Below are 72,089 nucleotides of genomic sequence, written 5' to 3' on the forward strand. Positions count from 1 at the left end.
CTGCTGAGCTCATCACTACTTTCAGCCCAATGGTTAGTCTTGTTACTTATTGAGTTGGTTGTACTCATACTACACTCTGCACCTCGTGTGGAGATCCAGGTGCTCCCGGATACAGCGGTTGCTAGATTTCGGAATTTATTCTGTGGAGATTATCAAAGTAGCTTCTTGGCATCCGCACACTTTGACTCCCTTCCTTATTAGTTATTGTACTGTTGTATATTTTCATACAGTGATTTTATCAGTCAGGCCTTGTATTCATTTAGATGCTCATGTACTCAGTGTCACCGGATTTTGGGAGTGTTTATATATGTATTTTTGAGTTTTCTTCCGTTGAATTTAGATATTATGTTTTCAAGCTTAAAAGATATGGTGGTTTTATTGAGATTGTTGGCTTGTCTAGTATTGTTATAGGTGCCATCACGACAGGTGAGATTTTGGGTCGTGACACTAAAATCTCAGATGGTTATAATTAACATCATTCTTAATCACCCATAAGATAAACAACACGCTTAATCAATAATCCACAATCAACAACCCAAACCTATAACCATTCATGCTTTTCTCTCAAACCCATCAACTCATATCTCATGAACTAGAGTCTATAATCATTAATCCAATACTATAATTCAGTAGAGGGTGAAGAAATTATATTTTTGAAGTTCAATCCTCTTGAATCCGAGTTTTGGGGTTTTTTCTCTCAATAATGATGCCCCAAAAAAATATCTAATGATTTGAAGGGTTTACCCATGTTAATAAGGTGCTGGGGAATTGAAATCAACTTAGAATTATCATTAGAACTTACCTTGGATGGTGGAGGGACCTTTGAGAAGGTTCTTGAGAGCTTTACTTTCTAAAGCATGTTTTTGTGTTTTGGGGTGTGGGGGACGAAGCAGGGCTTTAGAAATGATCCCCTTTGTGGGCTCCCGTGCACCTGAAGGCCCAACTGCATACCTAACCATCACAACCAAAAATTCCCATGTCGTGATGATGCCTATCTAAATACTAGGCCAGTCGACATCCTCAATATAACACAATATCTATTAAGTTTGAAAACATAATATTTGAATTCAATAGAAAACCTCACAATTATAGATACAAAACACTCCCAAAACCTGGTGTCAGAGTACATGAGCATCTAAATAATAATAAAGTCTGACTGATAAGAACACTGTCTCAAAAATATAGAACATCACAATAACTGAAGGGAAAAAGAAACAAGGTTTGCGGATGCCAAGCAACTACCTTGATAGTCTCCAACAGATAAATCACCAAGTCTAGCAACCGTTGTATCCTGGAGCACCTGGATCTGCACACGAGGTGCAGAGTGTAGTATGAGTACAACCATTTTAATAAGTAACAAGACTAACCTCTGGCTGAAAGTAGTGATGAGCTCCGCAGGTACAGTCTAGTTTAAAAATAATGGTACAGACATGTAGGCATGCTTTCAAGTTCAATAGTTAAACTCAATACACGTAAGATAGGTCAATACTACATGGTACTGTTTATGGCCAATCCATCCCAGGGATATTCCATCCCGTATATATATACATTGACTGACAGTTAGTCACTCAGTACCATATAAGGCAAATCTAGTCCTGGGGTAATTTATACCCAAATGTAAATGGTTCTGACAAGATCCATGTCCAGGGAAATTCATCACAATTATAAATAAGTAAGGAAAGTCCATGCCCTGAGAAGTCCATTCCATATATAAATCATCTACGCTCACTGTGGGGGGGTTCAGACTCTGGAGGAGCTCTTTCAGCCGAAGCGAGATATAAAGCCGATATAACCTGCTGCAGGTGGGCAACCCCATTCCATATAATGATAAAGCCTATAAGGCCTGCTATAGGCAGGCAGCCCTATTTTATATAATAATAATATATAGCCAATATGGCCTACTGCAGGCTTGCAGCCCCAATCGCATAAATATAGTCACAATGGATGAACATGAGTGAGTATGAAATATATATTTTTAAAACAATTAAATTCAACAGCAACACAACCCTAGGGGTCCCAAATAGTTGACCAGATGTTGACTTATGTGTAAACGACCCCGGAATAGAGTTTTGATGATTCCAATAGATCCGTATGGTGACTATGGACTTAGAAGCGTGTTCGAAAAATTATTTAGAGGTCCGTAGTGGAATTAGGTTTGAAAGGGCGAACGTTGAATTTTTGGAAAGTTTGTCCGAGGGGGTTGACTTTTTGATATCGGGGTCGGAATCTGATTTTGGAAATTGGAATAGGTCTGTTATGTCATTTATGACTTGTGTACAAAATTTGAGGTCAATCGGACTATGGATTCGATAGGTTTCAGCATCAAATATAGAAATTGAAAATTTCATAATAGCCTATCAAATGAAAGATCTTTGAGTCTAGTTTGTCATTTTGACATTCTACAAGACGTTATGACCAAATTACCAAAGGCTGGAAAAATGAGATTCTGCGACAATTCTGCGATCGCAGAATAATTCTTGCGATCGCGAAAGTGCTTTTACGATCGCAAACTGGTCGCATAATGGACCAGAACAGCCCAGTTCTGGGCACCGACCCATTTTGATAAATATTCTTTGAGACACATTTTGTAGCAAAAAACTGACATTTTAAGAGAGAAGAGTGAGTGTTATAGAGAGAGGAAGAAGCTCAAGTGCTTCATTCATCAAGATCTTGTTGAAGCTTCGAAATCCAATAAGGAAATATCACAAGATCTTCACACATGAGGTAAGGTTCTAACCCCTAGTCTTCAATTTCGAGATTCGATAAAGATGGGTGATTAAGTGTATGTTTCTTTGGTGTAATAGTATTATTTATACATATCAATAATGTTTATAGAAAGATTGTTGAGTTCAAATGGGTAAAGATTGGGTTGAAAATGGTAAAAAATCTTCAATGGTTTTAATTGAAGATTTGAGGGTCGAGTTGATGTCGGATTTTGGTGAGATTTGTATGGTTGGACTCGTTGTTGGATGGGCGTTCATATTTTGTAACTTTTGTCTGGTTCCGAGTCGTGGGACCTACGGGCGATATTTGAGTGAATTTCGGATTTTTATTGGAAAATTAGTATTTTCTTATATAATTAATTATAATAATTGGTATTGACTGAGTCGAATTAACTATGACTAGATACGAGGCTTTTGAAGACCAACTCTCGTGGCAAGGTTATAGAAGAATAAAGAATTACGCGGTTTGAGGTAAGTAACACTTATAAAATTTGTTCTGAGGTTATGAATCCCTGAATTACATGTTGTATGAATTGTTTGGAGATGACGCACATGCTAGGTAACGGCCGTGTGAGTGTGCATCATAGGAAGTGTGACTTAATTGTTTTCGTGGAGTTGCATAATTAAATAAATGACATTATCCGCACATCCTCCACGTGTTAGAGAAATTTGAGCGCAGACACATGTTAAAGATGATGATTTGGCTACGCGCCAATAAATTTTGGGACCCACATGGGTCGTATTGCTGTTGAACCATTTGTTTAAATTTACAATGTTGTACTCAGTCATATCTATCACTTGCATATCATATCTCAGTCTCTGTTGTCATTCATTGATACTTCATATCATCATGTCGGGTTGATTTTTCATGTCATTGAGAGCCTAAGAGACTGGAGATTCTGAGTGATAATTATGTTTATTTATTATGCCTAGATCTGGCTATTATAGTACTTGGGCTGAAGGATCCCCTCCGGATATATATATATATATATATATATATATATATATATATATATATATATATATATATATATATATATATATATATATATATATATATATATATATATATATATATATATATATATATATATATATATATATATATATATATATATCTTCCCTAGGCATGGATCTTGCCCCAAGCATTTATATCGAGGGATGGATTTTTTCTGGGCATGGATCTTGCCCGAATCATTTATATCGAGGGATGTATTTTCCCTGGGCATGGATCTTGCCCGAAGCATTTATATTGAGGGATGAATTTTCCCTGGACATGGATCTTGTCCGAATCATTGATATTTGGGGATGGATCTTCCCTGGGCTGGATTGACCATATACAGTACTGAGTGATTGAGTATTTTAGATCGTGAGTACACGAAGTTTTCACTAAGGTGCATCACTTACAGTACGTACATTGGCATGTAGATACAGAGATGTCATATTCCTCACATTGATAAGAATTGATCTATTTTATTGGTAATGAGAGTAACTGTTGAATCTGAAAGCATGCCTACATTTTTGTATTGTTATTTATATATTGGACTGTACCTGTTGAGCTCGTCACTACTTTCATCCCAAAGGTTAGTCTTGTTACTTATTGTGTTGGTTGTACTCATACTACACTCTGCACCTCATGTGCAGATCCAGATGCTCCCGGATACGGGAAGTTGCTAGATTTTGGAATTTATTATGTGGAGATTATCAGGGTAGCTGCTTGGCATCCGCAAACTTTGTGTCACGCCCCGAACCTAGGAGCGAGACAAGCACCCGGTGCCTCACCTAACCTTGCGTACCAAATTGCGACTAAGGGACTCTGAACATATAATGTCATACTTTGGCCATGGGGCCACCTTGCAAGACAATTTGCGAAGCAAAATATAAAACTGAATGGAAACTAGCGCTAACTAAACATCAATATAAAGCTAGGCCGACAAGGCCGTCATAGCTACTACAGCTGACAAACCATCAAATATACATACCAGGCCTACAAACCCAACATACTGCACTAACCAACAGGATATGTCTACAAGCCTCTAGTGATAGATATATTGTGATCGGAACAGGGCCCCGACCTACCCATATTATATATATAAATACATACATAAGATGCACACAAAAACCTAGACCCGATAACTCTGAAGGTTGTGGAGCTTACCGATCAGGCTAAACTCTGGAAACACCTACTGAGGAGGTCTACTCGTCTGTCTATCTGAACCTGCATGCATGAAATGCAGCGTCCCCGGAAAAGGGACGTCAGTACGAAATAATGTACCGAGTATGTAAGGCAATAACATAACTGAAAATTGAAACTGAACTGATAATATAATAACTGGAAGTAACTGGGAGTCAAAGATGATCTGGAGATATACTTACCTGCTGATACTGATTCAACTCCTTCAATATAGTAAGTAAAATAATTGTACGGCCTTATAAGGCTCGGTATATATAACTGCTCTGCCATAGTAGGCTCGCTCATAAGCGACAAACTTGGTATCAGAGCAGTTCTGTCCTAGGGAGTCTACAAGCCGTGTCTAGTATGGTCTTGTTTATAGATGTGTTGTGCACCACATTATATAAGCAAGGCACTATAGGGCATTTAGTAGTTTGTTACCCTTCTTTGAAATCTAAATTGTGCTACAGAACTGAGTTATAGGAAATTTGAATTAAACTTATGTGTTGGTGTTTGCATGCACAGATGCCGGTGACTAGGAAGACTACGGCTAGCCAGAGGAGAGATACAGCAGTAGGTGAGGGGACCAGCAGGGTACCCCCAGTAGATGGGGCCCAGTCTGAGGCTCAAGGTGAGACCCCTACTCAGCCATTACCAGCTCCTCCACCAACTACGGAGATTCCTAGGGAAACCGCACATCCAGTTCCCCCTCCACTTCCATCAGATCAGGACTTGAGGAGTGCGGTGCATTTGTTGACATAGTTGGTAGCTACCCAGCAACAGGCTAGGGCATCAGCTAGTGCAGGAACTTCTGAGGGGTCTGGGAGTTCAAGGGTCCGAGAGTTTATTGCTTTGAGTCCCCCAGAGTTCACGGGGACAGATCAGAGGGAGGACCCGCAGGATTTCATAGATCAGCTTCACAGGATCTTTCGTGTTATGCATGCCACGGAGAAAGAGGCAGTTGAGCTAGCAGCTTTTCGACTCCGAGATATAGCCATCCTTTGGTATGAGGGATGGGAGAGGTTCAGGGGACGTGATGCACCTCCAGCTATTTGGGAGAATTTTTCAGATGCCTTCCTTGACCAGTACTTACCACGGGAGATCCGACAGGCTCGAGTCGATCAGTTTCTAGCCCTCAAGCAGGGTAATATGAGTGTTTGAGAGTATAGTCTCTGTTTTGACTCATTGGCCAGATATGCACCATCCATAGTTGCTACTATGCGGGACAGGATTCACAGGTTTATAGCAGGGTTAGCCCCAGAGTTAACCGAGGCATGTGCCACCGCTGCATTGCAGGATAGTATGGATATCTCTCGGATTCAGGCATTCGCCCAGAATATAGAAAGGGTTAGGCGTCGGCAGCAGGGTACAGAAATGGCTGAGCAAGGGCAACATAAGAGGATGAGATTTCCCAGGTCTCAGGAGCAATATCAGGGTAGTTATAGGACCCAGTACTTTGGACGGCCACCTAGGCCTCCGCCACCTCAGTTACAGGGTTACAGGTATGACCGCTATAATCAGTCAGGACCAGGTGAGAGCTCACGGGCGTCGGGTTTGCAGCGACAGCGAGGATCTGCGCAAACATGGTCATTTCCTCCACGGTGTGACATCTGTGGTAGAGGACACTGGGGCCAATGCCGAGCAGGTTCTGATGCTTATTATACATGTGGGCGTCCAGGGCATATGATGCGAGATTGCCCAAATAGAGATTCGGGGGGAATGGCACAACCAGCGAGTTCAGCAATAGGATCATCTATGTCCGTGCATCCTTCAGGGCGCGAGTCTTAGTCTTCGGCTGGTAGAGGTCGGGGCAGAGGTAGAGGTTCCAGTTCAAGTGGTAATCAGAACCGTATCTATGCTTTAGCGGGTCGACAAGACCAGGAGTCTTCACCAGACGTTGTGACAGGTATATTAACCATTTGCTCTCACGATGCTTATGCTTTGATAGACCCAGGGTCTACTTTATCGTATATTACCCCATTTGTCACGAGGAAGTTTGGTATATTGCCTGAAATACTAAGTGATCCTTTTTCGGTATCTACACCAGTCGGAGAATCGATTATTGCTAGACGGGTTTACCGAGGTTGTACGGTGACAATTTGTAGTCGTCAGACCTCAGCTGACCTAGTTGAGCTAGAGATGATGGATTTTGATGCTATCATGGGCATGGACTGGTTGGCAGCTTGCTATGCCACAGTTGATTGCCGAGCAAAGGCAGCCAGATTTCATTTTCCGGGTGAGCCAGTCCTTGAATGGGTAGGCAATACACCAACACCCAGAGGTAGGTTTATTTCCTATCTGAAGGCGATGAAAATGATCGCAAAAGGGTGCATTTATCATATTGTGCGAGTTAGAGATGCAGATGCTGAGATACCTACACTTCAGTCTATTCCCGTAGTCAAAGAGTATGCAGATGTGTTTCCAGATGAGCTTCCAGGTATTCCTCCAGAGCGAGAGATTGATTTTAGCATCGATTTGCTTCCAGGAACTCAACCAATATCCGTCCCTCCGTATAGAATGGCACCTGGCGAATTGAAGGAGTTGAAGGAGCAGTTAAAAGATTTGCTGGAGAAAGGTTACATCAGGCCCAGTACCTCACCTTGGGGTGCACCAGTACTATTTGTGCGGAAGAAAGACGGCTCGCTGAGGATGTGTATCGATTATAGGCAGCTGAACAAGGTAACTATTAAGAATAAGTATCCACTTCCAAGGATTGATGACTTATTTGATCAGTTGCAGGGGGCTAGATGCTTTTCAAAGATAGATTTGAGGTCGGGGTACCACCATGTCAGAGTTCGGGAAAAAGATATTCCGAAGACAGCCTTCAGGACCAGATATGGCCACTTCGAGTTCCTTGTCATGTCCTTCGGGTTGACTAATGCACCCGCTATATTTATGGACTTGATGAATAGCCTATTCCGACCATTTTTAGATCTGTTCGTGATAGTATTTATTGATGATATTCTGGTTTATTCCCGTTCAGAGGATGAGCATGCGGACCACCTACGAGCGGTACTCCAAACCCTCCGTGATCGTAAGTTGTATGCTAAGTTTTCTAAATGTGAGTTCTGGTTGAACTCTGTAGCATTCTTGGGGCATATTGTATCAGATGAAGGGATAAAGGTGGACACTCAGAAGATTGAGGCCGTGAAATCTTGGCCTAGACCTACCACTCCGACAGAGGTTCGTAGCTTTCTAGGCTTAGCGGGATACTATCGGAGGTTCGTAGAGGGTTTTTCTTCCTTTTCGGCACCATTGACGAAGTTGACACAGGAAGAAACTAAGTTTCAATGGACAGAGGCTTGTGAGCGGAGTTTCCAAGAGCTTAATAACAGGTTGACCTCAGCTCTAGTTCTAACACTTCTAGAGGGTCTAGAGGGTTATGCCGTGTATTGTGATGCATCAGGTGTCGGGTTAGGATGTGTCCTGATGCAACATGGGAAGGTAATTGCGTATGCTTCAAGGTAGTTGAGGAAGCACGAGAGGAATTATCCGACCCACGACCTCGAGTTAGTTGCGGTTGTCCATGCACTTAAGATATGGCGGCATTATTTATATGGTGTTCATGTTGATGTATTTACTGATCATAAAAGCCTACAATATATCTTCAAGCAGAAAGAGTTGAATTTGCGATAGAGGCGATGGCTTGAGTTATTGAAAGATTACGATGTTAACATTCTCTACCATCCAGGGAAAGCTAATGTTATAGCAGATGCATTAAGTCGCCGATCTATGGGTAGCTTAGCACATGTAGAGCCCGAGAAAAGACAATTAGCTAGAGAGATTCATCAATTGTCTTCATTGGGGGTTCGGTTAGTAGATTCTGAGGATGGTGGAGTTGTACTCCAAAACACTACAAAATCATCCCTCATAGCGGAAGTCAAGGAAAGGCAGTACGAGGACCCAGAGTTGGTCGAGCTGAGAGAGCGAGTTCCGCAGTAGAAGAAGCCACTGTTAGAGCTAAAGGGAGATGGGGTTCTCAGATATAGGGGTCGTTTGTGTGTTCCAGATGTAGCAGGGCTACGAGATAGGATTATGTCAGAGGCACATTATTCATGGTATTCCATCTATCCTGGGTAGACGAAGATGTATCATGACATTAAGGATGTGTACTGGTGGAACTATATGAAGAAGAACATTGCTGAGTTTTTCGCCCAATGTACTAGTTGCCAGCAAGTGAAGGTAGAGCACCAGAAGCTTGGAGGGCTAACGCAGACTATAGAGATCCCGACATGGAAATGGGAGGCGATAAACATGGACTTTATCATGGGTTTACCTCGTTCTAATCGTAAGTTCGATTCCATATGGGTGATAGTCGATAGGCTCACGAAATCAGCTCACTTCCTACCGGTCAGATCTACATATACAGCAGAAGATTATGCAAAGTTATATATTAAGGAGATAGTGCGGCTACACGGAGTACCAGTTTCTATTATATCTGATCGTGGGGCTCAGTTTACAGCACATTTTTGGAGGTCATTTCAGAGAGGTCTAGGGACTCAGGTGAATCTCAGCATAGCTTTTCATCCACAGACTGATGGACAAGCCGAGCGCACAATTCAGACGCTCGAGGATATGTTACGAGTATGTGTGTTGGATTTTAAAAGAAGTTGGGATGAACATCTACCTCTTATCGAGTTTGCATATAATAACAGTTACCACTCCAGTATTCAGATGGCTCCGTACGAGGCTTTGTATGGGCGTAAGTGCAGATCTCCTATAGGGTGGTTTGATGTTGGGGAATCTGGGTTATATGGGCCAGACCTGGTTCAACAGGCCATAGAGAAAGTAAAGCTTATCCGGGAGTGACTGTTGACAGCTCAGAGTCGTCAGAAGTCATATTCTGACGTGCGGCGACGAGACTTAGAGTTCAGGATTAATGACTGGGTATTCTTAAAGGTATCACCTATGAAGGGCGTGATGAGGTTTGGCAAGAAAGGCAAGCTTAGCCCACGGTATATTGGGCCTTATAGGATCATTCGGAGAGTGGGCCAAGTAGCTTATGAGTTAGAGTTGCCCTCAGAATTGGAGTCTGTCCATCCAGTTTTTCACGTATCTATGCTACGGAAGTGCATTGGCGATCCTACCCGAGTGGTGCCCACGGATGATGTACAGATTACAGAGGACTTGTCATACAAGGAAATTCCAGTTGCCATCCTAGACCGACAAATCCGCAATCTACGAAAAAAATGAGGTAGCTTCCGTAAAGGTTTTATGGAGGAGCAAGAATGTAGAAGAGATGACGTGGGAATCGGAGGAAGAAATGAAGTCTAAATACCCCCACCTATTTCAAACTGAAGATATGGCTCGAGATGGGATGCTACAACACAGCTCTATTCAGGCTAGTAGGTCATCAGGTAAGCTTTTATTTTTCACTTTTAGTATTTATGATTTACGGTTGGTGAGGCAAAGTGTTGCTATTTATAAACATTGGCCATGTGTGGCATGCATAGTATGTTTTCTGGCTATGTACAGGTTGGTGTTAACCTAGTTCGAGTTAAAACCTATTCGGCCCACGACCTCAATTAATTAAAGGTTACATTCGACCTCGTTCGAATTAGCACCTATTCGGCCCACGACCTCAATTAATTTGACCTCTTTTCGAATTACTACCTACTTGGCCCACGGCCTTAACCGAATGAAGGCTACCTTCAACATCGTTCAACCTACTCAAGTCTATTATGAACTCGATGAGGTCGATGAATGAATAGATATAGATTACGTAAGAATGGTTGGCCAAAAGAAACTAGTAGAACGCTACAATAACAAGAGGGCAAAGATCAGGCCACTGAAAGTCGGGGAGTACTTGCTTAAAGCCAAAACATAAGCAAGCAAAGACCCGTGAGAAGGAAAACTGGGAACAAACTGGGACGACCCCTACAAAATCACGGTAGCAGCAAGCAAATGGCCATTTCTAGAAATAATGGAAGGAAAGCGACTACCAAACAACTAGAACACTACGCACCTCAAGTACTTCAACTTTTAAAAGGACGAGGTCCCCAAAGTCACACTTTTTTTCTGTCGCTCGAGTTTTGTCCCAATTGGGTTTTCTCGAGGAGGTTTTTAACGAAGCAATGACGGGGATACTTCAGAATTGAAGTGCACATGTGGAAAGCACCGGACGATCAGTTCATTGCTCAATCTCTCACTATCTTTCCAGCTCGACCAATGAAGGGACTAGATAGACCGGGGCTGGGACTGAACTACCAGCCAGCGCCCGGAAAATATGTAAATCTCTCCAAAAGTATGAATAAAGCATGAGTACATGAAAGTTTATCTCTACTCTCCAAGTAAAGGTTACATTCGACCTTATTTGAATTAACACCTATTTGGCCCACAACCTCAATTACTTAAAGGTTACATTCGACCCAGTTCGAATTAACACCTATTTGACCCACAACCTCAATTAATTAGGGGTTACATTCGACCTCGTTCGAATTAATACCTTTTCGGCCCACGACCTCAATTATAAAAAGGTTACATTCGACCTCGTTCGAATTAACACCTATTCGGCCCACAACCACAATTAATTAAAGGTTACATTTGAACTCGTTCGATTAACACCTATTAAACACACGACCTCAATTAATTTGACCTCTTTTCGAATTACTACATAATCGGCCCATGGCCTTAACTGAATGAAGGCTACCTTCAACACCGTTCAACCCACTCAAGTCTGTTATTAAAAAGGCAATCAAGCAATAAAATCAAAAAAGTGCACAAATTCGAACAAAGAAAAGAAGTCAGGTACAGACAAAAAAACTAACACTTCATTAAGAATATTTTTTACAAAGGTGGCACGCCTACAAAAAAGTTCACATGCCCCCGGCTAAGACAAGAAAGAACTAATCACCACCCTGCTCAGCAGTGTCACCCGCTTGATCATTAAGACCATCTTCACCCATCTCATCGCCAACGGGATATTCATCCTCGTACCAGGCCTCTCGGTCAATCCGGTCCACGCCCGCACCCTCTTCGTTATCGCCATCTTGCTGTGTAGCGGGGTCATAGCCACAAGCAAATCGAGCTTTATGTGCCTTAGCACGTGCATTCTCAAAGTCGGCTTCTGATACAACCCCTTCCCCATCAGATTCCTGAATATATCCAGCTGGGCCTCGGTGTGAATCCATTACTCGTACAGATCCCGAGGAACATCAGGAAAAGCAGAAGTGCGGGATGAGGATGACTGGGACAATAACTATGCCTTTTTGGCCTCGAGGGAAATAATTCGATCACTAAGGCCCGCAACCTCTTTTTCTAACTCCCCTATCCTCTCATCAAGCCGCTCCTCTATGAGCCTAGCCGTCTCCAAAGCGCAATCTCGCTCAGAACGGAGAATGCGGATCGTGTCCTCTAGAGCTTCCATTTTTGTCGCAGCTGATAACTGGGTCGACACCGCCTTCTCCAAACCCGCCACCTTCTCAGCGACCTTGCCACTCAAAGCGACCACTCAGAGTTGACACTTCTCTAGCTCGACGCGCAATGAGACCACTTGGGCCTGAAGGTCAGTACATTGGACCTCGACTCACCTCGAGCTCCTCTTCTTGGTCCTTCAATGCCCCATTGAGCTCACTACATTTTTCGATGAGCTTAACCAATTCATCATCATTCTCCTTTAGCTCGTTTTGGAGAGCCCGAAAGTTGTTACTCCCACAAAGCCGCCTACAAAGCTCGCTGTGTTTATCATGATACTCGTGATATTTCCGCTCCATCTTTTGGAAAATGGCCTTACGCCTCTCATCTCGGCGAGAACTTTCGATCTGCATGATCACAGTCTAAAAAGAAAGCCAGAGCGAGAAAGAAAAAAATCGGATTCGACATGAAAAACGAACATAAAAATGAAATACCAAACTTACCCTAAGAGCAAGGTTGGCTATGCTCTTCGACAAAGTGGAGTCCTTCAATTTCTCGAGGGTCTTACCATCTACATCGGAACAGAGGAGACCAAGAGAAGGGACCACATCCTCCATATTAACTAGCAGATCCCGATCCATAGGGATCGCAACAGTCCGTGTGGTCCCCTCCAATCTCACCTTGAGCCGGTGAGTCCTTCTCTCATCATCCTAACCTCATCGGCATCCATATCGGAGCTCGTCTTGTAACCATCTTCGGCTAAACTTTTGTCCTTCGTGTCAAGCCGAGAGGAAGGATCCCCGGCCGGTAATGAGGTCCATGGCTAACCCCTTTGTAGGGCATCGAGGAATCTCGCCAACGGCCCTTCAAAAATCCGTTTCAGCCTCAGGGAGCAATGTACATCGCTCGACCCCTGACGACAGTGGAATTGTGGGCAGTAGCTCGGCATCATCTTTAAGGTCTATGGTTGATGTTTATCTAACGACAAAATCCTCCATCGCTGAACTCCCCACACGAACAACTCCCTTGTCGATATCTACAGATCACCTCTTGCGGGGAAGCAAATTATCATCATTCAACGAAGATCCTTCCTCGTCATCCTCATCAATTAGATGACGCAGAGAGGAAGTAGTCAAAAGCCCCGTTGCAGAAGTAGTCGACGACAGGGCAGGCCTCACCGTAGTAGAAAAAATAGAAACGGCTTTCCTTTTGCGGAATATCGAAGCAGGAACCTTCTGCCTCCTCGAAGACCCTCAGGCTGCCAAAGAGATTAGAACATCAACTCTTACTTAAAGTTGTAATGAGTAAGCGAACACAAGGTCAGAACAACATATGTAAAAGATCATTGTATAGATGAATACAGACGGACAAACTCACCGGTCACTGAAAGCTTGAGCCAGAACTTCTTGATAAAGGTAGGCCATTCACGAATCCCCACTGTGTGAGGCAAGACTTGGCTAACCCAGTCGTGAATATCCGCAACCAAAGGAGGGGGCGAAGTCTGAGATGAACGAGGGAAAGGCAGAATATTAGGCTACAATCAAAGCAGGAAAATTAAGCGCTTAGCAAAAAATACTTACGGGCATAATTCCATGCCTTAGGAAATCCATTCGTGTTGGGCACCACGTCCTCGGTCTTGACGTAGAAGTAGCTGATCCATAATCAACGACTTGCTTTATCGTGCATCTTCACTACCAAACTCTTACTTCCTCGACGACGAAGATGCAACATCGTCCCTCTATAGAAATTAGGTGTGAAGAAGTGCATCAGGTGGCGAAGCGAGATCCCACGGCCAGCCAATTCCGTGTATTTCATCAACATGCAGATAAGTTTGTAGATGTAAGGTGAAAGTTGGGCCGGGCAGCCGCAGAAGTAGCGACAAAATTCCTCCACCAATGGGAAAAGGGGAAAGGATTAGCCTACATAGAACGGATATGCGTAGAATGTGCAGTATCTGGGGCAATGAAACTGCACCATGTCACGCCCCGTGGGGACCAGATCGATGTGGGCCAGAATTTTGAACTTCGCCCTGAAATCAGCAAGAGAAACCACATTCATCACCGATTCCGAGGCCTCGGGGTCGTCCTCGGGTAACTTTGAGCAATGAGATCGAGGCTTTTTACTATGAGGAATTATTTCCTCCACCGTAGGGAACCCCTCATCCTCGAGGGCAGCAGAAGCGCTGTCATCGTAAGGAGGCACACGCACCGCCAGGGGAGCAAGATTAGATGTCGCACCGGAACCGGAAGTTGAGTTAACCATAGTCTTGAAGGAGGATGTCTAAAGAACAGAATTTGGAAGCAATGGTCACTAGAACCAGAGGAATGGGCACACAACGACGAAGCAGAATAGAGACTAGGGTTCAATATGGAAAACGAAATAGAGAAATGTAGGGGATTCAATATCGGATAAAAGCAAAACAAACTCAAATGGCCTCAGATCCCTATTTATAAGTGCTCGAGCACCAAAACCAAGAAATCAATCCATCATTATCCAGCGCAGATATCGAAACGGCATAGGAGTAAGAAACGACACATAGTGTCAAGAAAACACGTCATAATGATGCATGATGTCATGATGTCATTTTGAAAAGACACATCCCCAAAGCTTGCAACTTACGAAAAGTCATGTTGCCACCTTGCCTAAAGCACCGCTACCCAACTTGCTCGCCCGATTTCATCAACAACGACAAACAGAGTCTGCTCACCAAGGCTGCCCGACCTCGGTCTTAATAATCGGAGGGACTAACTATATAGGCCAAAAATATGCTCTTGAAATATTAAGCATAAAATGGCATTAATGAATGTCATCGGTCGAGCTCGCCTAAGCCATAGTGATTAACAGTCGCGGTGTCGATATAAGCTGTGATCGAGATATCAATAGAGCGCAGTCAAAATGTCAACAAGGGTCGAGGTGGAGATCGATTATTAGTGATAAGACTTGTAACGGCTAATTTGTCAGAATATGGTATTAAAAAGGAGAATATGCTAGTGAATATTCCCGGTGTTTGTACTATTAGGGTTTTTAAGAAAATGAGCCCATATATATAGAAAGAACAGACAATGATAAGAGCATGTAATATTTTTCTGATAAGAAGACTTTTGAGAAGAAGACTCCCTTTCGGATAAAAACACAAAGACTACCTTTTTATAAAGATTCGCGTTCATATTATTCACCACTTTTTCACCAGATCCAAGGATTGTTCATGCAAATATTGGATCTATCTGTCATCCACCGTTGTCAGACAGAATATTCACCGTGTCCATTCATTATCGGGTGAATCATTCTTTTTATTTACATAAATTCCATTTATTGACATTTATTGCTAGATATATCTCATTTAATGTTGTTATTGCAAGAGTATTTTATATTTATTGTCATCAATCACATGCGAACTCAGTCTCATCTATTGTGCATCCTTACGCTTAATATCTAGAGTCATTATCCTTAACTAGATTTGACCATTCATTATATAAATTTAATAGTTTAACCGGAGATTATATTTCTTGGTCAAACAAAGGTAAGAAAGTATGGTTTGCCTTGCGGGTGGTGTTAGTTGGGTGACAGTCACGTCTAGGTAGTAGTTTGGGACGTGACAAATAAATCAAGATGATTTGCAAACTTAACAAGGATATTAGTAATTTAGTAATTAATGTCAATGAAGATTTAGAATTGAATCATTTCGATTATTGTGTACACATTATTTGGTCGCGTGTGCAATATATATAAGGCATCTCAATTTACATCTAGTGGGGGTTATATACGTTTGATGTTTGGCATATTTCGATATGTGTTGATGTTACTTTGCCCATGCTCTAACCACTTTTTGATGTTATTTAATCTTTAAAACACCCAACATGGTGTAATTATTGGTTTGATGACTAATTAAGTTATGTGTGACGATTTAAGGTGTTCGGAGTGCAAAATATGAAGAAAAGGTGGTTTAGCTAGAGGAAGAAGGGTTGGATGCGTCGCATCCAACCTAGGAAAACATCATCCTGCATGCAACCTCAGCAGTGAAGTTGTGTCATCGCGTCCGCCATCGCGTGCGAAACTGGGAAGTAGAAGTGAAGCTGGATGTGTCGCGTCCACCATCGCATGCAAGCTGAGAAATAGAGGACAAGGTGGATGCGTCGCATCCACCTTAGCATCAATCCCTGAAGCCGAATTGGACTAGGAATGGGAGAGCTTTGGCCCATGACTTTTGTACGCAATATATAAGCTAAAAACGCCTCTTTTAGGTTATCTAACATATTGGGAAGGGGGAAAAAGCCACGAAAAAAGGTGTGGAGGCCGGAATTCATCAAGTTTCATCTTTCTCCTACCAAACTTAGTAATTTTTATGTTTCTTTATATGATTTGTTGTTTGGCTACCATGTCTATGTGGAGCTAAACTTCACGTTCTAGGGTTGTGGTTCTTTCATGACTATTGTTATTCGGATATTGATTTTGACTTCTTGATTTATCATATTAGTTTATTTATTCAAAAAAAAAATAAAAAAAATAAAAAAAATAAGAAAAAAAAAAAGTACTTCTTCACTGTCCTTCGGACCAATGTTTCCTCCTCCTCTTGCTCTGAATCATCACTTAACTGCCTAGGCAGCAGTTCCATTTCCTTCTCCGTCCGCTTCCTCTTTTTCTGTGGATTTGGACCGCCCGCTGCCCTTCCGGTAGGCTTTTTGGGCGGTTGTTTGTTACCATCTTTGTCTTGTTGCTTGGATGGTTTACTCGCTGCTGTCATTTTACGAATCTAAGTACCTGCAATGCAAAGAATTCAACAATTAGCAGATGAAACAGCGAAGTTCAGCCTGAAAGCAATTGCGACAGCTTGCAGACTTCAATTTATTTGTAAAGTCATGCCATTCACTCTTCATGGAATTGTAGCTCATGACTTTCAGCAAGTATGTGATAACTTTCTTCAAAAACTCAATTTCACATAGCCCCTCACTCGACCCCACACTTATTCTCAAGCATACACCAATGTTGCTCGGTTACTCAGACTTCACCGACGCCTAAATTTTTCTCAGGGACAATTCGTCGAACATGTGGTATGCAACAAGTGTGCCTAGTTCATTCTATCAGTTGAGCAGTGCAACTACCCTCCCAAAGTTGGACGAGATGAAGGGAATTATAGTTTATCATCTCTCAACCATTACAACTACCAAGAACGACAGCCCTAAAAATCTTGAAATTGCAAAACCTACTTGTTGCTACCATTGAAGGAGGGAGGAGAGACGAATTTGGAGAGAAGCCAACGGAAGAACGAAGAGGATGATGCGTACCTGTCGCGTTTGATCTTATTGCGATACAATTTCGATGAGAGAATTCTGTTCTGCGTTCGTAGGCGTCGCCAAAACGAGACGAGTGGATGCGTCGCAAGAAACGTTTTTGTTCGAATGCGATATTGGTTGCTTGGCCCAATTAAATATGTCTCACCGCCTCGGGAGCATAATAGAAAACTGGAAGCCAAATTAGGGGCGCAATTCATAAGTTCGAGGTGGAGGCAAAAAGTGGTTCACGTCGTGCCGCTACGTTAAATCAGGCACTTGTTGGGAGGCAACCCAGCGTTACTGCTTTCTTTTATTTTTGTTTACTTTTTATTTTATTTTATTTTTATTATTTTGTAGTATTTATTTTTGTTTTGTAGGATTATGAGCATAGGAAGCAAAGCCATTAGAAGAGTGCAAAAGTGAGCTAGATGGTGAGGACTGAGTGTGGGGTGCCCACACAAAGGACGATGTCTGGGGAAAGTCTGAGTATCTCGTGAGCCGCTATTGCTTCGGCCTTTGGCCTACCAGGGAGTCTCGTTTACCCTCTTATTATTTATAATGTGCATTGAGGACATTGCAAAATTTTAAGTGTGGGGTGAGGAGATCGTTTGGATGAGTTTCTGTGCTATTTTAGCTTAGTTGTAGTACTCATTCTTAAGTGTAGTAGCTTTTGTGAAAGAAAAAAGAAAAAAAAGAAATTAAAAAAAAAATGAAAAATTAGAAAAATTGGACTTTTCCCGACGATTGATCTCCTAGATAGTTTTCTTGAGGGATTAAAGTCTAAACAAAAATCCAAAAATATGTCTTTTAGCTTTCTTTAGGTAGTAATAATCCCCTGTGGTTTTTCTTTGTGCCTCGGTTCTTTTCCATGGGATGTAGTTTGAACCGGGTAGTTTTTTTCTTTCCGAGTAGATTAGGAATTTAGGGAATAAAAGGAGCAAGAATGATGAACCTAGGCGCCCTTGACTTGTTTGATAGTAACATATTTATACTTTCGCATGTGTAGTATCTTCTGTATGATTTGAATTTATTGATGATGCCTTGTTAAATTGGATAGCATGTTTTGTGGCGCCTATGTCTCGTTTACATGACTTATGTTCACCTTGTGTTTAATACTTAATATCTCGTGGCTCCGTGAATACTTGCATTGCTTGAGAGTCGGAATGTGATCGTCCTTAGTGAGTCATGTGCCATGTGTGGTGAGATTTTTTGTGTAGTCCATGTATTGTACTTGTGTCTAGAACTTGCCCGGTATGTGAGTTGAAGCGAAATTTTAGGTGATGCTCGGTTTGAAAAATAATTTTAGGCTTTCTTTGATCTTTTTGAGCTTATTGCTTATCACAAATAAAATCTATCCCTAGTTAACCCTTTTTGAGCCTGTAGACCTTTTATTTGGTACCCACATTACAAGCCTATACCCTTTTTATTCTTAATTGACATTGTTTTGATCCTTTTACCTCTTAAAGCACTTTAATTGTTAGATGAGCGCTAAAAGAAGTAAGAAGGGACTAAGTGTGGGGTGACTTTTGAGTGGAACCAATGAAAGAAAGAAGGGTGCACTTATTTTGTAAAATAATACGCCACAAAAAAAAAAGAAAGAAAAATATAGAGGAATAAATTGTTGTCTTATTCTTGCTAGTGGGTATGAATTAAAGTAGTGCTTAAAGAAAGAGGAAACATATTTCGATATGTGTTGATGTTACTTTGCCCATGCTCTAACCACTTTTTGATGTTATTTAATCTTTAAAACACCCAACATGGTGTAATTATTGGTTTGATGACTAATTAAGTTATGTGTGACGATTTAAGGTGTTCGGAGTGCAAAATATGAAGAAAAGGTGGTTTAGCTAGAGGAAGAAGGGTTGGATGCGTCGCATCCAACCTAGGAAAACATCATCCTGCATGCAACCTCAGCAGTGAAGTTGTGTCATCGCGTCCGCCATCGCGTGCGAAACTGGGAAGTAGAAGTGAAGCTGGATGCGTCGCGTCCACCATCGCATGCAAGCTGAGAAATAGAGGACAAGGTGGATGCGTCGCATCCACCTTAGCATCAATCCCTGAAGCCGAATTGGACTAGGAATGGGAGAGCTTTGGCCCATGACTTTTGTACGCAATATATAAGCTAAAAACGCCTCTTTTAGGTTATCTAACATATTGGGAAGGGGGAAAAAGCCACGAAAAAAGGTGTGGAGGCCGGAATTCATCAAGTTTCATCTTTCTCCTACCAAACTTAGTAATTTTTATGTTTCTTTATATGATTTGTTGTTTGGCTACCATGTCTATGTGGAGCTAAACTTCACGTTCTAGGGTTGTGGTTCTTTCATGACTATTGTTATTCGGATATTGATTTTGACTTCTTGATTTATCATATTAGTTTATTTATTCAATCTTGCGCTTAATTATTTAATTGCTTGATCACCAATTGAATATTATCTACGAATCTAGAATTGAACTCGAAAGTGGGAATTCTATATTGCATATAGGATTGAGTAGGGCAAGTTCTTGAACTCGGGCATCGGGGAACGGATTCGTGGTTAGGATAGACATATACCTAATTACCTTGCTTGGTTGATTTACAGGAATTATAAATGCGTTCTTGTTGATTCTAACTCCATAGACATATAGGCGTTAGGTTAGCTTGAATAGGCGAGTAAGAACTCGACAGATTCTTATGAGCAATATTAACCCTGTCAACCAATAAGCTAGATAAATTAGTCGGTCAATTCAATTGAAGAATACAATAGGATTGTTAGATAGACCATAACCCTAGATCGTTTTCATTACATTGATATCATTAAAATCTGCTCTTCCTCTGTTCAAAGTTTATTATTTATATTTTTCTTATTTAATTAGTTAGAATAAAATATTTTTAGATTTAATTCTTATTTAGATAATTAAGATAGGCTAATTTAGTTAATAGCTAATCATAAGTCCTCGTGGGTTCGACATCCGACTTTGAGTCACTTTATTACTTGACGACCGCGTATACTTGCGTGAGTGTGTTTGGTCGCAACAAGTTTTTGGCGCCGTTGCCGGGGACTTAGAAATTTGCTATTTTTCTAGATTAGACATTTTTTTTATCTATTCATGTTTTTTTATTATTTTATTTTAGTTAGTATTTTTTATTTATTTTAGCATGGCATCTTGGAATAAAAATTGTTCGAATGATGGTTATTCTTATTTTGATGATCCTTGTCCATATTGTGGAGGACCCCACTGGTGGAAAAATTGTCAGAATGTTCCCAGGAGCGAGTTGTGCGCACAATCTCAATCCTTTGAGTGGAATATTTGTAATATGTGTGGTGGTCAAGATGGCCATTGGGATGGTTGTCCTAATTTTGTTCATCCTTCTCTGAGCCCTTATTATGATCTTTCTAATGATATTTCTGAGTTTGATAGGGGCAATGAAGTGCAGGATATGGAGCCTGATGCATATATTAGGGATATTCTGAGGCAAGTAGCAGAGCAACAGGATGAACTCAAAAAAGATATGAAAAGAATGAGGGCAGCAATCACAAGAATGAAGGCCAATATGGAAGAATTGAATGAAGAGAGCGAGTTTCAAGAAAAGGAAAATTTTGAAAAAGTGAAGATTTTGAGCCAAACATGGCTAGTGGAACAAGCTGAAAAGTTAGAAATATATGAGGCTCAACGTGAGAAAATTACTGATAGGACGAGACACTTTATAGAAGGAAGAGCTGAACTGGGACAAGGGATCTATAAATTTGTCACTACTATTCACGACTTGCAAGATAAATTAAATGCAAAGGTTGTTGCGTCTAACGCCCAACAAAATAGTTCTGAGTTGTGTGAAGCTGAAAAGGAGCTTATACGCCAAATTGAGGAGCTAAAAGGGGAGAGTAAATCATTCGTCCATACTTGTATTGATGATGTCCATGTCGAGGAAAGCACTCTAGAGTCATGTGAGGAAGTAGATAATATTATATATGAAGACTCTAGTGTGTGTACATATGAGGATGTAAAGAGTAATACAATTCTAAAGTTAGGGTGTATTGGTCCTCATTCCATACATTTTTCAAAATTGTGCTTGGATGATGACATGGAAATCGAGTCATCTGAGCCTTTGGAGGAGCCAATGGATGAGGAACGGGGTGCTTACATTCTTGAATTCGTCGTGCCAGAGAGACAAAATTACATACCTCATCCGAAGGCCAAGAAGTGTAAAATGCGATATTGGTTGCTTGGCCCAATTAAATATGTCTCACCGCCTCGGGAGCATAATAGAAAACTGGAAGCCAAATTAGGGGCGCAATTCATAAGTTCGAGGTGGAGGCAAAAAGTGGTTCACGTCGTGCCGCTACGTTAAATCAGGCACTTGTTGGGAGGCAACCCAGCGTTACTGCTTTCTTTTATTTTTGTTTACTTTTTATTTTATTTTATTTTTATTATTTTGTAGTATTTATTTTTGTTTTGTAGGATTATGAGCATAGGAAGCAAAGCCATTAGAAGAGTGCAAAAGTGAGCTAGATGGTGAGGACTGAGTGTGGGGTGCCCACACAAAGGACGATGTCTGGGGAAAGTCTGAGTATCTCGTGAGCCGCTATTGCTTCGGCCTTTGGCCTACCAGGGAGTCTCGTTTACCCTCTTATTATTTATAATGTGCATTGAGGACATTGCAAAATTTTAAGTGTGGGGTGAGGAGATCGTTTGGATGAGTTTCTGTGCTATTTTAGCTTAGTTGTAGTACTCATTCTTAAGTGTAGTAGCTTTTGTGAAAGAAAAAAGAAAAAAAAGAAATTAAAAAAAAAATGAAAAATTAGAAAAATTGGACTTTTCCCGACGATTGATCTCCTAGATAGTTTTCTTGAGGGATTAAAGTCTAAACAAAAATCCAAAAATATGTCTTTTAGCTTTCTTTAGGTAGTAATAATCCCCTGTGGTTTTTCTTTGTGCCTCGGTTCTTTTCCATGGGATGTAGTTTGAACCGGGTAGTTTTTTTCTTTCCGAGTAGATTAGGAATTTAGGGAATAAAAGGAGCAAGAATGATGAACCTAGGCGCCCTTGACTTGTTTGATAGTAACATATTTATACTTTCGCATGTGTAGTATCTTCTGTATGATTTGAATTTATTGATGATGCCTTGTTAAATTGGATAGCATGTTTTGTGGCGCCTATGTCTCGTTTACATGACTTATGTTCACCTTGTGTTTAATACTTAATATCTCGTGGCTCCGTGAATACTTGCATTGCTTGAGAGTCGGAATGTGATCGTCCTTAGTGAGTCATGTGCCATGTGTGGTGAGATTTTTTGTGTAGTCCATGTATTGTACTTGTGTCTAGAACTTGCCCGGTATGTGAGTTGAAGCGAAATTTTAGGTGATGCTCGGTTTGAAAAATAATTTTAGGCTTTCTTTGATCTTTTTGAGCTTATTGCTTATCACAAATAAAATCTATCCCTAGTTAACCCTTTTTGAGCCTGTAGACCTTTTATTTGGTACCCACATTACAAGCCTATACCCTTTTTATTCTTAATTGACATTGTTTTGATCCTTTTACCTCTTAAAGCACTTTAATTGTTAGATGAGCGCTAAAAGAAGTAAGAAGGGACTAAGTGTGGGGTGACTTTTGAGTGGAACCAATGAAAGAAAGAAGGGTGCACTTATTTTGTAAAATAATACGCCACAAAAAAAAAAGAAAGAAAAATATAGAGGAATAAATTGTTGTCTTATTCTTGCTAGTGGGTATGAATTAAAGTAGTGCTTAAAGAAAGAGGAAACATATTTCGATATGTGTTGATGTTACTTTGCCCATGCTCTAACCACTTTTTGATGTTATTTAATCTTTAAAACACCCAACATGGTGTAATTATTGGTTTGATGACTAATTAAGTTATGTGTGACGATTTAAGGTGTTCGGAGTGCAAAATATGAAGAAAAGGTGGTTTAGCTAGAGGAAGAAGGGTTGGATGCGTCGCATCCAACCTAGGAAAACATCATCCTGCATGCAACCTCAGCAGTGAAGTTGTGTCATCGCGTCCGCCATCGCGTGCGAAACTGGGAAGTAGAAGTGAAGCTGGATGCGTCGCGTCCACCATCGCATGCAAGCTGAGAAATAGAGGACAAGGTGGATGCGTCGCATCCACCTTAGCATCAATCCCTGAAGCCGAATTGGACTAGGAATGGGAGAGCTTTGGCCCATGACTTTTGTACGCAATATATAAGCTAAAAACGCCTCTTTTAGGTTATCTAACATATTGGGAAGGGGGAAAAAGCCACGAAAAAAGGTGTGGAGGCCGGAATTCATCAAGTTTCATCTTTCTCCTACCAAACTTAGTAATTTTTATGTTTCTTTATATGATTTGTTGTTTGGCTACCATGTCTATGTGGAGCTAAACTTCACGTTCTAGGGTTGTGGTTCTTTCATGACTATTGTTATTCGGATATTGATTTTGACTTCTTGATTTATCATATTAGTTTATTTATTCAATCTTGCGCTTAATTATTTAATTGCTTGATCACCAATTGAATATTATCTACGAATCTAGAATTGAACTCGAAAGTGGGAATTCTATATTGCATATAGGATTGAGTAGGGCAAGTTCTTGAACTCGGGCATCGGGGAACGGATTCGTGGTTAGGATAGACATATACCTAATTACCTTGCTTGGTTGATTTACAGGAATTATAAATGCGTTCTTGTTGATTCTAACTCCATAGACATATAGGCGTTAGGTTAGCTTGAATAGGCGAGTAAGAACTCGACAGATTCTTATGAGCAATATTAACCCTGTCAACCAATAAGCTAGATAAATTAGTCGGTCAATTCAATTGAAGAATACAATAGGATTGTTAGATAGACCATAACCCTAGATCGTTTTCATTACATTGATATCATTAAAATCTGCTCTTCCTCTGTTCAAAGTTTATTATTTATATTTTTCTTATTTAATTAGTTAGAATAAAATATTTTTAGATTTAATTCTTATTTAGATAATTAAGATAGGCTAATTTAGTTAATAGCTAATCATAAGTCCTCGTGGGTTCGACATCCGACTTTGAGTCACTTTATTACTTGACGACCGCGTATACTTGCGTGAGTGTGTTTGGTCGCAACAAGTTTTTGGCGCCGTTGCCGGGGACTTAGAAATTTGCTATTTTTCTAGATTAGACATTTTTTTATCTATTCATGTTTTTTTATTATTTTATTTTAGTTAGTATTTTTTATTTATTTTAGCATGGCATCTTGGAATAAAAATTGTTCGAATGATGGTTATTCTTATTTTGATGATCCTTGTCCATATTGTGGAGGACCCCACTGGTGGAAAAATTGTCAGAATGTTCCCAGGAGCGAGTTGTGCGCACAATCTCAATCCTTTGAGTGGAATATTTGTAATATGTGTGGTGGTCAAGATGGCCATTGGGATGGTTGTCCTAATTTTGTTCATCCTTCTCTGAGCCCTTATTATGATCTTTCTAATGATATTTCTGAGTTTGATAGGGGCAATGAAGTGCAGGATATGGAGCCTGATGCATATATTAGGGATATTCTGAGGCAAGTAGCAGAGCAACAGGATGAACTCAAAAAAGATATGAAAAGAATGAGGGCAGCAATCACAAGAATGAAGGCCAATATGGAAGAATTGAATGAAGAGAGCGAGTTTCAAGAAAAGGAAAATTTTGAAAAAGTGAAGATTTTGAGCCAAACATGGCTAGTGGAACAAGCTGAAAAGTTAGAAATATATGAGGCTCAACGTGAGAAAATTACTGATAGGACGAGACACTTTATAGAAGGAAGAGCTGAACTGGGACAAGGGATCTATAAATTTGTCACTACTATTCACGACTTGCAAGATAAATTAAATGCAAAGGTTGTTGCGTCTAACGCCCAACAAAATAGTTCTGAGTTGTGTGAAGCTGAAAAGGAGCTTATACGCCAAATTGAGGAGCTAAAAGGGGAGAGTAAATCATTCGTCCATACTTGTATTGATGATGTCCATGTCGAGGAAAGCACTCTAGAGTCATGTGAGGAAGTAGATAATATTATATATGAAGACTCTAGTGTGTGTACATATGAGGATGTAAAGAGTAATACAATTCTAAAGTTAGGGTGTATTGGTCCTCATTCCATACATTTTTCAAAATTGTGCTTGGATGATGACATGGAAATCGAGTCATCTGAGCCTTTGGAGGAGCCAATGGATGAGGAACGGGGTGCTTACATTCTTGAATTCGTCGTGCCAGAGAGACAAAATTACATACCTCATCCGAAGGCCAAGAAGTGTAAAATGCGATATTGGTTGCTTGGCCCAATTAAATATGTCTCACCGCCTCGGGAGCATAATAGAAAACTGGAAGCCAAATTAGGGGCGCAATTCATAAGTTCGAGGTGGAGGCAAAAAGTGGTTCACGTCGTGCCGCTACGTTAAATCAGGCACTTGTTGGGAGGCAACCCAGCGTTACTGCTTTCTTTTATTTTTGTTTACTTTTTATTTTATTTTATTTTTATTATTTTGTAGTATTTATTTTTGTTTTGTAGGATTATGAGCATAGGAAGCAAAGCCATTAGAAGAGTGCAAAAGTGAGCTAGATGGTGAGGACTGAGTGTGGGGTGCCCACACAAAGGACGATGTCTGGGGAAAGTCTGAGTATCTCGTGAGCCGCTATTGCTTCGGCCTTTGGCCTACCAGGGAGTCTCGTTTACCCTCTTATTATTTATAATGTGCATTGAGGACATTGCAAAATTTTAAGTGTGGGGTGAGGAGATCGTTTGGATGAGTTTCTGTGCTATTTTAGCTTAGTTGTAGTACTCATTCTTAAGTGTAGTAGCTTTTGTGAAAGAAAAAAGAAAAAAAAAGAAATTAAAAAAAAAATGAAAAATTAGAAAAATTGGACTTTTCCCGACGATTGATCTCCTAGATAGTTTTCTTGAGGGATTAAAGTCTAAACAAAAATCCAAAAATATGTCTTTTAGCTTTCTTTAGGTAGTAATAATCCCCTGTGGTTTTTCTTTGTGCCTCGGTTCTTTTCCATGGGATGTAGTTTGAACCGGGTAGTTTTTTTCTTTCCGAGTAGATTAGGAATTTAGGGAATAAAAGGAGCAAGAATGATGAACCTAGGCGCCCTTGACTTGTTTGATAGTAACATATTTATACTTTCGCATGTGTAGTATCTTCTGTATGATTTGAATTTATTGATGATGCCTTGTTAAATTGGATAGCATGTTTTGTGGCGCCTATGTCTCGTTTACATGACTTATGTTCACCTTGTGTTTAATACTTAATATCTCGTGGCTCCGTGAATACTTGCATTGCTTGAGAGTCGGAATGTGATCGTCCTTAGTGAGTCATGTGCCATGTGTGGTGAGATTTTTTGTGTAGTCCATGTATTGTACTTGTGTCTAGAACTTGCCCGGTATGTGAGTTGAAGCGAAATTTTAGGTGATGCTCGGTTTGAAAAATAATTTTAGGCTTTCTTTGATCTTTTTGAGCTTATTGCTTATCACAAATAAAATCTATCCCTAGTTAACCCTTTTTGAGCCTGTAGACCTTTTATTTGGTACCCACATTACAAGCCTATACCCTTTTTATTCTTAATTGACATTGTTTTGATCCTTTTACCTCTTAAAGCACTTTAATTGTTAGATGAGCGCTAAAAGAAGTAAGAAGGGACTAAGTGTGGGGTGACTTTTGAGTGGAACCAATGAAAGAAAGAAGGGTGCACTTATTTTGTAAAATAATACGCCACAAAAAAAAAAAAAAAAAAAAGAAAAATATAGAGGAATAAATTGTTGTCTTATTCTTGCTAGTGGGTATGAATTAAAGTAGTGCTTAAAGAAAGAGGAAATATTGTTGGGGTGATATTATTTGTGAAATTGAAGTGGTGTTGAAGAATTTGCGCTTAAGTTATTTGATGATGTGTTAAAGTGCTTAGGAAGTTGAGTCACTATTCCTAAAATATATCCTACCCGTCCCTTAGCCCACATTACAACCATGAAAAAAGTCCTAATTGATTTTAGATCGAGCGAGCTTACATTAGTAGAGATTTACATTAAGGGCAAGCCTATGGTACCAACTGCATGCATGCGACTTCTTTTTGTGAGAGTGAGCGATTTTCTTTGTGAGCATGAGATTCGAATGTGTGGATTGATTCTACTCTCTTTGCTTTTGTTGTGAGGGCACATGGTTTCACGAGGGATAGGTAACGTTATTAGACTTCTCTATGATGTTGGTTGTTCAAGCCATGAGTGCATTGTGACATTGAGTCGGTTTTTGAGGTTAGGATTGTTGTGAGCATGTTGTCTTTGTTCGAATATGTTTAAAGAAGGGCATAAGAAAAGGGAAGTGTGTTGATGCATAGTCTAGAGCCTAATTGTAGCAAATAACCACGGTCATAGGTGCAGTGTGCTTTGAACGATAAGAGTTTAATTTTGTTTCGTCTACTATAGGATGGTTTGTTCGAGGACGAACAAAGGTTTAAGTGTGGGGTAGTGATGTTTGGCATATTTCGATATGTGTTGATGTTACTTTGCCCATGCTTTAACCACTTTTTGATGTTATTTAATCTTTAAAACACCCAACATGGTGTAATTATTGGTTTGATGACTAATTAAGTTATGTGTGACGATTTAAGGTGTTCGGAGTGCAAAATATGAAGAAAAGGTGGTTTAGCTAGAGGAAGAAGGGTTGGATGCGTCGCATCCAACCTAGGAAAACATCATCCTGCATGCAACCTCAGCAGTGAAGTTGTGCCATCGCGTCCGCCATCGCGTGCGAAACTGGGAAGTAGAAGTGAAGCTGGATGCGTCGCGTCCACCATCGCATGCAAGCTGAGAAATAGAGGACAAGGTGGATGCGTCGCATCCACCTTAGCATCAATCCCTGAAGCCGAATTGGACTAGGAATGGGAGAGCTTTGGCCCATGACTTTTGTACGCAATATATAAGCTAAAAACGCCTCTTTTAGGTTATCTAACATATTGGGAAGGGGGAAAAGCCACGAAAAAAGGTGTGGAGGCCGGAATTCATCAAGTTTCATCTTTCTCCTACCAAACTTAGTAATTTTTATGTTTCTTTATATGATTTGTTGTTTGGCTACCATGTCTATGTGGAGCTAAACTTCACGTTCTAGGGTTGTGGTTCTTTCATGACTATTGTTATTCGGATATTGATTTTGACTTCTTGATTTATCATATTAGTTTATTTATTCAATCTTGCGCTTAATTATTTAATTGCTTGATCACCAATTGAATATTATCTACGAATCTAGAATTGAACTCGAAAGTGGGAATTCTATATTGCATATAGGATTGAGTAGGGCAAGTTCTTGAACTCGGGCATCGGGGAACGGATTCGTGGTTAGGATAGACATATACCTAATTACCTTGCTTGGTTGATTTACAGGAATTATAAATGCGTTCTTGTTGATTCTAACTCCATAGACATATAGGCGTTAGGTTAGCTTGAATAGGCGAGTAAGAACTCGACAGATTCTTATGAGCAATATTAACCCTGTCAACCAATAAGCTAGATAAATTAGTCGGTCAATTCAATTGAAGAATACAATAGGATTGTTAGATAGACCATAACCCTAGATCGTTTTCATTACATTGATATCATTAAAATCTGCTCTTCCTCTGTTCAAAGTTTATTATTTATATTTTTCTTATTTAATTAGTTAGAATAAAATATTTTTAGATTTAATTCTTATTTAGATAATTAAGATAGGCTAATTTAGTTAATAGCTAATCATAAGTCCTCGTGGGTTCGACATCCGACTTTGAGTCACTTTATTACTTGACGACCGCGTATACTTGCGTGAGTGTGTTTGGTCGCAACAACGTTCTTTTTCTTCTTCTTTTTTTCCATTAGGAAGTTTCTATCACATCTTAATTTCTCTACCTGCTAGGTAAATAATATTTAGTCTTTGTAGTTGTTGAAGGAAGCTCCAGCCTCCAGTACTATGCGTTTAAAAAGTTTACCAATTGATGACTTGGTAATATAGAAGCTAATTAATTCACAATTTGTTAAGGAAAAATTGACGACCAATTCAAAACAAATATTTATCTATAAATAGGAAGCTTTACTTATTAAGTTTGTAAGAGATCAACAAAGGAAAGATCTTTTAAATTGTTTCATAAGATAGTTTATAGTAGAAATGGCTCTCAAAGCATTTGTATTAACCATTGCAATAATGGCTTTGTTATCTTCAATGAGCCATGCATTTGATCCCAGTCCTTTGCAGGATATTTGAGTTGCTGTTGACGACTCCATGGCTGCTGGTATATGATCAAATAATTATTTTGAATGCAAAAATCAATCTGGTCTTAGCAATTTTTATGAATATTTGTGTGCTTTTCTCCTATCCTTTTTGTTTGTTTTTTTAATTATTGAAACTTCCTTTGCAGTTTTTGTGAACGGAAAAATTTGCAAGGATCCAAAGCAGGTTATGGCAAATGATTTCTTTAAATCAGGTCTAAACATACCTGGAAATACCTCAAATCAACTTGGATCTGCTGTAACTGCTGTGAACGTCGGCAACTTACCTGGACTCAACACTCTGGGCATTTCATTAGCGCGCATTGATTATGCGCCATATGGTCTCAACCCACCTCATACACACCCCCGAGGAACTGAGATTCTTGCTGTCCTTGAGGGCACACTCTACGTCGGCTTTGTCCTTTCAAACCCTGGTCCAAATATGAAGAACAAGCTCTTTACCAAGATTCTAAATCCTGGAGATGTGTTCGTTTTCCCAATAGGTCTCATTCATTTTCAGTTTAATGTTGGAAAGACTAATGCCGTTGCATTTGCTGGACTCAGTAGTCAAAATCCAGGAGTCATCACTATTGCGAATGCAGTATTTGGTTCAGACCCACCAATCAATCCTGATGTTCTCGCGAAAGCATTCCAAGTTGACAACAAAGTTGTGGATTACCTCCAATCCCAATTCTGGTGGGATAACAACTAAAATAATAGAAAACTATATTAAGCTACAAATAGTTATGGTTATGTGAACTGCTTGTGTCACATAAATAAGTAATGTTGCCGACTGGTTTTCCTCTCCATTATACTGTGATGTATTGGATGAGGATATGTTATGGCTTGTTATGGAATAAAATTAAGTCTCCTGTTTGTGATATTCATCTTTCTCTTTGGAACAAAGTACAAGCGAAAGAAAAAAAAAAAATTGCTTAGTTCTTGCGGGAGTGGTATGCTTACCATTCACTGTCACTATCCATTGCTCAGGCAATGCTTACCAGTTGTAGCAGAAAAGGGCATCACACCTACATCCAGATGAAAAGAGAATCAGATTAAAGTTTAACCCTTTCTCCACTTCTTATGGTTTAATATCACAAAAAGAGTTATTTTTTTGAATTTTAAAAAGAGTGCAATATTTTAACAGAGCACAGGTATGACGATATCAATCAAATTTAAACAACACATATCTTTCTCAAGGCCTGCGTGCCTTTATAAGGCCTCGGAACTGAAATACTTAAGGATCTAATAACTCAGGTATGCTAATATGATCTTATGTCATAAACCTGGTATATTAAAAAATATATATCTAATGAGTAACTTCTTTTCCTACCATATCATTTATTTGGCTTCATAGCCTCTTCTTTTCTTTTTTCTTTTATAGTTTATTTTTACCGGTAGATGAAATCTAAACTGGAATATACCCGGAGGCCAAGCTTGATTATCTCACATAAAATTCCATGTTCAGTGTTCATAGCCGCTAACTTCTCCCAAGTTTATTTCCCGAAGAAAAGTAAACACGATCAAATAAAAGGGTAAACTTGTGCTGAAAAGTAAACTTGGTTATTTTAGGGGTAGGGTACTACAAAAGTAAGTTGATCATGAATTACCAATAAGTCATTTCAATTGGTGCGGATATAAGCATTCAATTAGAGCCGAATACTTGAATAACTTTTGAAGAAAAGGTCTGGCTACAACAGGAAAAAATGATTATACCATTAACAAGACTAAATTTGGCAGATTAACATAGTAGATGGTAGATACATGATCTAGTTTAGGGGATTCAAATGGTATGTTGTCCTCAAACCCAGTTCGTCCTCCCTATAACGGTCGATATGATAAACACATATCACTGTCAACTGAAAAAATATATAGCAACTGATATATCAGATAAGTGGCAACTGAGAATGCTCTACATCTTATCGAATTAAGTGACATTCGAGGTATATTAGATAAATTTCCACGCATAACTCTTCCGCTCAGAAAGCTATAGGTGCTTCCACAGACAACTCCCTATACCCTATATACTTGTAGCCTAACATTATAGAACATTTATAATTGCTAGATTTATAGGTCTAAAGTTTTTCATGCCTTATTTTGAAGCTCGCTAATCAGCAGGGTATTAGCAATTCATCCCTGTTTATGAAAATACAGAAATATACAATTCCTGATTCAGATCACCGATATTGCACCATCTTCAAAACTCATCAAGCAGAATGCCACAAGAAAATATACAGGTCTTAAAATTTCCGTAACTAGGTATAAAACGATATGCAAGATTATGAACCTTTACCAATGATAGCTAACATTCTGCTGTCAAACATAAGCTTTTTGGTCCTCGCTCCAGGGAGCCATGGATGCAGGGGAGGGATCAATATTGCATTCTCTTTTTTCTTTTTCATTTTTCTTTTGGTTATAATAGCTAAATACAAGTTCTCGAAGTCCTGTCTTAAGTTGAAACCTTACCAATTAACTACTTGTGCATCAATCTGAAACATGTGCTCTATTTGGACCCTTTTCACTAAATATTTTCATGATTGTTTCTCCTTAATCTCTCTCTATCTCTCTCTTTTCTTTTGGTTTGACTATCCGGTGTCCGGTACCCACTAGTTCGACTAATCCAACTTATCCGGATGTGTGCCGCAGAAAGCCCACCATAGGGTTTTACTGCTCCCTAATTCTCCTCAACAAAACAAACAAAAAAGAATCTAACTTAACCATAGCTCAATACTACTATCAGGGTTTGCAAAATAAATTCATTAATACCAAAATGATTTGCAAAAGGTTCAGACTCCTGTATAATCCAAACTCCACAAGTTGTAATTCATCCCAATTTAAGATGAGATTTCTCATCTTTCTCTATTAAGTAACATATAACCCTAAGCAAAGAATAAAGAGATTTTATATTAAAAAAAGGAAGAGGAGACGAAACAGCAAACTAACCTGCAGGTGACAAATTTGCAACCTTCATTAAGTTCAACAAAGTGGCGACACTGAGGACACCTCTTCCACTTTTTACTCTTAGCAAGCACACGAAAAGCGATATCGTTTTCGTCCCTTAGTCCCCCACTTTCTTCACAGCGTAACCCAGTGTGCCATGGAAGCTTGCAGTGAAAGCAAAATAACCTCTTGCAATTAGGGCACTTCGATCGCTTCGCATTTTCACCACACTCGTCCAAAATCAAAGACCAACAATCCTGATTCGGACAGTAACATTGCGCCAACCCTAAAACAGAGGACTCACACAACACATCGCACCATTTAACAAACAGCACAAGATTCCTTCAAGAAATGGGGTCCAAAAACTGGTTACAATTCAGAGAGAGACATGTAATGTCGCGGATATTGTCCTCTAGCTTGACGGAAATGTATTTCACAATACAGTCGATACAAAATGGATGAACATAGTGATTTTGGTTCTTAAATTTTCTGTTGGCTAACAACATTGGCTCGATACAAATTTCACAGGTGAAATTTTGAGGTTCATCTGGTAATTCTGTCACTGCAATTTCTTGAGCTTGGTTTTGTTCTGAACGATTTCGGCCATGTTTTTGCAGTATGTTTCCCATTATAAGTGTGAGTGGAGTGCTTTTTTTGTGAGCAGGGGAAGTGGTGAAACGTTTCAGAGTCTTTTTAATATTCGTCTGACAATTTCCCTCCAGTTATACGCCCTCTTCTCCACGTTAGCAGAACTTTCTTGGAATATCATGTTATAAGCTTGTTATGCTAATTTAAATTTGTCATATACAATAACCTTATAAAAATATTTGAATCAAACCCAAAGATAGTGACTTATTAGTAACCATCTTGGGATAGTCAATTCAACGAAATCAGATTGGGCCAAGCCCACACAGTTTTTTCCAAAGGTCTAACACCATTAAAAGTAGAAAATTTTACCTCCTATAATAAAGGTATACACCCTATTTATTATAAACCAAAATTATTTTAAAATATTAATTTCTATAGCTACCTTTTATATTTTATAGCAAAATAGGTATTTATGGTGTACACTACCGTTAAAGTGTTATTTATATTTTTCTCTCTCTTTCTTTCCGTTATTCTCTCTCAAAACCTCACCAAAATACTTCTTCTTTGAGCAACTCAAGCCCTAGTATTGACGGCCGATGGGAAAGAAGAATCTCTCTCTTCGAGCAACTTCCCCTAACAAGCCTTATAAATTAGCAATACGACATAGATGTTTATGAATTACCTACTTGATTTTTCCTTGTTTGCAATTTGTTTTTCCCTTTTGATTTTTCTTTCCGTGTTTGTTGCTTAACTTGAGGGCTGCAATGAAGATTCACTAACATTTTTTGGCATAGTTTCATATTTTTCTTAGGTAACCTACTACTACAATGTATTTTAGTGAGAAAAGAAAAATTGATTCAGTTATCATAAATTTGTTGTACGGATCTAACGACTTTCTTCTCTTCTCGGCCGAAAAATGATATGAGACGAACTTTCTCTTTTTTGCTATTTAGTCACATACAATGATACAAATACATTGTATTCTGTACAAATTCACTAAAACACATTGTATTTTTATATAAATATATTTTTTGCCTGTATTTTATGTATTTCGAAGATATATATTTTTTAATACAGTTGAATACACATGTATTCATGCATACTGTGGTAACGACCCGTCTAGTCGTTTTGAGTATTACATCCTCATTCCCACATTTACTAATCAATTTATACCTTACAATTGATTTATGACTTATCTGATTAGTTGGTTTGGGTCCGGAAGGATTTCAGAGTGAAATAAGACACTTAGTCTCATAATTAAAAACTTAAGTTGGAAAAATTGATCGGTTATTGACTTATGTGTAAACGACCTCGAAATTGAATTCTGATAATTCCAATAGCTCCGTATAGTAATTTTGGACTTAGGAGCATGTCCGAAAAATTATTTGGAAGTATGTAGTGGAATTAGGCTTGAAATGCCGAAAGTTAAATTTTTGGGAAGTTTGACCGGAGGGTGACTTTTTGATATCAGGGTTGAAATCCAGTTCTGAAAATTTTGATAGGTCTGTTATGTCATTTATGACTTGTGTGCAAAATTTGAGATCAATCGGACTTAATTTGATAGGTTCGGCGTTGTTTGTTGAAATTTAAAATTTCAAAGTTCATTAGGCTTGAATTGGGGTATGATTCGTAGTTTTAGTATAGTTTGAGGTGATTTGAGGGTTCGACTAAGTTCGTATGATATTTTGGGACTTGATGGTATGTTTGATTGAGGTACCGGGGGGCTCGAGTGAGTTCCGGGATGGTTTTGGATCGTTTTTCCTTGTTTTGCAACTGTTGGAACTGGTGTCTAGTGTTTTTCTTCGCGAACGCGAAGGGTCTCACGTGTTCACGAAGAAGGATTTTGTAACGACTCGGCCGGTCGTTTCGAAAGTTATAGCCTTGTTTTCCCCATTTCTGCTTCCTTTTGTGCTTTTCAGCTATACAATGATATACCGGATTAGTTGGTTCGGGTTCGGAGTGGTTTCGAAGTGGATTGAGACATCTTAGTCTTTTATTTAGAAGCTTAATTTAGAAAAGTCAACCGGACGTTGACTTATATGTAAATGATCTCGGAATTGAATTCTGATGATTTCATTAGCTTCGTTAGGTGATTTTGGACTTAGAGCGCATCCGGAATGTGATTTGGAGGTCCATAGTAGAATAAGGCTTGAATTGGCGAAAGTTAGAAATTTGGCGATTTCGATCGGTAGTGGAAAATTTGATATCGGGGTCGGAATGGACTTCCGGAAGTTGAAGTCGGTTCGTGGTGTCATTTTATGACGTGTGTGTAGAATTTGAGGTCATTCGGACGTGGTTTGGTAGGTTTCGGTGTCGTTTGTGGAATTCAGAAGTTTAGAAGTTTTTAAGCTTGAATTCGAGGGTAATTTGGTGTTTTGATATTGTTTTGAGTGATTCGAAGGCTCGACTAAGTTTTTATATTGATATATGACTTGTTGGTATGGTTGGTTGAGGTCCTGAGGGGATCGGGGTGATTCCGGATGGTTAACGGATTATTTGAGAAAAATGGAGCTGAAGCTGCTGCTACTAGTATTTCCGCACCTACAGAGGGGGAGCCACAGGTGCGAGGTCACTGGTGCGCTTGGTAAGCCGTAGATGTGGACATAGAGGACCTGAGCTGGAACAACAGGTGCGTAGAAGTGGTCGCATCTGCGAGCCCGCAGATGCGAGGCAGAGTCGCATATGCGGAAATGAGGAGGGATGGCAATGGCCGCAGGTGCGAGGACCTTTCCACACCTGCGAGGTCGCAGAAGCGGATAGGGTGCGCAGGTGCGGAGATGGATACTTAAGTGATTTTCCGCAGATGCGGAGATTGGTGCGCAAAAGCGGCTCCGCAGGTGCGCATTTTGAGTCGAAGGTGCACAAAACTTGGGCAGAACCTATATATAGAAGACTTCGCGATTTTTTGTTCTTTTCCACCATTTTCAAGTCGGACCTTAGAGATTTTGGAGTGATTTTTGAAGGGGATTCAAGGATATTCACTAAGGTAAGCTGATGAGCTCTAATACTCCTAGCTATGGTGTTTTTCCGTTGTTTTCTCACCTAATTAGTAGGATTTGTGAAGCGAAATAAGGGGTTAGGGCTTGGGATTTTGGAGAGAGTAATTTGGGGATTTGAGGGACCAAATGAGGTCGGATTATGATGAATTTAGTATGGGTAGACTCGGGAGTGAATGGGCTTTCGGGTTTTGTGACTTTTTTTGGATTTCGAGACGTGGGCCCGGGGTTAAGTGAATTTCGGGATTTGACCCATAATTTTGTATTTTCCTTGTGGGATTCATTCTTTAGCTTATATTGATCGTATTTTATTGCTTATGGCTAGATTCGGGTCATTCGGAGGCCGGTTCGAGAGGAAAGGGTATTTCGGAGTAGGAGTTCTACGATGTTGAGGTAAGTAACGGTTTTAAACCTGGTCTTGAGGGTATGAAACCCGGAGTTTGGTATAATGTGAATGTTTGGAGGTGGAACCCATGCTAGGTGACTGGCGTGTGGGTGTACACCGTGAGGGATTGAAACTTGGTCCGTCCCGGGAGACTGTGAAGTCTAATAGCCTTTAATTGTGTTTATATGCATCCTCTCTACTAGAACTTGACTGCTTTTCATGTTAGAAATCATGCTTAGGCTATATTCCTGCTCATGGTAGTTATATTCAGTCATAGTGATTCTTGTACATGTTTACCTCAGTCTCTGTTATTTTTACATGTTGATATACTATAACACTTTTATTTGTGTTGTTTTCCCTTTCATTATTGAGAGCTGTGAGACTAGAGAGGTTCATGACTGAGTAAGGCTGAGGGCCTGGTTATGAGTTGTCCGTGCGGATCCTTATAGTTTATACTATGGCACGTGAGTTGTCTGTGCGGATATAGATATGCTATTATAGCACATGAGTTGTCCGTGCAACACGTGAGTTGTCCGTGCAAATTATAGTGCTTGGGCTGTAGGAGTCCCTCATAAGTCTGAACACCCCCAGTGAGCGCAGGTACCTATTGAGCGTGTGCATTGAGGGATGAGAGTTGAGTGTCGAGTTGTTGAGAGTTGGAGTGACTGTTGCCCTGAGAGGCTGTACTTGTTTTTCATTTGTTGATGCACTTTGTTCTATCTGCCATTGTTATGAAATTACTAAAGGATTCTATATCCGGAGTACCTGCACTTTAACTGTATAAAACTGATTTGACTTAAACTGCCGGATTTGAAAGTATGTATATTATTTGCTGGAATTATTGAAAGTGAACAGTACTGTATAGCTCATCACTGCTTCTCAGTTTCTTATTTATTTCTGTTACTTGCTAAGTTAGTTGTACTCATGCTACACCCTGCACTTCATGTGCAGATCCAGGTGTGTTTGATCATGGAGGTCGTTGAGTTCGGGCGCGATCGTATACCGGAGACTACGAGGTAGCTGACGGTGTCCGCAGGACCTTGTCACTCCTTCTATATTTCTTTCTGTCTTGTATTGATACTTAGACTCTGGTTGTATTAGTTTGGTTATCTAGATGTTCATAACTTAGTGACACCCCGATGTTTGGGGCTGGTTTCCGCATTTTGATTCTATATTTAGCTCAACTTTGATTTTTATGAAAATTTCTGATATGAAAAAGTTTTAAACTATCTTTTCTATTGAATTACTGGAGTATTTTGGGAAAGTCGGCTTGCCTAGTACCATCGATAGGCGCCATCACGATAGGTTAGGTTTTTGGGTCATGATAGCTTGGTATCAGAGCCTAGGTTACATAGGTATAACGAGTCATGAGCAGGTTTAGTAGAGTCTTGCGGATCGGTACGGCGACGTCTGTACTTATCTTCGAGAGGCTGCAGAACCTTTATTAAAATTCCACACTCTTGAATTCTTGTCGTGCGAATCTGTTGATTTTGGTAACTAAACATCTATTGTTTCATTCTCTCACAGATGGTGAGAACTCGTACTACCGAACAGGATGGACAGCCACCAGTACCACCAGCCAGGGTCGCGAAAGGCCGAGGTCACAGTAGAGGCCACGGTAGGGGAAGAGGTGCCACCCGCACAGCAGCTGGGGCAGTACCTGCAGATCCACCAAGTGTCCCAGATCAGGACTAGATTCCAACTGTTGATGCACCAGCTCAGGTACCACCTGTGCCTATTGTGATTCCAGGCCTCCAGGAGGCTCTAGCTCGGATTCTGACAGCGTGTACCAGCCTTGCTCAAGCGGTCTCCATCTCGACGGCCGCAACCACTTCTCAGGCCAGGGGAGGCACTCAGACTCTCGCCGCACGCACACCCGAGCAGGTTGTTCAGGGACTCCAGACACCGGAGGCACCACCGGCCCAGTCGGTTATAGCTGCTCAGGACTATGTGGTTCCTACTATGCCTGAGGATGATCAACGTAGGTTAGAGAGGTTTTGGAGACTCCAGCCTCTACCTTTCAGTGGCACAGAGAGAGAGGATGCCTAGGACTTCTTTGATAGGTGTCAGAGGATACTCCGTACAGCTGGTATTCCGGAGACTTGTGGGGTCTCATTCACTACTTTTTAGTTTTTCGGGGCTGCACTCAGATGGTGGGAGACTTATGAGAGGTGTAGGCCTGTTGGCACAGCACCCGTTACTTGGCAGCAGTTCTCTGTGGTCTTTTTGGAGAAGTTCGTGCCTTAGTCCCGCAGAGAGGAGCTGCACAGACAATTTGAGAAGCTTCGCCAGGGTGATATGTCTGTGACGCAGTATGAGATGTGATTCTCGTAGTTGGCCCGTCATGCTATCTGGTTGGATCCCACAGACAGGGAGAGGATCATGAGGTTTATAGATGGTCTCATTTTTCAGCTAGGGTTGCTCATGACCAGAGAGAGGGTGTCGACATTAGTCGGTAGATTGAGATGGTTCGCAGTCAGGAGAGGGTTGAGAGGGAGGCCAAGAGGCCTCGTGGTCAGGGTGGATTCAGCGGTGCTCTTTTTGGGGGTCAGTTCCAGCACGGTAGAGGTCGTCATTTTAGACAGGCTAAGTCAGCTCAGCCATTTCACCATGGTGCATCATCTGTCCATGGTTCTCATAGTCATCAGCAGGGCCAGTCATCATTCAATGCACTACCAGCGTAGAGTTCTCATCATCCCCCGCCCACTCAGGTATCCTCGGGTAGTTCTTTTGGGCATCAGGAGCAGCAGTTTCATTAGAGGAGGGGTTGTTTCGAGTGCGGAGATTTTGGTCACATTATGAGAGATTGCCCTAGGCTATTGGTTGGGACTCCACAGCAAAGTACTCGGCCGATGGCACCAGCACCAGTTCCTCCACCACCCACCCACCCACCCAGGGGTTGAGCTCAGCCAGCTAGGGGTGGAGCACAGTCAGCTAGGGGTTGCCCGAGAGGGTGAGGCAGATCAGGGGGTGGCCAAGTCCATTTCTATGCCCTCCCTACCAGACCAGATGTTATTGCTTTAGATGTTGTGATTACAGGTATTGTCTCAGTTTGTCACAGGATGCCTTTGTTTTATTTAACCCTTGTTCCACGTATTCATATTTTCCTCGTATTTCGCCCATTTTCTGGATATACCCCATGAGCCTTTAGTTTTATCTGTTCATGTATCTACTCCTGTGGGCGATACTATTGTTATGGACCGCGTATATCAGTCATGTGTGGTGACTATTAGTAGTTTGGAGACCAAGTAGACCTTTCGATGCTCAGTATGGTAGACTTTGATGTGATATTGGGTATGAATTGGTTATCTCCATGTCATGCTGTTCTAGATTGTCATGCTAAGACTGTGATGTTGGCGATGCCAGGATTTCTGAGGGTTGAGTGGAGCGATTCTATAGACTATATACCTAGTAGGGTGATTTCATACTTGAAGGCTCAGCGTATGGTTGAGAAGGATTGTCTATCCTATTTGGCTTTTGTAAGGGATGTTAGTGCAGAGACTCCTGCCATTGATTCTGTTCCGGTGGTGCGTGATTTCCCAGATGTGTTTCCTGCAAACCTGCCGGGCATGCCGCCTGACAGGGATATTGACTTTGATATTGATTTGGTGTCGGGCACTCAGCTCATTTCAATTCCACCGTATCGTATGGCACCGGCGGAGTTGAAGGAGTTGAAGGAACAACTTCAGGAACTCCTTGATAAGGGGTTTATTAGGCCTAGTGTGTCACCTTGAGGTGCACCGGTTCTATTTGTAAAGAAGAAGGATGGTTCCATGAGGATGTGTATTGATTATAGACAGTTGAACAAGGTCACAGTCAAGAACAAGTGTCCTTTGCCTCATATTTATGATTTATTTGACCAGCTTCAGGGAGCGAGGGTGTTCTTCAAGATTTATTTAAGGTCCGGATATCACCAGCTGAAGATTCGAGATTCGGACATTCTTAAGACAGCTTTCAGGACCCGATATGGCCATTATGAGTTCTTGGTGATGTCGTTTGGGCTAACCAATGCCCCAGCAACGTTCATGTATTTGATGAATAGTGTATTCCATCCCTATTTGGACTCATTCGTTATTGTCTTCATTGATGACATCCTGGTGTACTCTCGTATCCAGGAGGAGCATGCCCAGCACTTGAGGATTGCATTACAGAGATTGAGGGAGGAGAAGCTTTATGTAAAGTTCTCCAAGTGTGAGTTCTGGCTCGGTTCCGTAGCATTCTTGGGGCAAGTGGTGTCCAGTGAGGGTATCCAGGTGGATCCGAAGAAGATAGAGGCAGTTCAGAGTTGGCACAGACCATCCTCAGCTATAGAGATTCGGAACTTTCTTGGTTTGGCTGGTTATTACCGTCAGTTTGTTCAGGGTTTCTCGTCTATTGCATCGCCCTTGACCAAATTGACCCAAAAGGGTGCTCCATTCAGTGGTCAGATGAGTGTGAGGAGAGCTTTCAGAAGCTCAGGACTGCTTTGACCACCACTCCGATTTTAGTTCTGCCATAAGCTTCAGGTTCTTACACCGTGTATTGTGATGCCGCGAGGGTAGGTATTGGATATGTTCTGATGCAGGAGGGTAGGGTGATTGCTTATGCCTCACGCCAGTTGAAGACCCATGAGAAGAACTATCCTGTCCATGATCTTGAGTTAGCAGCCATTGTTCACTCCTTGAAGATTTGGCGTCATTATTTGTATGGGGTTCATTGTGAGATCTATACTGATCAACGGAGGTTGCAGTATCTGTTGAAGCAGAAGGATGTTTACTTGCATCAGCGGATATGGTTAGAGCTTCTTAAGGAGTACGATATCATTATTTTGTACCATCTGGGGAAGGCCAATGTGGTAGCCAATGCTTTGAGTCACCGGGCGAAGAGTTTGGGGATTTTAGCATATCTCTAAGCAGCAGAGAGACCCTTGGCATTAAATGTTCAGGCCTTAGCGGGCCAGCTTGTCAGATTGGATATTTTGGAGCCGAGTCGGGTATTGGCTTGTGTGGTCTCTAGGTCTTCTCTTTATGACCGTATCAGGGAGCGTCAGTATGATGGCCCCCACCTGCTCGTTCTTCAGGATAGGGTTCAGTGAGGTGATGCTAGGGATGTGACCATTGGTAATGACGATGTGTTGAGGATGCAGGGCCGGATATGTGTGCCTAATATAGATGGGCTCAGGGAGTTGATCCTTGAGGAGGCCCACAGCTCGCGGTATTCCATCCATCTGGGTGCCACGAAGATGTACTAGGATTTGAGGCAGCACTATTGGTGAAGGCAGATAAAGAAGGATATAGTTGGGTTTGTGGCTTGGTGTCTCAACTGTAAGCAAGTTAAGTATGAGCATCAGAGACCGGGTGGCTTGCTTCAGAGGTTAGAGATCCCAGAGTGGAAGTGGGAGCGGATCACCATGGACTTCGTAGTTGGGCTCCCACAGACTTCGAGTTAGTTCGATGCAATTTGGGTGATTGTGGATCAGCTGACCAAGTCCGTGCACTTCATTCTAGTTGATACTACTTACACTTCAGAGCAGTTGGCCGAGATTTAAATCCGAGATAGAGGTACTCAGTTTACATTGCAATTTTGGAGGGCCGTGCAGCGAGAGCTGGGTACTCAGGTTGAGTTGAGCACAGCTTTTCACCCTCTGACTGACGGGCAGTCCGATCGCACTATTCAGATATTGGAGGACATGTTGCGCGCTTGTGTCATTGACTTTGGGGGTTCATGAGACCAGTTCTTGCCGCTCGCGGAGTTTGCATACAACAATAGTTACCAGTCGAGTATTCAGATGGCTCTGTATGAGGCTTTATATGGGAGGAGGTGTAGATCTCCAGTAGGATGGTTTGAGCCGGGTGAGGCTAGGCTTTTGGGTACAGACTTGGTCCAGGATACATTAGATAAGGCGGAATTGATTCAGGAGCGACTTCGCACGACGCAGTCTAGGCAGCAGAGCTACGCGGACAGGAAGGTTCATGATGTGTCGTTTATGGTTGGGGAGAAGGTTTTGCTAAAGGTATCACCCATGAAGGGTGTTATGAGGTTTGGGAAGAGGGGAAAGTTTAGCCCTCGGTTCATTGGGCCTTTTGAGGTGCTTCAGAGGATAGGGGAGGTGGCTTATAAGCTTGCCTTATCACCCAGCTTGTCGAGTGTGCATCCAGTATTTCATGTTTCTATGCTCCAGAAGTATGTTGGCGATCCGTCCCATGTTTTAGACTTCAGCACGGTTCAGTTTAATGGTGATATGACTTATGATGAGGAGCCGGTGGCCATTTTGGATCGGCAGGTGCGGAAGATGAGGCTCTATTTCACATTTTAATCAATTTTTCATATAAAAACTTTCCGAAAAATTATACGGACTGTGCACGCAAGTCGAGGATGATGAATAGTGCTTTTTGAGGTCTTAAAACATAGAATTAATTATTAAATTTAAAGATAATCTTTTGGGTCATCACATTCACCACCTCTAAAACAAACGTTCGTCCTCGAACGGAATTAGAAAAAGTACCCGAGCTGGTAAAAAGGTGTGAATATTTACTCTGCATGTCTGACTCAGACTCCCAGGTAGATGCTCCTACCGGCTGACCTTTCCATTGTACCTAAACTGAAGGATAACTGTAACGACCCGGCCGGTCGTTTCGAGATTTATAACCCCGTTTTCCCCATTCCTACTTCTTTTTGTGTTATTCAGCTATATTATGTTATATCGGGTTAGTTGGTTCGAGTCCGGAAGGAACTCAGAGTGAAATGAGACACTTAGTCTCATAATTGAAAATTTTAAGTTAGAAAAGTGGATCGGATATGGACCTATGTGTAAACGACCTCGGATTTGAATTTTGATGATTCCAATAGCTCCGTATGGTGATTTTGGACTTAGGAGCGTGTATGGAATATTATTTGGAAGTCCGTAGAGGAATTAGGCTTGAAATGCCGAAAGTTTTATTTTTGAGAAGTTTGACCATGGGGTTGACTTTTTGATATCGGGGTCGGAATCCGGTTCTGAAAATTGGAATACCTCTATTATGTCATTTAGGACTTGTGTGCAAAATTTGAGGTCAATCGGACGTGATGTGATAGGTTCCGGAGTTGTTTGTAGAAATTAGAAATTTCAAATTCATTAGGCTTGAATTGGGGCGTAATTCATGGTTTTAGCATTGTTTGAGGTGATTTGAGCATTCGACTAAGTTCGTATGATGTTTTTGGACTTGTTGGTATATTTTTGTTGAGGCCCCGAGGGCCTCGGGTGGGTTTCGGATGGTTAACGGATCAAAAATTGAACTAGAACAGCTGGTGCAATTTCATTCTGTTGGAAATTGCTTCTGCCAGAAATCGAGCCCAGATGTGAGCCCAGATCGAGCTCAGGGTCGAGGGCCACAATCGAAGCCCAGATCGAGCTCAGGGTCGAGGGCCACGATCGAAGCCATGATCGAGCCCAGAGTCGAGGGCCACGATAGAAGGCATGATCGAGCCCAGGGTCGAGGGTCACGGTCGAAGGCCGGGTCGAAGACATAATCGAGGGCCAGGATCGAGAACCAAGATCGAGGGGCAGGACCGAGGACCAGGATCGAGGACCTCGATCGAAGGCTAAGATCGAGGCAGAACCGAGGATGTCTGGGCAGAATCATAAAAATAAGGACTTCGTCCCATTTGTCATTTTTGACAAATTGGAGCTTGAGGAGAGCCGATTTTTGATATATTTTCAAGAAAAACTTGAGGTAAGTCCCTTGTGATCATTTCTACTCCATAATATTGAATTATCATCGAATAATCCGACTAGATTACATGATTTTGAGGTGTAAATCGGAGATTAGAACTTAGAAATTTGGAAATAAGATTTGTAGATTTGAGGGTCGATTTGAGGTCGGATTTTGGTAAAATTGGTATGGGTAGACTCGTGGTTGAATGGGATTTCGGATTTTGTAACTTTCGTCGGGTTCCGAGACGTGGGCCCCACAGGCAATTTTTGAGCTAAATTTAGATTGTTTATGAACAATTAGTATTTTCTTATGGAATTACTTCCAATAAATTTTATTGACTAAAACGAATTATTTGTGACTAGATTTGAGGCATTCAGAGGCCGATTTGCGAGGCAAAGGCATAGCAGAGTAAAAAGTTTCACGTTTTGAGGTAAGTAACGACTGTAAATCTAGTCCTGAGGGTATGAAACCCCGGATTTTGTATCATTCTACTATTTTGAAGTGACACACATGCTAGGTGACGGGCGTGTGGGCGTGCACTATTGGGGAATTGTGACTTGGTCTGCCCCGTAGCAACTGTAAAGTTGCATACTTTGTTGAAACCATTGATACTTATATGTTTTAGAAAGATTTTCTATAAATTGGGCTGAATGCCATGTTTGGGCCTTGCGCCAATGCTGTTTGGACCCTTAGGGGCTGTTTCTTACCATCCTCTCACTATTTGCCCGAGTGGCCTGATTTGTGTGGATGAGTGTGGATCGGGGCTGCCCGCCTACAACATACTTTATGACTGAGTGAGGCCGAGGGCCTGATTTGTGAGGATGAGTGTCGATCGGGGCTGCCCGCCTGTAGCATACTTTATTATTATCGCACGTGAGTTGTCCATGCAGATTATAGCGCTTGGGCTGAAGGAGCCCCTCCGGAGTCTGTACACACCCCCAGTGAGCGCAGGTACCTACTGAGTGCGAGTGCCGAGTGCTTAGTGACTGGGAGGAAAGAGTGATTGTGAGGTATGCTTGAGTGGCAAGAGTGATTGTGAGGTATGCCCGAGTGGCAAGAGTGATTGTGAGGTATGCCCGAGTGGCATGAGTGACTGTGAGGTTTGCCCGAGGGGCTGTATATAAGTGATGTTTTGCCCGATGGGCTGTTTCTGATTTTATCATTTTTGCTCACCTTTGCATTGAGCTTTTGTTTGAAAAACTATTGGAAAAATGTCTTTAAATAATTTTTTTACTGGAACTGGGTTTAAACGAGATGTTTGATTCAAATCCTGAATTTTTTTAAGAGCATGTGTATTTTACTGAGATTTCCTGATATGAACGTTATATGCTTTATTGCTCGTCACTATTGCTCAGTCTTTATTTATTGGTTACTTACTGAGTTGGCGTACTCACGTAAGTCCCTGCACCTTGTGTGCAGATCCAGGTGTAGCTGGATACAGTAGCGGTTATTGAGTATTCTGGATGCAGATTTTCTTGGAGACAGCAAGGTAGCTGTTTGGCGATCGCAGCCCCTGCTCTTCTCCCTCTTATGTTCCTCTAGTTGTATTTAGCTATTTTTCGGGCTGCGTTTGCCTTAATATTGTTAGACAGATTGTAGTATATGCTCATGACTAGTGACACCCCGATGTCGGGCTTTTCTTTTCCACACTTCTGTTTTTCTTTGATTTGAACTCTTTAAATGGAGGTTTTATGTTAAATAACCTTGAAATTATCTTTGAAATTACAATATCGTTTTGTTTTGGAAATGAGTCGGCTTGCCTAGTTCCACGATAGGCACCATCACGACAGGGGTTAGTTTTGGGTCATGACAAATTGGTATGAGAGCCTAGGTTACATAGGTCTCACGAGTCATGAGCGGGTTTAGTAGAGTCTTGCGGATCAGTACGGAGACATCTGTACTTATCTTCAGGAGGCTGCAGAACCTTTAGGAAACTCCACATTCTTGAATTCTTGTCGTGCGAATCTGTTGATTCTAGTAACTAAACATCTGTTGTTTCCTTCTCTCACAGATGGTGAGGACTCGTGCTACCGGTCTGGAGGGCCAGCTACCAGTACCACCAGCCAGGGCCGCGAGAGGCCGAGGCCACGGTAGAGGCTGTGGTAGGGGCAGAGGTGCAGCGCGTACAGTAGTTGGGGAAGTACCTACAGATCCACCGATTGTCCCAGATCAGGACCAAGTTCCAGTTGTTGATGCACCAGCTCAGGCACCACCTGTGCCTATTGTGATTCCAGGCCTTCAGGAGGCCCTAGCTCAGATTTTGACAGCGTGTACTGGCCTTGCTCAGGCTGTCTCTATTTCGACGGCCGCAACCACTTCTCATACCAGGGGAGGCATTCAGACTCCCATCGCTCGCACACCCGAGTAGGTTATTCAGGGACTTCAGACACCAGAGCTACCACCAGCCCAGCCGGTTACTGTTGCTCAGGATTATGTGGTTCCTGCTATGCCTGAGGATGATCAGTGCAGGTTGGAGAGGTTTGGGAGACTTCAGCCACCGCCTTTCGGTGGCACAGAGAGAGAGGATGCTCAGGACCTTTTGGACAAGTATCAGATGATACTCCGTACTGCTGGTATTTTGGAGACTTGTGGGGTCTCATTCACTACCTTTCAGTTTTCTGGGGCTGCAATCAGATGGTGGGAGACTTACGAGAGGCGTAGGCCTGTTGGTGCAACAACCCTTACTTGGCAGCAGTTCTCCATGGTCCTTTTGGAGAAGTTCGTGCCTCGATCCCACAGAGAGGAGTTGTGTAGACAGTTTGAGCGGCTTTGCCAGGGGGATATGTCTGTGACGCAGTATGAGATGCGATTCTCCGAGTTGGCCCGTCATGCTATCTGGTTGGTTCCCACGGACAGAGAGAGGATCATGAGGTTTATTGATGGCCTCACTTATCAGCTACAGTTGCTCATGACCAGGGAACGGGTTTCAGGTGCTACCTTTGATGAGGTTGTCGACATTGCTTGGCAGATTGAGATGGTTCGCGGTCAGGAGAGGGTTGAGCGGGAGGCCAAGATGCCTCGTGGTCAGGGTGGATTCAGCGGTGCTCCTTTTGGGGGTCAGTTCCAGCACAGTAGAGGTCGTCATTTCAGACAGGCTCAGTCAGCTCAGCCATTTCATCGAGGTGCATCATCTGGCCATGGTTCTCACAGTTCTCATCAGGGCCACTCATCACTTAGTGCCCTTCCAGTTCAGAGTTCGTCCCGTGCTCCACCTGTTCAGGGCTCTTCTATGCCAGGTTCTTCTACCAGTCATCCCGGTGCTAGGGGTTCCCTTCAGTTTCCGCCGCCAGCACCAGGGAGTTGTTTTGAGTGTGGGGAGCTTGGGCATATATGGAGGTAGTGTCCTCGTCGTCATTGAGGTCTATCTCAGCAGAGGAGTCAGCCTCCGACTACAGCACCAGCTACCTCACCATCCACCCAGTCAGCTCGGGGTGGAGGTCAGTCAGCTAGGGGTCGCCCTAGAGGGGAGGCAGATCAGGGGGTGGTCAGGCCCATTTCTATGCTCTCCCTTCAAGACCAGACGCTATTGCTTCAGATGCTGTGATTACAGGTATTGTCTCAATTTGTCACCGAGATGCCTCAGTATTATTTGACCCTGGTTCCACATATTCATATGTTTCCTCGTATTTTGCCCATTTTCTAGATATGCCCTGTGAGTCCTTAGTTTTATCTGTACATGTATCTACTCCTGTGGGCGATACTATTATTGTGGACCGCGTATATTGGTCATGTGTGGTGACTATTGGGGGTCTGGAGACCCGAGTAGATCTATTGTTGCTCAGTATGGTTGACTTTGATGTGATATTGGGTATGGATTGGTTATCTCCATGTCATGTTGTTCTAGATTGTCACAGTAAGACGGTGACGTTGGCTATGCCGGGAATTTCGAGGGTTGAGTGGAGCGGTTTTGTAGATTATGTACCAAGTAGGGTGATTTCATATTTGAAGGCTCGGCGCATGGTTGAGAAGTGTTACCTATCTTATTTGGCTTTTGTGAGGGATGTTAGTGCAGAGACTCCTGTCATTGATTCTGTTCCAGTGGTACGTGATTTTTCGGATATGTTTCCTACAGACCTGCCGGGCTTCCCGCCTGACAGGTATATTGACTTTGGTATTGATTTGGTGTCGGGCACTCAGCCCATTTCTATTCCACCGTATCGTATGGCACCGGCGGATTTGAAGGAATTGAAAAAACAGCTTCAGGAACTCCTTAATAAGGGGTTTATTCGGCCTAGTGTGTCACCTTGGGGTGCACCTGTTCTATTTGTGAAGAAGAAGGATGGTTCCATGAGAATGTGTATTGATTATAGGCAGTTAAACAAGGTCACAGTCAAGAACAAGTATACTTTGCCTCGCATTGATGATTTATTCGACCAGCTTCAAGGAGCGAGGGTGTTCTCCAAGATTGATTTGAGGTCCGGTTATCATCAGCTGAAGATTTGGGATTCAGATATTCTCAAGACAGCTTTCAAGACCCGATATGGCCATTATGAGTTCTTGGTGATGTCTTTTGGGCTGACTAATGCCCCAGCAGCATTCATGCATTTGATGAACAATGTATTCCAGCCCTATTTGGACTCATTCGTTGTTGTATTCATTGATGACATCCTAATGTACTCTCGTAGCCAGGAGGAGCACGCTCAGCATTTGAATATTGTATTACAGAGATTGAGGGAGGAGAAGCTTTATGCAAAGTTCTCCAAATGCAAGTTTTGGCTCAGTTCAGTAACATTCTTGGGGCACGTGGTGTCCAGTGAGGGTATTTAGGTGGATCTGAAGAAGATAGAGGCGGTGCAGAGTTGGCCCAGACCGTCCTCAGCCACGGAGATTAGGAGCTTTCTTTTTCTGGAGGGTTACTACCGTCGCTTTGTGGAGGGATTTTCATCTATTGCATCACCCTTGACCAAATTTACCCAAAAGGGTGCTCCATTCAGGTGGTCAGATGAATGTGAGGAGAGCTTTCAAAAGTTCAAGACTGCTTTGACCACAGCTCCAGTGTTAGTTTTGCCATCAACTTCAGGTTCTTACACCGTGTATTGTGATGCCTCGAGGATAGGCATTGGTTGTGTTTTGATACAGGAGGGTAGGGTGATTGCCTATGCCTCACGCCAGTTGAAGACCCATGAGAAGAACTATCATGTCCATGATCTTGAGTTAGCAGCCATTGTTCACGCCTTGAAGATTTGGCGTCATTATTTGTATGGGGTTCATTGTGAGATCTATACTGATCACCGGAGTCTGCAGTATCTGTTAAAGCAGAAGGATATTAATTTGTGTCAGCAGAGATGGTTGGAGCTTCTTAAGGACTATGATATCACTATTTTGTACCATCCGGGGAAGGCCAATGTGGTGGCCGATGCTTTGAGTCGCCGGGCAGAAAGTTTGGGGAGTTCAGCATATCTTCCAGCAGTAGAGAGACCTTTGGCATTGGATGTTCAGACCTTAGCAGGCCAGCTTGTCAGATTGGATATTTCGGAGCCTAGTCAGGTATTGGCTTGTGTGGTCTCCAGGTCTTCTCTTTATGACCGTATAAGGGAGCGTCAGCATGATGACCCTCACTTGCTCATTCTTCAGGACAGGGTTCGGAGAGGTGATGCTAGGGATGTGACTATTAGTGATGATGATGTGCTGAGAATGCAGGGCCGGATATGTGTGCATAATATATATGGGCTTCGAGAGCTGATTCTTGAGAAGGCCCACAACTCGCGGTATTCCATACATTCGGGTGCCGCGAAGATGTACCAGGATTTGAGGCAGCACTATTGGTGGAGGCGTATGAAGAAGGATATAGTTGGGTGTGTGGCTCGGTGTCTAAACTGTCAGCAGATTAAGTATGAGCATCAGAGACCGGGTGGCTTGCTTCAGAGGTTAGATATACTAGAGTGGAAGTGGGAGCGGATCACTATAGACTTTGTAGTTGGGCTCCCATGGACTTCGAGGAAGTTCGACGCTATTTGGGTTATTGTGGATCGGCTGACCAAGTCCGCGCACTTCATTCCAGTTGGTACTACTTACTCTTTAGAGCGGTTGGCTAAGATTTACATCTGAGAGATTGTTCGCCTGCATGGTGTCCCAGTTTCCATCATTTCAGATAGGGGTACTCAGTTCACATCGCAGTTTTGGAGGGCCGTGTAGCGAGAGTGGGGTACTCAGGTTGATTTAAGCATAACTTTTCACCCTCAGATGGACGGGCAGTCCGAGCGCACTATTCAGATATTGGAGGACATGTTGCATGCTTGTGTCATTGACTTTGGGGGTTCATGGGACCAGTTTCTGCCACTCGCGGAGTTTGCATATAACAAGAGTTATCAGTCGAGTATTCAGATGGCTTCGTACGAGGCTTTGTATGGGAGGAGGTGTAGATCTCCGGTTTGATGGTTTGAGCCGGGTGAGGCTAGGCTCTTAGGTACAGACTTGGTCCAGGACGCATTAGATAAGGTGAAATTAATTCAGGAGCGGCTTCACACGGCGTAATCCAGGCAGAAGAGCTACGCAGATAGGAAGGTCCGTGATGTGTCTTTTATGGTTCGGCAGAAGGTTTTGCTGAAGGTATCACCCACGAAGGGTGTTATGAGGTTTGGGAAGAGGGGCAAGTTGAGCCCCCGGTTCATTGGGCCTTTTGAGGTGCTTCAAAGAATAGGGGAGGTGGCTTATAAGCTTGCCTTGCCACCCAACTTGTCAGGTGTGCATCCAGTGTTTCAAGTTTCCATGCTCCGGAAGTATATTGGAGATTCGTCCCATGTTTTGGATTTCAGCACGGTTCATTTGGAGGGTGATATGACTTATGATGTGGAGCCGGTGGCTATTTTGGATCGGCAGGTTCGAAGGTTGAGGTCAAAGGATATAGCTTCAGTGAAGGTGCAATGGAGAGGTCAGCCTGTGGATGAGGCCACCTGGGAGACTGAGCGGGAGATGCGGAGAAGATATCCACGCCTATTCGAGACTCCAGGTATGTTTCTAGACCCGTTCGAGGACGAACAGATGTTTAAGAGGGGGAGGATGTAACGACCCGGCCGGTGGTTTTGAGAGTTATAACCCCATTTTCCCCATTCCTACTTCTTTTGGTGTTATTCAGCTATATTATGTTATATCGGGTTAGTTGGTTCGAGTCCGGAAGGAACTCGGAGTGAAATAAGACACTTAGTCTCATAATTAAAAATTTTAAGTTAGAAAAGTGGACCGGATATGGACCTATGTGTAAACGACCTCGAATTTGAATTTTGATGATTCCAATAGCTCCGTATGGTGATTTTGGGCTTAGGAGCGTGTCCGGAATATTATTTGGAAGTCCGTAGAGGAATTAGGCTTGAAATGCCGAAAGTTTTATTTTTGAGAAGTTTGACCGTGGGTGTTGACTTTTTGATATCGGGGTCGGAATCCGATTCTGAAAATTGAAATACCTCTGTTATGTCATTTAGGACTTGTGTGCAAAATTTGAGGTCAATCGGACGTGATTTGATAGGTTCCGGAGTTGTTTGTAGAAATTAGAAATTACAAAGTTTATTAGGCTTGAATTGTGGCGTAATTCATGGATTTAGCATTGTTTGAGGTGATTTGAGGATTCGACTAAGTTCGTATGATGTTTTAGGACTTGTTGGTATATTTGGTTGAGGTCCCGAGGGCCTTGGGTGAGTTTTAGATGGTTAACGAATCAAAAATTTAACTAGAACATCTGTTGCAATTTCCTTCTGTTGGAAATTGCTTCTGCCTAGAAATCGAGCCCAGATCGAGCTCAGGGTCGAGGGCCACGATCGAAGTCCAGATCAAGCTCAGGGTCGAGGGCCACGATCGAAGCCATGATCGAGCCCAGAGTCGAGGGCCACGATCGAAGGCATGATCGAGCCTAGGGTCGAGGGTCACGGTCGAAGGTCGGGTCGAAGACATAATCGAGGGCCAGGATCGAGAATCGGGATCGAGGGGCAGGACTGAGGACCAGGATCGAAAACCTCGATCGAAGGCCAAGATCGAGGCAGAACCGAGGATGTTTGGGCAGAATCATAAAAACAGGGACTTCGTCCCATTTGCCATTTTGACAAATTGGAGCTTGAGTAACTCCATAATATTGAACTATTAATCCGACCAGATTACATGATTTTGAGGTGTAAATCGGAGATTGGAACTTAGAAATTGGGAAATAAGATTTGTAGATTTGAGGGTCGAGTTGAGGTCGGATTTTGGTAAAATTGGTATGGGTAGACTCGTGGTTCAATGGGCTTTCGGATTTTGTAACTTTCATCGGGTTCCGAGATGTGGGCCCCACAGGCGAGTTTTGAGCTAAATTTTGGATTTTTTATGAAAAATTAGTATTTTCTTATGGAATTACTTCCAATGAATTTTATTGACTGAAACGAATTATTTCTGACTAGATTCGAGGCATTCACAGGCCGATTTGCGAGGCAAAGGCATAGCAGAGTAAAAAGTTTCACGTTTTGAGGTAAGTAACGATTGTAAATCTAGTCCTGAGGGTATGAAACCTCGGATTTCGTATCATTCTACTATTTTGAAGTGACGCACATGCTAGGTGACGGGCGTGTGGGCATGCACTGTTGGGGAATTGTGACTTGGTCCGCCCCGTAGCAACTGTAAAGTTGCATACTTTGTTGAAACCATTGATACTTATATGTTTTAGAAAGATTTTCTGTAAATTGGGTTGAATGCCATGTTTGGGCCTTGCGTCAATGCTGTTTGGACCCTTAGGGGCTGTTTCTTACCATCCTCTCACTGTTTTCGATTGAAAATATATACTCAATCATGTTTATACTTGTTTACCGCATAACTCAGTTTTATGACTCTATTTTGATGCATATAAATGTTTTGGACCGAATGCCCTATTTTACTGAAATGCCCGAGTGGCCTGATTTGTGAGGATGAGTATGGATCGAGGCTGCCCGCCTGCAGCATACTTTATGACTGAGTGAGGCCGAGGGCCTGATTTGTGAGGATGAGTGTGGATCGAGGCTGCCCGCCTGCAGCAGACTTTATGACTGAGTGAGGCCGAGCGCATGATTTGTGAGGATGAGTTTGGATCGGGGCTGCCCGCCTGCAACATACTTTATTATTATCGCACGTGAGTTGTCCGTGCAGATTATAGCACTTGGGCTGAAGGATCTCCTTCGGAGTCTGTACACACCCCCAGTGAGCGCAGGTACCTACTGAGTGCGAGTGTTGAGTGACTGGGAGGCAAGAGTGATTGTGAGGTATGTCCGAGTGGCAAGAGTGATTGTGAGGTATTCCCGAGTGGAAAGAGTGATTATGAGGTATGCCCGAGTGGCACGAGTGACTGTGAGGTTTGCCCGAGGGGCTGTATATGAGTGATGTTTTGCCCGAGGGGCTGTTTATGATTTCATCATTTTTGCTCACCTTTGCATTGAGCTTTAGTTTGAAAAACTGTTGGAAAAATGTCTTTAAATGATTTTTTTACTGGAATTGGGTTTAAACGAGATGTTTGATTCAAATCCTGAATTGTTTTGAGAGCATGTGGTATTTTACTGAGATTTCCTAATTTGAACGTTATATGCTTTATTGCTCATCACTACTGCTCAGTCTTTATTTATTGTTGTTACTTAATGAGTTGGCATACTCACGTTACTCCCTAAACCTTGTGTGCAGATCTAGGTGTAGCTGGACACGGTAGCAGTTATTGAGTGTTCTGGTTGTAGATTTTCTTGGAGATAGCAAGGTAGCTGTTTGGCAATCGCAGCCCCTGCTCTTCTCCCTCTTATCTTCCTCTAGTTGTATCTAGCTATTTTCCGGGCTGAGTTAGCCTTGATATTGTTAGACAGATTGTAGTATATGCTCATGACTAGTGACACCCCGATGTCTGGCTTTTCTTTTTCGCACTTCTGTTTTTCTTTGATTTGAACTCTTTAAATGGAGGTTTTATGTTAAATAACCTTGAAATTATCTTTGAAATGACAATATCGTTTTGTTTTGGAAATGAGTCGGCTTGCCTAGTTTCACGATAGGCGACTGACCTCTCTATTGCAACCGAACTGAAGGATAACTATTAGACCTCAACTGTCGGACCTGCCGGGCTAGAATAACTACCAGCTCCTCTTCATAAGTCAAATCCTTGTCCAATTGGACTGAGCTGAAATCTAACACATGGGACGGATCACCGTGATATTTTCGGAGCATAGACACATGGAACACCGGATGAACCGCTGATAAACTAGGTGGTAATTCAAGCTTGTAGGCTACTTCGCCCACCCTTTCAAGAATTTCAAAGGGTCTTATATACCTCGGGCTCAACTTGCCCTTCTATTCGAACCTCATTATAACTTTCATAGGTGAAACCCAGAGCAATACTCTTTCTCCAACCATGAATGCAATATCACGAACTTTACGATCGGGATTGTCATGAGCCAAAATCCCACCACAGGCGTCATGATGGCACCTAGTCTCTAAGGCTAGATAAGCCGATTTCAATTATATTTTTAAACCTTTTTTTAAGTAACCAAAACTAACAGCGGAACAAATATGAATGTACAACCTCCCAAGACTGGTAGTACCGAGTCACAAACTCTAACTGAATACATGGAATGATCACGAGAACTGAATATACAATACTGTTTGATTAAAAATTAACAGTACAATAAAATGAAAAGACTCCAAGGGATTGCGACGACCAAGCAACTCTACCTTGAATCCTTACGATCCCGCTTTAACTCTTCTCAAGTCTGATATCTCCAATACATGGCTCTGCACAAAAAATGTACAGAAGTGCAGTATGAGTACACCACGGTCGGTACCCAGTAAATATCAAGACTAACCTCAGTGGAGTAGAGACGAGGTACAGTCAAGACACTCACTAGTCTAATAGCTTGTGCAATATAATATATAAAATAATAGGAAGCAGATACCATTAATATCACTCAACAATTAATAAATACAATTATACACAATAAATCAAATCCTTCAAATAAATATCTTTCACATATAATTCTTTCAAATAACTCTTTTTCAAATATAATTTTCTCATATAATTACCCTTCATTATAATTCTTTCATATAATACCTTCTACATAAAAATTCTTTCAAATAAATATTTTGAATATAATTCTTTCAATTAAAAAGTCACCATGTGACACCTCTTTTCATAATCATAAAAATACGGGTCTCAGCCCATTTTCATATTTTTCGTAAACACGGGTCTCAACCCATTTTTTATATTTCCACGGCACTTCGTGCCAATAATTAAATCCTCATATTTCCCCGGCACCTCGTGCCCTCATTTCATATCACAACTGCACGGACAATTCACGTGCCAAATATCATTATCATTTAATCACAGCACCGCGTGCCCACATTTCATATCACAACTGCACGGACAATTCACGTGCCAATATCCTCATTATTTACTCACGGCACCTCGTGCCCAAATTCATTTTATAATCCACTTGGAAATAGCCACAGGCTCTCAATTTCAACATAAGTCAGATTGTCATCAATTTATCAACAAAAAGAAAAAATTGCACAAGGTATAAAAATAAATACAAGAATATCACAACATCACATGAAAATTATCAACCCCACATCATCACATATCGTCCATGACAATAGCCACCCTTATCGCTCCTATTGCCACCCTTATCACTCCTTTAGCCACCCTTATCGCTCCACACAGACAATATCAATAGCCACCCTTATCGCTCCTATTTTCACCCTTATCTCTCCGCCCAGACAATATTCCAACAAACACAACCACAGTGAAATGCCACCCTTATACCCACATAATATCAACGGTGAAATGCCAACCTTATATCTTCAAAATAATAATTAACACAACACAACAATTTACACAGGAAATTATCACGGCAACATAACAAAATCAATTCATATCACAATTTGCCCAATGGCTACAACCAAAAATTCCAAAGATACAACCAAGTCAATTAATTTCACAACAAATAGTCGAAGGCTCCACACAATGTGTACAATACCCAAAAATAATCAACAGAGATAGAAATTACTCAACATAAAGCAAAGTCTTCATTAACTCCAAATTTTCAATAATTATATAAACATCGCTTCTTAAGCTCATTTAATTAATTATTTGCAGAGAAAAAAATCCAAAATAAAATTAAATTCCAATAATTATCAAACCAGCAAATTCACAGAATTTCATAAATAATCAAGTAACAACTACATCAAATTGTCATATAACAACAGATTCAACAACAAGGATTTAGGCACGACAAATAGATGATTAAATATATGCCAACAATTATCCAATTTACTACACAATATGCTCGAGACTTTAACTCAATAAAATTTGCACATATAAACCAAGTACGTACTCGTCTTCTTGCGTAAATGGTTTTCAATTACACAAATTGCACATAAGACTCAATGCCTAAGGGGTAATTCCCCCACTCGAGGTTAAGCAAGACACTTACCTTTTTGAAATTATGCCGATATTCCAAAATTGCCTTCTTGCTTGAATTGACCTCCGGACCGCTCAATTCTATCCAAATTAATTGTATAACTTCATTAAAATTCATCGAAAACAATTCTGGATAATAATACGTCGACTTAAAAATTTATTGCAAAAAGTCAACAAAAGTCAATGCGGGACCCGCCCCTCGGAACCCGACATAATTTTCATGAAATCAGAACACCATTTTGATACGAGTTCAATCATACCAATTTTATCGAATTCCAATAAAAAATCGACCTCCAAATCTTAAATTTGTAGTTTATGAAGTTTCTACAAATTTTTTCCCCAAATTTCCATCTCAAAGTACTAATTAAATGATGAAATTAGTGGTATATTCATGTATAATAACCAAATCCGAGTTAGAATCACTTACCCCGATGAATTGCTTGAAAAACTCACGAAAAATCGCCACAAACCGAGCTCCCTAGGTCCAAAATGTGAAATAATACCCTAAACCCCGTTTATATAGTGCACCTTTGATCTCCCACTTCGCGGTCCGCGAAACTTTGAGTGCGGTCACGCCCCAGGTCCGGCGGTTGCGAAAAACTGGTGTGTCTGCGAAATTCCTGGGGCTGCACTGCCAGGCTTTAGTATTTTGGCCATAACGTTCTCTACAGATGTCCAAATGATGCCTTCTTGACTAATCTGGAAAATAGACACGAAGGCCTACAACTTTCGTTTTTGAATCAACTCAAAATTCCTTGTAGATCAAAAGATATAGGCTTCCGAAGTCGGACCAGCGGATCTACAGAACGTCCAACCGCGGTCCGCGAAATTCTGCCGTGGTCCTCGAAATTCTGCCGCGGTCCGCGAAATTCCTATGGCGGCCGCGAAATTCTACTGTGGTCCGCACCTCTCCTTCGCCTCAGCACCCCAAAATGCGCGATCCGCGCCCCCCAAAAGTGCCAGAACAATATTAGAGTTCCGAAATATTCGGACTCGCTCAAAACTCACCCCGAATCTCATTCGGAACCTCCCAGATACAAATATGAATTTGAATTTCACGAGTCCTCCTTTGACACAAATATGAATTTGAACTCACCCATATAAGAATTTCACGAGTCCTCCTTTGCGTTTGCGAAGGCTTCTCCCCCTGGCCTTCGCGTTCACGAGCCAATGCTCGCGTTCGCATAGAAGAACGACTTACCCTTCCCCCCAGGTCCCTAAAGCTTCGCGTTCGCTATTAAGAAAATCACCCTGCCCCAGTTTACTCTTCGCGTTCGCGAGAGTACCTCCGCGAATGCGAAGAAGAACATACTAGATATTAGCTAAAGCCAAAAACCAGATTTTTTCTAAGTTTCAAAACACCCGTAGCCTATCCGAAACTCGCCCGAACCCTCGGGGCTCCAAACCAATTATGTACACAAGTTCACAAACCTCATACGAACTCGCTCACGCGAACAAAACACCAAAATAACGCCTAGAACTACGAATCAGACACCAATTCAAATGAAAATTTCAAGAAAATTTTAAAACTTCTATTATCACAATCGAACGTCCGAATCATGTCAAATCAACTATATTTCTCCCCACATTTGACAGACAAGTCATAAGTGACATATCAGACCTATGAAATTTTTCAGAACTCGAATCCGACCCCGATATCGATAAAAGTCAATTTGTGGTCAAACTTTGAAATCTTTAAGCCTTTAGGCTTCTAGTTTTCGCCAACTGGCGATAATTCAATATAGGGACCTCCAAATTAAATTTCGGACATACGCCCAAGTCCCAAATCACGATACAAACCTACCAGAACTGTCAAAATACTGATCCGATTCTATTTGCTCCAAATGCTGACCAAAGTCAACTCAGCTAAATTTTAAGGCTCTTTTTTACATTTTAATCATTTTTCATATAAAAACTTTCCTGAAAATTATACGGACTACACACGCAAGTCGAGGAATGATGAATAGTACTTTTTGAGGTCTTAGAATATAGAAGTAATTAGGAAATTTAAAGATGATCTTTTGGGTCATCACACTGAAGGAGCCCCTCCAGAGTCTGTACACACCCCTAGTGAGCGCAGGTACCTACTGAGGATTGAGTGACCGTGAGGACTGAGTGATAGGGTGGACTGAGTGATGGGAGGACTGAGTGAATTGATAATCTGAGAGTATGTATATGAGTTCATCTATAAAATATATTGCATTGACATGCACACATGACATACAAGCATAGAGATGTATTTTTCCTCATGTTGTACGATATCACATCATTCGGGATTTCTCACACATGTTGGCAGATGGGTATAGTGATGCATTTGTTATACACTGGTTATCTAGAAAGGAAATAAAACATTTTTTTTATTGAAAGGATTTTTGGGAAAATTATTTTTTTCAAACTTATTCATATTTTTGGTAACTCCAATAAACGATTTGGGTTTTCACTAATGTACTAGAAAGGCAGAACTATTTTCAGAAATCATGTTTATTTTGTTGAGCATTTGATTGTTGAGTTACTTCTGGTATTACTTATTTACGTTGTTATGAACTCTTGTGGGTTATTGGTGGTGGACCCGACCTTCGTACAAGCTCGTCACTACTTTCAAACTAAGGTCAGGTTTGTTACTTATTGAGTAAATGGGGTCGGTTGTACTCATACTTCACTTCTACACCTTGCGTGCAGATATTGACTGCTGACGTTGTTGTGATCGACGGGAGCCGGAATTGAAGATGTACCTGCGTTCTGGTTGTAGCTGCCTCTTGTTCATAGTAGCCTTAGATGCATAAAACTCTGTTTATGTATTTTTCAAACATATGATGTATTTATTTCGTACCAGTTTTGTAAACTCTATTCTTAGAAACTCATGATTTGTACTACCAGTTCTTGGGAAAATGTATTAATTTCATATATTTTATTTTAATTAATTGCCTTATTAAATTTCATTGGAATTGGATAGTAGATAATTGGCTTACCTAGCAAGTTGGGTTAGGTGCCATCACGACTAGTTGGATTTTGGGTCGTGACAACTGTACATACAGTGTGTATGAATACAAGATATAAACATTGAAATACACTAAATACAAACATTAAAATAGAACAGAATATAAACATTGAATACATTTAATTTTAAAATATAGTGAAATACGGTAAAATACACTGAATACAAATAGAAATACAGTGAATACAACCAATGAAATATACCGAATACAACATTAATAACATGTATTAGGAATAACTAAAATACTATTAATACAAGTACATTTGAATAAACTGAATATAAAATAGCGAATACAGTAAATACAAACATTGAATCTAGTGAGTGCAACAGTAAAAAATATATTGAAACACACTAAATACAAAAGTTAAATACAACAACTATATACAACTGAAAATCATTCTAATTAATTGGGTTGATAATGAGGAATGTTAGAATTGATTTTGTTGAGTTATATTAGGAGTGTATCACGCTAATTGATATTATTTCCGTTATTAGGCAGCTAGACTTACCAATTTTTAAGGTGGCTGTTGTTACTGTATTCATGAATATATAAAGCGAATACATGTGAATACATGCGCGTACAGCTGGGCCCTAATTTTAGGCGTTGTTTGCTACTGTATTCATGAATACAGCAACGGAATACAACGAATACACTACTGTAACATCTAAATAGTAGGTATAGGAAGTAATTATGTATATGATAGCTATAGGGATTTAAGAGACACTAAATAATAGTGGTTTCTGAAAATTCCTCTTTTATTTTCAACATGAAGGCTTGTTTTCTCTGTTGGGCTTCCCTATAGGACTTAAATTTATAACTAACATTATAAGCATTTTGATTGTGTGAAATAATCGAAGCTTCTAGTATGAGTATTAACAAGAGTCTTTCATAGTGAGATTTGATTCTCACTATTTTTTTTCTCTCATCTTTTTCTTCAATTTCTTATGGAAAGTAAATTTATAAAAATGTCTAAAACATAAGTGACGAGTGTCTAGTGTATGTAAAATTCTAACTCGTACTCTGTCAAATAATAGTATAGAAAAATGTCAAACCCATGGAGATTGGTTTATCTATTCTACAGACGTTTCTTTTTTTAATTACTATTTGAGAAAATCTGAAAGAGTTGAGTTGTGAATTAACTAATTTAAAATGCATGAATAGATCAATAGAAAATATTTTGTTTTCACAAATATAATAAAAAAGTGTTGGGATCTTGACTTCACTTAATATTTTATTTATATAGTAGATATATTTATCCTTCAATCTCTATTTCTCATAAATGTATAAATACCTCTCACGATTATATTTATATATTATTACTATAGTTGAACAATTAATTACACTCCTCTCGGTTATAAAAATTATTCAATAAAATGGTAATATTAAAGAACAAGAAATATATGCTTGAACTAAAACATGCTCTTTTAAGTAAGTTTCTTTCGGTTACCCTACTTGTTATAACTGAATACTACAATATTCGCCTCTTTCGATTATAAATAAGTGTAGAATCAATTTTAACATATAAGAGTTAGATGTCACTAAATAAAAGTTAACATTTATCAATACCAAAATTAGCTATAGTACTCCTTCCGCCTCTTTCGATTAAAGAATTAGTAAGAAGTTAATATGTAGTACGAAATAGATAGATGTTAACAAATTAAATAACACCTAACTATAAAGCAAATAAAATTTAAATTAAAAGCTTCAGCTCAAGCATGTGAAATTGAGGAATAATATCTACTATTATATAGAAATATTAAGATCCATCATTCTCCCAACACAAGAAAAGTTACTCCATAATGGAGTTAGTACTGGCAACGGAAATATTCTTGCCCATTAAATAAGAAAATAGAAATAAATATTCAAGAGAATAATTCCCCGTATTTAATTAAAAATAGGAACTAGAGTAATTTCCAATATTATAATTTATTCGGAACTAAAAATGAAGCCAGTGTAATGACTAAAAGAAGAAAGGAAAAGAAGAAGCTCTCAAAGAATGTTTTATGCCAAGCTCTCTTCTAAATTTTTGTTGTCACGGCCCAATTTAGGATCATGACCGGCGCTTAGGAGCAAGTGCCCCCAAGTAAGCCTCATCGGTATTTTATAAAAAATCAGACAAAATTTTTCCTATTTTAGGACTATCCAAAAATTTACCCTATCTCATAAATCAACAATAGAACCAACCTATATCAACCAAAACATATCATAATCTTCATCAACTAATCAAACAGTTATTCACCACTATTGATCAACCACTTGCAATACAATAATCTTAAATTCATCTCTAAAATACTATAATAGAGTCTAATAGTAGTCGTAGGTCTAAAATAATGAACGAATACTCATGACACTAATAAAAATAATTATGGAGCGACTCTAAAAGTTCAAAAGAAGAGAGCATAACAAATAAATAAACTTTTCGCCCACGCGAACAAGTGCGGGGCTCACCGAAAAATGTCAACTCGCGTACTCTAATTAAGGAAATCCTCACTTGCATCAACTGTTGTCACGATCCAAAATCTGACCTGTCGTGATGGCACCTATCTCAATACTAGGCAAGCCGATAACATCAATATCCCCCGATTTCCTTTAAGTTTGAAAAACATAATATTTAAATACAATCCAAAATCCCTCAAATACTGATACGAACACTCCCCAAAACCTGGTGTCACTGAGTACATGAGCATCTAATATGATTACAAGTCTGAAAAATATGATCTATGATAGTCTGAGACCAAATACAGTAAACAAGGAGATAGGGAAGGAGAGATAAGGTCTACGAAACACGGCAACTACCTTAGAATCTTCGGAAAATCAACTGCGCGAAAGAATCAACACCCGCTATATCCGGGACATCTGGATCTGCACACGAAGTACAAGGTGTAGTATGAGTACAACTAACTCAGTACGTAACAATAATTAATAAGGAACTGAAGATAGTGACGAGCTACACAGTTATAGTTCATTTTCAGTAATTCCAGCAAAGAATAGACATGCTTTCAAATCCAACATTTTAAGTCAAATCAATTCTATACAGTTCAAGTTCATGTATTTCAGATATAAAATCTTTCAGAAATTTCACAACAATGACATATAGCAACTAAGTGCCACAACAAATGAAAAGTAAATACGGCCTCTCAAGGCAACAATCATTCGCTGGGCTCCCAGCCCTCAACACTCACACTCAATGGGTACTCGCGCTCATTGGGGGTATACAGACTCCGGAGGGGCTCCTACAGCCCACACACTATAATCCACACGGACAACTCACGTGATATAGTATCAATATCTAGATCCGCACGGACAACTCACATGCTGCACGGACAACTCATGTGCTATAGTATAATATCTGGATCCGCACGGACAACTCATGTGCTATAGTATAATATCTGGATCCGTACGGACAACTCGTGTGTTGCACGGACAACTTACGTGCTATAGTATAATATCTCACAATCAGGCCCTCGGCCTCGCTCAGTCATAAATCTCTCCAGTCTCTAGGGCTCTCAACAATCATGAAATCAGACCAAACAACAATGATATGATCTATCAATAATGAACAATAGAAACTGGAATAAAATAATCAAGTAAACTATGACTGAGTACAAAATAACAATTAAGCAGATAGTTCAACGTGTACACAACCTTTGTTGGTTCCAACAGTACCAACATATATTTATTTCAATCAATTCTGTTGTGGCGTGCAACCCGTTCCTCCAATATATTCACTTTTATTTCCGTTGTGGCGTGCAACCCGCTCCTCCAATATATTCATTTACCAATTCTTATAAAATAAATTACTCCAATAAATGCAATAATTAATATGTAATTATAAGACAACAAGCATACAATAATTATGATTTATTAGAAATAAGTGATGACAAGTAGCAATTAATTGTGGAAATTAAGGATGTAATAGGTATTTTAATAATTAGTATGCTAAACATCAAGTGGCAATTAAGTCACATAAATCAAATAAGAATGTAGCAATTATAGCATAGATTCAAGGCATGATATTGAGCAAAGAACACGAGAGAAATAATTAATATAATAATTAATTCATGGTTTAAAATGATTTATGATTTTTCAAGTAATTATGCAAATAATTAATTTGATGACGTATAGACACTTGTCACCTTGCCTATACATCATTCACATGCATTTCACATAACAAATAATTTAAGGGTTCTATACCCTCAAGTCAAGGTTAACCACGACACTTACCTCGCTTTGCAACCAAATTCAGGAATCCAATAGACCTTTGCCTCGTGAATTCGTGTCTTAAATCCTCACATCTAGTCATAAACAATTCAATATACTCAATATAAATCGTAGGAATTAATTCCATATGAATTTACTAATTTTCCGGATTAAAATCCGAAATTTATCTCAAAAATTATCAGTGGGACCCACGTTTTGAATCTCGAAAAAACTTACGAAATCCGAACACCCGTTCCGAGACGAGTCCAGCCATATAAAAATTATCAAATTCCGATGACAAATGGACATTCAAGTCTTACATTTTCGTTTTTTGGAAAGTTTTACAAAACTTCCAAATTCTCCCATCTAAATCCGAAATAAATGATGAATATAAACTTAGATTTATGAAATAAAATCATTATATGATAAAGAACACTTACCCAGTTCGAAATGGTGAAAAACTCCACTGAAATCGCCCCTAAACCGAGTTCTAATTGAGGGTTTGTGAAAAATGGCAAAAATCCCATTTTGGTTCTGTTTTAAGGTCTGGGCGTCAGTCCATCTTCGCGTCCGCGAAGGGCCTGTCGCGTTCGCGATGAGCAGCATCCCGAGTGGCTTTCGCGTTCGCGAGTCCTCCTTCACGTTCGCGAAGGCTTCTCCCCCCTGGCCTTCACATTCGCGAGCTAATGCTCGCGTTCGCGTAGAAGAACGACTTACCCTTCTCCCTAGGTCCCTAAAACTTTGCGTTCGCGAGAAGCAGGTCGCGTTCGCGATAAAGAAAATCACCCTACCCTAGTTTACTCTTCGTGTTCGCGAGAGCACCTCCGCGAACGCGAAGAAGAACACACCAGATATCTGCTGAAGCCAAAAACCAGATTTTTTCTATGTTTCAAAACATCCGTAGCCTATCCGAAACTCGCCCGAGCCCTCGGGGCTCCAAACTAATTATGCACACAAGTTCAAAAATCTCATACGAACTCGCTCGCGTGAACAAAATACCAAAATAATGCTAGAACTACGAATCAGACACCAACTCAAATGAAATTTTCAAGAAAACTTTAAAACTTTTATTTTCACAACCGAACGCCCGAATCATGTCAAATCAACTCCGTTTCTCACCACATTCGATAGACAAGTCATAAGTGACATAACGGACCTATGAAAAATTTCAAAACTCGAATCGGACCCCAATATCAATAAAAGTCAATTTGTGGTCAAACTTTGAAATCTTTAAGCCTTTGGGCTTCTAGTTTTTGCCAACTGGCGATAATTCAATCTAGGGACCTCCAAATTAAATTTCGGGTATACAACCAAGTCTCAAATCACGATATGAACCTGTCGGAACTATTAAAATACCGATCCGAGTCTGTTTGCTCCAAATGTTGACCAAAGTCAACTTAGTTGAGTTTTAAGGCTCTATTTCACATTTTAATCAATTTTTCATATAAAAACTTTCTGAAAAATTATACAGACTGTGCACGCAAATCGAGGATGATGAATAGTGTTTTCGAGGTCTTAGAACACAGAATTAATTATTAAATTTAAAGATAATATTTTGGGTCATCACATTCTCCACCTCTAAAATAAACGTTCATCCTCTAACAGTATTAGAAAAAGTACCTGAGCTGGTAAAAAGGTGTGAATATTTACTCTGCATGTCCGACTCGGACTCCCAGGTAGATGCTCCTACCGGCTGACCTTTCTATTGTACCTAAACTGAAGGATAACTCTTAGACCTCTACTGTCGAACCTGCCGGGCTAGAATAGCTACCGGCTCCTCCTCATAAGTCAAATCCTTGTCCAATTGGACTGAGCTAAAATCTAACACATGGGACGGATCACCGTGATATTTTCGGAGCATAGACACATGGAACACCGGATGAACCGCTAATAAACTAGGTGGTAATGCAAGCTTGTAGTCTACTTCGCCCACCCTTTCAAGAATTTCAAAGGGTCCTATATACTTAGGGCTCAACTTGCCCTTCTATTCGAACCTCATTATACCTTTCATAGGTGAAACCCAGAGCAATACTCTATCTCCAACCATGAATGCAATATCACGAACTTTACGATTGGGATTGTCATGACCCAAAATCCCATCACAGGCGTCGTGATGGCACCTAGTCTCTAAGGCTAGGTAAGCCGATTTCAATTACATTTTTAAGCCTTTTTGTAAGTAACCAAAACTAACAGCGGAACAAATATGAATGTACAACCTCCCAAGACTGGTAGTACTGAGTCACGAACTCTAACTGAATACATGGAATGATCACGAGGACTGAATATACAATATGGTTTGATTAAAAATTAACAGTATAATGAAATAAAAAGACTCCAAGGGACTGCGACGACCAAGCAACTCTACCTTGAATTCTTACGATCCCGCTTTAACTCTTCTCAAGTCTGATATCTCCAATACCTGGATCTGCACAAAAATGTGCAGAAGTACAGTATGAGTACACCACGGTCGGTACCCAGTAAGTATCAAAACTAACCTCAGTGGAGTAAAGACGAGGTACAGTCAAGACACTCACTAGTCTAATAGCATGTGCAATATAATATACAAAATAATAGGAAGTAGATAACAATAAGAGCAACATAAAACAACCAGTAATATGCACAACAGACAACAAGAATACCATTAATATCGCTCAACAATTAATAAATACAGTTACACACAATAAATCAAATCCTTCAAATAAATGTCTTTCAAATATAATTTTCTCAAATAATTACCCTTCAAATATAATTCTTTCATATAATACCTTCTACATAAAAATCCTTTCAAATAAATATTTTGAATATAATTCTTTCAATTAAAAGGTCACCATGTGACACCTCGTTTCATAATCATAAAAATACGGGTCTCAGTCCATTTCCATATTTTTCGTAAACACAGGTCTCAACCCATTTTTCATATTTCCACGGCACCTCATGACAATAATTAAATCATCATATTTCACTGTCACCTCGTGCCCTCATTTCATATCACAACTGCATAGACAATTTACGTGCCAAATATCATTATCATTTAATCACAGCACCTCGTGCCCACATTTCATATCACAACTGCACGGACAATTCACGCGCCAATATCCTCATTATTTACTCATGGCACCTCGTGCCCATATTTCATTTTATAATCCACTTGGCAATAGCCACAGGCTCTCAATTTCAATATAAGTCAGATTGTCATCAATTTATCAACAACAAGAAAAATTGCACAAGGTATAAAAATAAACACAAGAATATCACAACATCATATGAAAATCATCAACCCCACAACCCCAAATCATCACATATCGTCCCTGACAATAGACACCCTTATCGCTCCGCTTGCCACCCTTATCACTCCTTTAGCCACCCTTATCGCTCCACACAGACAATATCAATAGCCACCCTTATCGCTCCTATTTTCACCCTTATCTCTCCGCCCAGACAATATTCCAACAAACACAACCACAGTGAAATGCCACCCTTATACCCATATAATATCAACGGTGAAATGCCATCCTTATATTTTCAAAATAATAATTAACACAACACAACAATTTACACGGAAAATTATCACGGCAACATAACAAAATTAATTCATATCACAATTTTCCCAATGGCTACAACCAAAAATTCCAAAGATACAACCAAGTCAATTAATTTCACAACAAATAGTCGAAGGCTCCACACAATGTGTACAATACCCAAAAACAATCAACAGAGATAGAAATTACTCAACATAAAGCAAAGTCTTCATTAACTCCAAATTTTCAATAATTATATAAACATCGCTTCTTAAGCTCATTTAATTAATTATTTGCAGAGAAAAAAATCCAAAATAAAATTAAATTCCAATAATTATCAAACCAGCAAATTCACAGAATTTCATAAATAATCAAGTAACAACTACATCAAATTGTCATATAACAACAGATTCAACAACAAGGATTTAGGCACGACAAATAGATGATTAAATATATGCCAACAATTATCCAATTTACTACACAATATGCTCGAGACTTTAACTCAATAAAATTTGCACATATAAACCAAGTACGTACTCGTCTTCTCGCGTAAATGGTTTTCAATTACACAAATTGCACATAAGACTCAATGCCTAAGGGGTAATTCCCCCACTCGAGGTTAAGCAAGACACTTACCTTTTTGAAATTATGCCGATATTCCAAAATTGCCTTCATACTTGAATTGACCTCCGGACCGCTCAATTCTATCCAAATTAATTGTATAACTTCATTAAAATTCATCGAAAACAATTCTGGATAATAATACGTCGACTTAAAAATTTATTGTAAAAAGTCAACAAAAGTCTATGCGGGACTCGCCCTCGGAGCCCGACATAATTTTCATGAAATCAGAACACCCATTTCGATACGAGTTCAACCATACAAATTTTATCGAATTCCAATAACAAATCGACCTCCAAATCTTAAATTTGTGGTTTATGAAGTTTCTACAATTGTTTCCCCAAATTTTCATCTCAAAGTACTAATTAAATGATGAAATCAGTGATATATTCATGTATAATAACCAAATCCAAGTTAGAATCACTTACCACGATGAATTTATTGAAAAACCCACGAACAATCGCCACAAACCGAGCTCCCTAGGTCCAAAATATGAAATAATACCCTAAACCATGTTTATATAGTGCACCTTTGATCTCCCACTTCGCGGTCCGCGAAATTTTGAGTGCGGCTGCGCCCCGGGTCCCGCGGTCGCGAAAAGCTGGTGCGTCCACGAAATTCCTGGGGCTACACTGTCAGGCTTTAGTATTTTGGCCATAACATTCTCTACAAATATTCAAATGATGACTTCTTGACCTTTCTGGAAACTAGACACGAAGGCCTACAACTTTTATTTTTAAATCATCTCAAAATTCCTTGTAGATCAAAAGAATAGGGTTCAGAAGTCGAACCAGCGGATCTGCAAAACGTCCAACCGCGGTCCGCGAAATTCTGCCTCGGTCCGCGAAATTCTGCCGCGGTCCGCGAAATTCCAAGCACGACCGCAAAATTCTACTGCGGTCCGCACCTCTCCTTCACCTCAGCACCCCAAAATGCGCGGTCCGCGCCCCCAAAAGTGCAAGAACAATATTAGAGTTCCGAAATGTCCGGACTCGCTCAAAACTCATCCCAAATCTCCGGAACCTCCCGGACACAAACCATATATGAATTTCACGAGTCCTCCTTTGCCTTCGCGAAGGATTCTCCCACCGGCCTTCGCGTTCGTGAGCCGATTCTCGCGTTCGCGTAGAAGAACGACTTACCCTTCCCCCCAGGTCCCTAAAGCTTCCCGTTCGCAAGAAGCTGGTCACGTTCGCGATTAAGAAAATCACCCTGCCCAGTTTACTCTTCGCGTTCGCGAGAGTAGCTCCGCGAATGCGAAGAAGAACACACATGATATCAGCTGAAGCCAAAAACCAGATTTTTTTCTAAGTTTCAAAACACCCGTAGCCTATCCGAAACTCGCTCGAACTCTCAGGGTTCCAAACCAATTATGTACACAAGTTTAAAAACCTCATACAAACTCGCTCGCGCGAACAAAACACCAAAATAACGCCTAGAACTACGAATCAGACACCAATTCAAATGAGATTTTCAAGAAAATTTTAAAACTTCTATTTTCACAATCGAACGTCTGAATCACGTCAAATTAACTATGTTTCTCCCCACATTCGACAGATGAGTCATAAGTGACATATCGGACCTATGAAATTTTCAGAACTCGAATCCGACCCCGATATCGATAAAAGTCAATTTGTGGTCAAACTTTGAAATCTTTAAGTCTTTAGGCTTCTAGTTTTCGCCAACTGGCGATAATTCAATCTAGGGACCTCCAAATTAAATTTCGGACATACGCCCAAGTCCCAAATCACGATACAAACCTACCAGAACTGTCAAAATACTGATCCGATTCTGTTTGCTCCAAATGCTGACCAAAGTCAACTCAACTGAATTTTAAGGCTCTTTTTCATATTTTAATCATTTTTCATATAAAAACTTTCCTAAAAATTATACGGACTGCACACGCAAGTCGAGGAATGATGAATAGTACTTTTTGAGGTCTTAGAATACAGAATTAATTATGAAATTTAAAGATGATCTTTTGGGTCATCAAACTCAAGGAGCCCCTCCAGAGTCTGTACACACCCCCAGTGAGCGCAGGTACCTACTGAGGATTGGGTGACCGTGAGGACTGAATGATGGGGAGGACTGAGTGAATTGATACTCTGAGAGTATGCATATGAGTTCATCTCTGAGATATATTGCATTGACATGCACACATGACATACAGGCATAGAGATGTATTTTTTCTCATGTTGTACGATATCACATCATTCGGGATTTCTCACACATGTTGGCAGATGGGCATAGTGATGCATTTGTTATACACTGGTTATCTGGAAAGGAAATGAAACATTTTTTTTATTGAAAGGATTTTTGGTAAAATTATTTTTTTCAAACTTATTCATATTTTTGGCAACTCCAGTAAACGATTTGGGTTTTCACTGATGTACTTGAAAGGCAGAACTATTTTCAGAAATCATGTTTTTTTTGTTGAGCATTTGATTGTTGAGTTACTTCTGGTATTACTTATTTACGTTGTTATGAACTCTTGTGGGTTATTGGTGGTGGACCCAACCTTGGTACAAGCTCGTCACTACTTTCAAACTAAGGTTAGGTTTGTTACTTATTGAGTACATGGGGTCGGTTATACTCATACTACACTTCTGCACCTTATATGCAGATATTGACTGCTGACGTTGCTGTGATCGACGGGAGCCAAAATTGAAGATGTACCTGCGTCCCGGTTGTAGCTGCCTCTTGTTCATAGTAGCCTTAGATGCATAAAATTCTGTTTATGTATTTTTCAAACAGATGATGTATTTATTTCGTACCAGTTTTGTAAACTCTATTCTTAGAAACTCATGATTTGTACTACCAGTTCTGGGGGAAATGTATTAGTTTCATATATTTTATTTTAATTAATTGCCTTATTAAATTTCATTGGAATTGGATAGTTGATAATTGGCTTACCTAGCAAGTTGGGTTAGGTGCCATCACGATTAGTTGGATTTTAGGTCGTGACAACTGTACATATAGTGTGCATGAATACAAGATATAAATATTGAAATACACTAAATACAAACATTAAAATAGAACAGAATATAAACATTGAATACATTTAATTTTAAAATATAGTGAAATACGGTAAAATACACTGAATACAAATAGAAATACAATGAATACAACCAATAAAATATACCGAATACAGCATTAATAACATGTATTAGGAATAACTAAAATACTGTTAATACAAGTACATTTGAATACACTCAATAGAAAATAGCGAATACAGTAAATACAAACATTGAATCTAGTGAGTGCAATAGTAAAAAACATATTGAAACACACTAAATACAAAAGTTAAATACAACAATTATATACAACTGAAAATCATTCTAATTAATTGGGTTGATAATGAGGCATGTTAGAATTGATTTTGTTGAGTTATATTAGGAGTGTATCACGCTAATTGATATTATTTTCGTTATTAGACAGCTAGACATACCAATTTTTAAGGTGACTGTTGTTACTGTATTCATGAATATATAAAGCGAATACATGTGAATACATGCGCGTACAGCTGGGCCCTAATTTTAGGCGTTGTTTGCTACTGTATTCATGAATACAGCAACGGAATACAACGAATACACTACTGTAACAGCTGAATAGTAGGTATAGGAAGTAACTATGTATATGGTAGCTATAGGGTGTTAATAGACACTAAATAATAGTGATTTCTGAAAATTCCTCTTTTATTTTCAACATGAAGTCTTGTTTTCTCGGTTGGGCTTCTCTATAGGACTTAAATTTATAACCAACATTATAAGAATTTTGATTGTGTGAAATAATCGAAGCTTCTAGTATGAGTATTAACAAGAGTCTTTCATAGTGAGATTTGATTCTCACTATTTTTTTTCTATCATCTTTTTCTTAAATTTCTTATGGAAAGTAAATTTATAAAAATGTCTAAAATATAAGTGACGAGTGTCTAGTGTATGTAAAATTCTAACTCGTACTCTGTCAAATAATAGTATAGAAAAAAATCAAACCCACGGAGATTGGTTTATCTATTCTACAGACGTTTCTTGTTTTAATTACTATTTAAGAAAATC

General features: G+C 40.4%; 1 protein-coding gene across 1 annotated transcript; it reads left to right on the forward strand.

Moving 5' to 3' along the window:
- Positions 1-29,593: 29,593 nt before the first annotated feature.
- On the forward strand, positions 29,594-30,615 carry LOC142173303 (germin-like protein subfamily 1 member 20). The gene is made up of 2 exons (XM_075238628.1): positions 29,594-29,755; positions 29,882-30,615. Exons 1-2 carry the CDS (start codon positions 29,746-29,748, stop codon positions 30,442-30,444), a joined length of 573 nt encoding a protein of 190 aa, XP_075094729.1. The 5' UTR covers positions 29,594-29,745; the 3' UTR covers positions 30,445-30,615.
- Positions 30,616-72,089: the final 41,474 nt, after the last annotated feature.

The sequence above is a fragment of the Nicotiana tabacum genome, chromosome 19 (assembly GCF_000715075.1).
Source record: "Nicotiana tabacum cultivar K326 chromosome 19, ASM71507v2, whole genome shotgun sequence".
NCBI classification, from domain to species: domain Eukaryota; kingdom Viridiplantae; phylum Streptophyta; class Magnoliopsida; order Solanales; family Solanaceae; genus Nicotiana; species Nicotiana tabacum.